A 57,718-nucleotide genomic window follows, 5' to 3' on the forward strand; every position below is an offset into this window, starting at 1 on the left:
AGCTGGTGATTTTGTGTTGGCAAGTAGAATCAGTGAGAAAATTCCCATCAAGATGTTCCTTCACTGTTCTCCAAGTTCCACCCTCCAATCGATCAGCATACATTCTTTGTGTGAATTCGAAATGAAAACCTAAACACAAACACTTATTTGGTTGCAGAGGAGAGGAGATTGGAGGTGCAGGAACCCAAATTGTAAAAACAGTTGCAGAGAATCAAAACCCTGACTCAGTTCGATCGAATTGAGTATCAAGTTTGATGGGAAGAGAATCAGTGGATGCGGTTTCTGGGAGATCGTAAATACCACCCCAAAAAGAAAACAAATAAATGGAGAGAAATAGAGAGAAGAAATTTGGCATCGGGAATTGGGAAGTGTGAAAATATATCAGGTCTCCATGCTGCCACAGTCAGAAGAAAAGAGAGTGAGTGGTGTTGTTCGTCACAGGAACCAATCAGGTCGTGTTTGATTTGGATGCGTTTATACCGAATGTTGAATTTAGGTGATGTTGGGGAATAAACAATTATTCATTCTCAATTAACTTATTTTTCTGAAGATGAAATTATTAAGAATAGAATTTTTTTAAGAAATTATAAAGACTTGAATCCACTTTTGGTCCCCGTAGTTTAGCGATCATGCAATTTTGGTCTCCCAAAATTTTGCATTGCACATTTGGTTCCCATGTCTTTTAAATTAGGAATTTGGTCTACCATTAAATCTACCATCCAATTTTTAACAAAAATGGCTAACGTGACTCTGACATGGTGATGCGGAAGACAACGTAGCAGATGACACATGTGCCGGCGGTGTGTGGCACTAACTCTCCAATATTGCACAACGGTGATGCTTTGGAGTTTAGACAATGGTGATTCTTTAGGTTTTTTTGGGACCAAAATTACACAAATGTAGTACTTTAAAGCTAAAATGGCACATTTAACTTAGCCTAAATTTTTTATTTTTGCTTATTTTGATTTTATTTTCTTTATCTTATTAAATTTTTTAAATTGTCAAATTTAAACGGATCCCCCCAAAACTATCCTAGGAAGATCAACAGACCACTAGCATAAAAGGCTAAATGCTAGCCCACACCACACCATCTGAAAATCAAGAATGTGACTAAACACAACACCAAATCCACCAATATTAAGCACACCCACAACAAAAAATTCATAATTTTTTTTCACAGTGAAAACAATTGACATGCAATAATAATAACACTAACAACGATAATAATACAAGAACCTCTTTCCGGTGATTCTGTGTTGGCGAGTAGAACCAGTGCTAAAATTCCCATCAAGGCGTTCCTTCACTGATCTCCGAGTTCCACCATCCACCCGATCAGCATACATCCTTTGCGTTAGTCCCAAATGAAACCAAAACCCAAATCAAAACCTAAACACGAACACTTATTCGATTGCAGAGGAGAGAGGATTGAAGGTGCGGGAACCTAAATTGTGCGAAAGGTTGAAGAGAATCAAAACCCTAACTCCGTTTGATCGAATTGAGTATCGAATCTGATGGGAAGAGAATCAGTAGGTAGGGTTTCTGGAAGATTGCAAATTCTACCCGAAAAGGAAAACGAAAAGAAATGAAGAGAAATAGAGAGAGGAAATTTAGCGTTGTGAGAGAGTTGGGAAATGTGAGAGTTTATCAGGTCTGCATGTGGTCGCAGTTATAAGAAAAGAGTGAGTGGCGGTGTTGTCACAGGAACCAACTAGGTCGCGTTAGGAAATGCTGCGGAATAAACGATTATTCATCCTCAATTAACTTAATTTTCTGAAAATGAAATTATTAAGAATAGAATTTTTAAAAAAAAAACCTTCAAAGTCATTAAGGTCCCTTTGATACAATAAGCATGCTGTAATCTATTATTTAGTTCATAGTTTCACAATTATATATTTTTGTTTGTGTCGTCACCATCATTGTAAATCTACTTTTAGTTCATAGTTTCACAATTATATATTTTTTGGTTTTTTTTTAAAATAAAATATTGTATATTTAATTCTTATGTTTTTTAAATTGAGCACTTTTTTTCATCAATACTAAATTAAGCAATATGATCTATGTTAAGTTATTGGACAAATTGCCCTAAAAGGGTTACTTTTTTAAACTTATTCCTAAAATGAGACTATTTTTAAACATATTCCAGCATGGGTCTGTTTTCTACGTAAAATGCATGCAGGGAAGAAGGAAACCGCCAGCCCCATTGGCGAGTTTGGGCTGGCATCGACACGTGGCACGGAGTGCAGTGGTCTCGCCACTCGTATTGGCGATTTGACCATGCAGGGGAGTAGCTAGTTTGATTGGCAATTTCCACAGCTAGGACATCGACTTTTTTAGCTTTTGGTAGCGCTTTTTTAGGGTTCAGAGGCAGCTTTTTCAGCCCGGGTTTAGAGACAACTTTTTCAAACGGGATATAGCCAGTGTGACTAGCGAGATGACAAAGATATAGCCAGTGCTACTGGCGAGATCACTGATATAGCTAGTGGTGCTGGCGAGATCAATATGCTTTAAAATTACTTCAGTTTTTAAAATTGTTTGCTCTCCGTTTTTGAAAATTGCTCAACCTTTCCTTCTTCAAATTTAAAGTTTCTCAGCCTTAAAGGTTTGAAGTTTGCAATCAAATGTGTGTGGATGAAATTTACTTTTTGAAGTAATTTTTTTAGGCTGGAATAAAGTTTGAATGTGAAGTTTTTATTATAATTTGTTTTAATTAAATTAGTTTTGTATTTGATGTTTTTTTAGTGTTAAAAATTTGTGAGGGTTGAAGTAAAAGTCTCTTAAAGAAAAAAAAATTGTGTCATCATATTTTTTTGAAGAAAATATTTAGAGTCGGGAAATTATTTTGAATATGAAGTTTTCTAGTAATTTTTTAATTACATTAGGTTGGTGTTGATGTTCTGATAGTGTGTTAAAAATTGACGAGCGTTGTACTTTCAAGTGTGTTTAAAATCAAAAAATTTTGTGGCATCATATTTATTTGAAGTAAGTATTTTGAGTGTTGAAATTTTTTTTAATATGAAGCCGTAGTATTTTTTTAATTAGATTAGGTTGGTGTTCATGGTTTGTTCGTGTGTGTTAAAAATTTATGAGCCTTCAACTTCAACCGTGTTTAAAATCAAAATTTTATTTGGCATCATATTTATTTGAAGTAAGTATTTTGAGTGCGGAAAAAAATTTTAATATGAAGTGTGTAGTATTTTTTTAATTAGATTAGCTTGATGTTGATACTTTGTTCGTGTGCCTTTATAATAATAACTTGGTTGATGTTTTGTAATGTAATTAAAATGTCTACTTTGAAAGCGTTCCTTTATTCTGTCTTTTTAAATTTTTACTTTTTACTTTTAAGTTTCTGGCATCATATTTAATTAATGACCTTTATTTATTTTTAAATTATTATTGTTAAGATTAATTACTACCTTTTGCTTCATTCATGGTTTATTTTGCCTTTAAAATTACTACCTTGAAATCATTCAACTTTTTTAAGTCTCTGTCATTATATTTAGTTGAAGTTAATACTTTTTTTTTTTAGAATAAAGTTTTAATGTGAAGTTCCAGTAAAAAGGCTTTTTGTGATTATATTTTTTTTATTTTGAATTTATTATTATTATGATTAATTATTTTGAAATATTGTTTTTGTAGGTACATCATGAATTCGATTATAATAGTGTTGTATTTCAATGGAAGGATATATGAAGAGAATGATGGTGTAATATTTGAAGGTAGTAAAAAAACGATTCAGATTAAACATGGAATTAGTTTCAATGCTTTGAAAAAAAATTAGAGATAAAGTAAAGTTAGGAAATAATAAAATTATTTCTGCTATCACTTGTAGATTTTTAGTGTCTGGAAAATATGTTGTCTTGCAAATTTGTGATAACAAAGATGTTGAAACCATGCTCGAAAGTTTTCAACAACAAGATCAAATGTCAGTTCTGGAATTGTACATAAAAAAGGATGTGGCTGGTGGTTCTATGTTTCATTCTGCAAATTCTCTTACATCATGTGGAAATAATTTATCTAATAATAAGGCGCAACCGCCAAGAAATGTGAGCAATTTACATGGTGATGAAGATGATGATGATGATTATTATTATTATCTTGTGTCTAACTCATACGTTGAAGAGTCTTTAGACGAAGATGATAGTGTTGATAGTATATCTGATATAGACGATGAAGTCACCGACATGATTCAACTAGTAAGAATTGTTCACCCAGCAGAAGGTATAATTTATTAAATAAAAAAATAGGTGAATACATTTATCATTTGATGACAATTGTATTTAATGCTAAATAAGTATGATTTGAAATTTTTTTGAACTATTAGGTGTAGAAGGAATTCAAAATCCATTTTGGAATGATGTTTTGCATTATAATAATATCAACTGGAGTCATCCTGATGAGGAGGACATTTGCAGTTTGGAGATGCCATCTAGTTTTAATGTTGGACAAGAATTATATGTTGGCATGGATTTTGACAGTAAAGATGTGGTCAAAAATACACTCAAACAATATGTTATGAAGGTGCATCAAAGTTTCAAAGTTGTTGAAAGCCAATCGAACAAGTATGTCGGTTGTTGCTTGAATAAAAGTGCAGAGTGTTCTTGCCCTTTCTATATGAGGGTAATTTTATCTAAAAAAACTGATTCAGGGAAAGTCACACAATGGGGTGGACCACACACATGTCTCAATATGACCATGACACAAGATCACGAGAAGCTTGATTCAGATTTAATTGCTACTTGTGTAGTAGGTACGTATTTTATGTTCATATTATGCTACTTTTGCGGTAATTGTCATTTAAATTTTTTATTTTATTGACAGGCATGATCAGAGAAGATCCATCAATAAAAGTTTCTTTGATTCAAGAGAGGATTAATAGTGAATTTGCCTACAAGGTGTCGTACAAAAAAGCTTGGTTGGCGAAACAAAACGTCATTGCAATTGAATATGACGATTAGGAAGAGTCATATGCGAAACTTTCATCGTGGCTAACACACATGCAAAATCATTCTCCTGGATCATATTTTCAAATACTACATGACGATTTTATTATTGGGAATACGGTTAGTCGCGAACACTGTCAGTTTCATAAAGTGTTTTGGACTTTTGGTTAATGTAAAGAGGCTTTCAAGTATTGTAAGCCAATCATACAAGTTGACGATACACATTTGTACGGAAAATACTGTGGGACCCTCTTAATGGCCACATCACAAGATAGAAATGGTGGTGTCCTTCCTCTAGCATTCGTCGTGGTCGAAGGTGAGACGTTAACAACGTGGTCATAGTTTTTGGCACACTTGCGTGAACACGTCACAGATAAAAATGGTGTTTGTCTCATATCTGATCGTCACACGAGTATAAAGTCTGTTGTGGCTAACGAAGCACTTGGTTGACAACCTCCCTACGGTTATCATGTTTACTATGTCCGACACATAACAAGCAATTTCAATCGCAAATTCAATAATGCCAAACTAAAAGAAATGTTGAAGAAATTGGGTAAGATTTCATTTATCATGGTCACGTTAATTTAAGTTTCATATATACTTAAAATTGTTGTTGCTAACTAATTTCATGTAGGCTACACTCCTTGCTGTTGGACCTTGTGGCCTCAATAATCTTAAGAGGGATAGGCTTAGAATATAGAAGAAGCAACAACAATCAATTTAACAATGTTTTTTAAACATGCAAGACACAATTGATTGCAACAAAATAAATAAGATAAGGGAAGAGAGAATGCAAACAAAGTTTTATACTGGTTCGGCCACAACCCGTGCCTACGTCCAGTACTCAAGCAACCCACTTGAGATTTCCACTATCTTTGTAAAATCCTTTACAAAGTCTGAACCACACAGGGACAACCCATCCCTTGTGTTCAGATGCTTTACAACAAGAGACTCACAGTCTCTTAACCAATCTCATTGAATAAGAAGAATAGAAGAAGAATTCTCTCTTCAAGAGAAGAATATTACAATGAAGATCATGTAAGAATCCTTATAGATTTTGCAAGTGTTTGGTCAAGGATTTCTTTTGAGAGAGCATTTGACAATGAAGTTCTTTTGGAATCTCTCTCATTGTCTTTTGAGAGGATAAGACATTTTGGACCAAAAATACTCTCTCTCTAAAATTCGTGCCCAAGTCACCTATTTATAGGCCTTTGATGACCATTCACAAATCTAATGAAAAGATGTGACTGTTGGCAGATTTTCTGAAAACTTTCCACTGGTAATCGATTACAATGTTTGTGTAATCGATTACACAGTTATAATTTGAAGGGTTATGACTTTTGAATTTGAATTTCCAAAGTTTCGTTGCTGGTAATCGATTACAGACATATGGTAATCGATTACATGTTGAAAATTCAAATTCAAAACCTTTTTCAACAGCTATTTCTCAACCCTGTCTTCTGGTAATCGATTACACTTCCTGGTAATCGATTACCAGAGCCTTGCATGTCTTGAAAGCACATTGTTTTAAGGCAAGGCTTGTTCTTTAGTGTATCTTGAAACAAAGCTTTGTTTGTTGAAGCAATCTTGAATTATTCTTGAAGCAAATGCTTATCATTTGAAGCAGCCTTGTTAGATTCTTCTTTGACATCATCAAAATCATGTATACATACATTCACACTTGCAAGCATATTTTTTTTAATCAAAATTTAGAAAAACTCCGTCAACTTAGTCTAGCCATAGCAACATGGATTGATCGCATTTCAAAGGAAAAATTGACCATAGCTTATGATAGAGAAGGACGTCGATATGGCCACATGACAACCAACCTCTCAAAATGTATAAATAAGGTTTTGAAGGATTGTCGCAACATACCGATAACAGCGTTGGTCAAATCAACATATAGTAGGTGTCGAAAGTACTTTGTTGATCGTGGCTACCAAGCCCAAAGACAGTTAAATGAAGGACAAGTATATTGTTCTAAGCTTGTTAAAGAACTTAGAAAAAATCAAGAACAAGCTTGTTCGCACATTATTCGCGTGTATGATATCCACTCGACAAGGTTTGAAGTAGAGGAGACCTTCAATCCTATAACGCAATGTGGCGGACAAAAGTGAGCAGTTAACTTGAATGACCATTATTGTCAATGCAGAAAATATTTTGCGCTTCACTATCCATGTTCACACATTATTGCAATTTATGGTTACGTGAGCATGAACTACTACCAATATATAGATGTTGTTTACACAAATGAGCACATCTTAAAAGCTTACTCCGCACAATGGTGACCTCTTAGGAATGAAGCGACAATTCCTCCTTCTGATGACGCATGGGCACTTATCCCTGATCCAACTACAATTCGTGCGAAAAGTCGGCCAAAATCAACAAGGATAAGGAATGACATGGATTGGCTCGAACCATCTGAGCACCGACAAAAATGTAGTAGATGTGGAGTAAAAGGGCACAATAGGCATCGATGTCCAATGCAATCTGACCGTGGGAGTTGTTCATTTAATTGATTTATGTATGTTAGACGAGTGACTTGTATTGGTTTAAGTTCTCTTGAATGTATTTAGTTTATGGTCTTCAATGAAATTGTTAGTTAGTAACATTACTTATTTTGGTTTGTGTAGTTTAGTTTTTTTTTAACATTAGTTATTTTGGAATGTAGCAGTCTCTTAATGGCTTGTGACATATTGGCTTGTTTGATTTTTTACGTCTGCATAAGATGGACCTTAAAACTGGTTTGCAACAACCTATAGCTTTGATTGATGAGGCAGGGTGTTGTTTTTCCCTTGAAATCTATGCTGCTTCTGATGAAGAACCTTATAATTTGAGCAAACAGGTAGGTGGAAAAAGTTCAGACTGATGCATTTAATGAAATAAAATCACATTTAGAAGTTGAAATAAATGGAGTAGATCAATCCAGGTTGAGTGAGTGGGGAGTCCAATGGACTATCTGGATCAAAGTGCACATATGACATTGGTGTTCATCGTTAGTTAGTAACATTAGTTATTTTCGTTTGTCTACTTTAGTTTTCTTTTTAACTTTATTTATTATTATAGTTTGATGCGCGACATAAACTGTATTCATTAGTAAGCCTTAATAAACTGCATACGATATATTAAGTGTCAAATTCAAATGAGAAACATACAACAACAAATTTAAACAGAGACATGAAAATCATTCATTATGATGTCCGTGATGACGTGAGGATGTGCCACATGGTCGATCCCATCTTCGCCCTTGACGATCAAGATTTCTTCTGCCTCGATGTCTCTCCACTTCTACTTGGTCAACCTCAGCAGAAACTTGGTGACGCAAATCAACACCTAATAAGTCACCCATATCAGGTATTGCTCTGGGTACATTCCATTGCGTGCCTAATAGGGCGTTAGGTGTTGCAATTGGGGCATCGTGTTGCTGTGAAGGGGTCATAGTCGACCATGAAAAATGAGGATGTGTTTCCAAAAACCACCAAACGAATGTTCGCTTGCAGAAGTATCAGTGTGATGACCTTTGAAAGGATACTGATACATCTGTGAATGATACTGAGAAAATGTTGGTGGTGTGTAATACATTCTACGGTCATGCTCCACCATTTGTTGGGAATATTCTTCCGCTTCAACAGCCTCCCTTCGTCTGCCTATGCCCTGAGTTTCAACACTTGACTGAAGAATGTGAAACTCTTGTGCTGTAAATTGACGCTCTGATGCTGGACCATGTGACACAGGCTCAGTGATTCTCTCTTGCTCTTCGGATAAAATCGTTATCTTCTCCACATAAGGCATGAGATCATCAACTGTCCATGTGTTCCTCCCTTGTGGTGACACCATATACTGTAATGTCTCCGCAACTTCAACCTACAATTATTAGGGTGAGGAAATTAATGCCGATGCTTTAAAAAATAATTTGGACTTAAATATTCAAAAACAAATAAATACCAATGTAGTTGTGTTTGCATTGTTCGGGTCAACAAACATCTTCATTTTTCGCCTATACCAGACCATGTAGTCGGAGTTAAAACTCAATAGGCCCTTTTGTCGAGGATAAACGTCGACCCTAAACTCAACTCGATTGTTCCATTGACTGATCATTGGGGCGAACAATTGTCCCCAATTTTCATCTTGTTTGCCTTTCAGCGTTATGTCATGGATATTCAGGGGTTGCGAAGGACACCCGGGAATAGGTTGTTGCATTCCAAATTGTCGCAAAACTCTATCGGGTTGGTGCCACTCAACAACATGGAAACAAATGAGTGGCTCCACCGCGTACCACGCAACACTTCCAACCAAACAAATTGGAGGCAACGTTGACATAATAGTTGTTGTGTAAGGCTCCCACAGAAACTGCATACAACAACACAGTTGTTAATTTTCACTGAAACATGACATATTATTTATTATTTAACCAATACATTACGATCTTCTTACCTCATGTCGTTTCATGATATCCAATTTGCGACGAAAAACTATCAGATCATCATTGTCAATATGTTGATTTCCACGCCCGAGCCACCTACAAAAAAATATGAAATCATCATTGCCGACACGTTACATTATTAATTATTTTCAAATGAAATTTAATTTTTTTAAACGACTAACCTGTGTCCGAGTGATTTATTTTCTATTACGGGAGGAGTCCTCTTTGGAGCCAAAGTCGTGCATCGTTTCCATGTCCACATTTGTATTAAGATGCACATACCTTCGATTGATTTAGTTTTGTAATCGGTGGCGCTGCACATATCTCTATATAAATAAGCAAGCATGACAGGTCCCCATGCATACGTGCTACACTGTCCCAAGTCACGTAAAAATTGCAGGTACCTTAGGAAAACTTTGTTACTGCCTTTACCAATAAATAGGACACCTCCTATGAATCTAAGGATCCATGCACGGGTAAACCTTTCTAGTTGTTGTACGTTACCGTCATGGTTATTTAATTGTGGAAAATGATGAGCCAACCAACTTAATTTAACCACACTGCCTTGAAATTCACCTTCCTGTGGTCTGACTCCTAACAATTTTTCACATAAATCAACCCACAAGATTTGTTGGACCAATTAATGGTGCCCATCAACACGGAGACCTAATAAAACAGAGACATCTTGAAGAGTAGTCGTACACTCTCCGCATCTCATGTGAAACGTATGTGTTTTGGGCCTCCATCTTTCAATCAAGGCAGTAATTAACGCCGCATTTATTTTTAGGTATCCCATCTTCATTATCTAGTAAAAAACCAGATTGTCGAAGTAGAGGAATAATTTCCTCTGGTATTTCTTCTTAACCTTAATACGTGGGGACAACTCGTCTGATGTGTAACTTTTTGTCTTTTTCCCCATTCCAAACATGTTCTAAAACATGCTTAACTTGCATCCATAAAACATCACCATCAATTGGACCAGACTTAATTTGTATATTTGATGAACATGACGAGGAAGATGTCATTGATACTGCAAAATAAAATATAATACAATAAATTGACAATTAAATTTATACATTAAAAAAATTAAATACACTTACAAAAAATTAATTAAATATACATACCAAATGATTAAAATTTGAATAAATAACAGAATACATATATTTGAATAACAAAATATATGATACAAATAATAAAATTTAAATATACTCTCCAAATAAATTAAAATACATGCAAAACTTAAAATACTCTACAAATAACAAAATTTAAATTTAAAATACATAGATAAATTTAAATAAATGACCAAATTTTTTTTCAATTAAGAAAATTTAAATTAAATAACACATATTATACAAATAAATTAAAATAAATCGAAATATTACTATGGAAACAAAAATTTAAACAATATATATATATATATATATATATATATATATATATATATATATATATATATATAATTAATAGCGTATCATATATTTTCAATAAAAAATGAAAATAAGTAAACTAAATAATATTAACATTCTAACTAAACCTAACATACCATATATATAACACAAATAATACTATACAAACTTAACCTAAAAAATCTAAACCAAATAATAATAACATACCAACTAAAATTAACGTAACATATATATAACACAAATAATAACATACAAATTTAAAAAATCTCAACAAAATCATATTAACAAATCAACTAAAACTAATGTACCATATAACACAAATAATAAAATACCAACTAAAATTATAATATATACATATAACACAAATAATATTAATATTTGAAGGTACTACTTAAAATTTAAAAATACCACCTAAGCTAAACAAACGTAGCATATACATATAAAACAAATAATGCCATACTAATTTACAAAATCTAAACAAAATAATATTATCACATCAACTAAAAACTAACCTAGCATATGTATATAACACAACTAATAACATACAACTTAAAAAACCTAATCTAAATAATATTAATATATCAACTAAAATTAACTTAACACATATATATATATATATATATATATATATATATATATATATATATATATATATATATATATATATATATAACACAAAAAATATTTAAAGTTATCAGTTAAGAAACACATACCAAGAAGAGAAAGCATGTAGTACAAAGAGGAAGGAAACAACGTACTGCAACTTGAGGGTAAAAAACCTAACCTAAATAATATTAATATATCAAATAAAATTAACTTAACATATATATATATATAACACAAAAAATATTTAAAGTTACCAGTTAAGAAACACTTACCAAGAAGAGAAAGCACGTAGTAGGAAGAGGAAGGAAACAATGTACTGCAACTTAAGGGTAGAAAACCTAACCTAAATAATATTAATATATCAACTAAAATTAACTTAACATATATATATAACACAAAAAATATTTAAAGTTACCAATTAAGAAACACTTACCAAGAAGAGAAAGCACGTAGTAGGAAGAGTAGGAAGCAATGTACTACAAAGAGGGACCAACAACAAGGGAGGGAGGAACGAAGAGGGAGCAGCTGGAGTGATGCAGCTTTTATAATGGAACAATTTTTTTTAAAAGCAACTCGCCAGTTGGAATGGCGAGTCTTCTCTGCAACGCACCAGTCGCAATGGCGACTTCCTGCACCTGCAGCTCTGCAACCCTGCAAACCTCCCCCCTAGCCTGTGCTTGGAACTTGCCAGTCAAACTGACTACTCCCCCTTGCATGGCCAAATCGCCAATGGGGCTAGTGACACCAGTGGAACTCACCAGTGGCACTGGCGTATTCGCCACGTGTCACAACCATAGCAAACTCGTCAATGGGGCTGACAGTTTGCATGTGTTTACATGCATTTTATGTAGGAAAACAGACCCATCATGGAATTAGTTTCAAAACAGTCCTATTTGGGAAATAACTTTGTAAAAGTGTCCCCTTTAGGGTAATTTGCCTAAGTTATTACACAATTTTTAACAAAAATGATTAACATGACACTCACATGGTAATGCGGTGGATGACGTGAGTCACGTGACAAATAACGCATGCACTGGTATGTGACAGTGTCATATCAAAATCATACCCTTATATACTATAGAAATAGAAATTAAAATCAAACAATTATATAAGGAGTAAAATTACATACTTAATTTTATCTTAGTTTTTATATTTGTTTATTTTTTATTTTATTCATGTTTTTAAATTTTTAAATTAAAATTTAAAATAATTTTCATAAATAAATAATGAAAAATATAAACACAAAGAAGAAAAACAAAACAAAAACAAATGAAAAATATTAAAAAATTATTCAAAAATATATAAAAAAACATAAATAGATTATCCATGAACCACTAAATAAAAAAATCCTCATACATGTATTGTATTTGTGCCTTTGTATTTTTTATATTTTCTTCTTTTAGCTTTTTTTTAATATTTTTTCTTTTTTCTTTTTGTTTGCTCCCTTTTTCTGCATTTTTCGTTATTTATATTTTAAAACTATTTTAAAATTTGAAGTTTTTAATTTTATAATTATAAAAATGAATAAAAAATTAATAAAATAAAACAAAATAGAAAAACCAAGACAAAGGGAAGTGTGCAATTTTAATCATAAAATATCACGATTATGCAATTCTGATCCTAAAACATCATGATTGTGCATTTTTTTATCCCCTATGTCTCATAAGCACATGTGTCATTTGTCATGTCATCTAATCAATGTTACCTCTTTATTAACATGTCATTTCAACATTTTTTTTATTAAAAAATACCTTATTTTAATAATAAAATAACATTTCTCAATTTAAAAACCATTGAAATCAAATATGCAATAAAAATTTTGAAAGACTAAAATAACATAATCACAAAACTATAGAAACTAAAAATAAAATTTAAGCCAAATATAAAATGTATTCAATTACTATAATTATTTATTTATAGTTTTTCACCATTTAAGGTTTGTTTTTTTATAAAAATAAAAAAAATATTTTATTTATTGATAAATTAATATTTTCTTAAATTTTTTATCATTGAAATCTTTATTCTCTTCTATCAAATATAAATAATATATACTTTTTCATATATCACTTTTTTCCACTTTCTCCATTCTTTTTGGTAGAGAGAGGAAAATAAAAACCAAAAGGACTAGCCAAGACTAGCTAGATCACGTAGGAAAGTATCTAAAACAAAAGAGGGGGAATAGCATATTGATTCCTTGGTTTGCATGCAAGCTCCCAAATTCACAAACCTAACTGCCACTAAATTAGAGTTGTCATGAATAAGAGAAAGGGTCACCTCTCAAGGACATTGAATAATAAGCCCCTTGATTTCATAAACAATAATACCCCCGGTGTAAGTGCATGGTAACTTTCCAATTCATAGTGTTATTGACCATATCAAACACTTCCTTCAAATCTTCCTAACAAATGATGTACTTATAGCCCAACGACCAAGCATGAAGAAATGCCATCTTTCAATTCCAAAAATTTTGCAAGCAGAAGATTTCCATAGCCATAAAAATTAGAAAATCCAAAGAGCCACGTATAACACCTCCCCAACTCATAGCATTATGAGATAACTAAGATCCATCCATATTCACCCATAGTTTTAAAACTGGTACCAACTTGGCCTGTCTGACCAATTCAATTGTAACATGGTGTTTTATTAATTGATTGTTCTAGCAATTTAATTAAATTTAAGTTAAGTGGTTGAATTAATTAATTAATTGATGAGTTAGTAATGTTGAGTATGTGTTTTATGTGTATTAGTGAGTTTTTAGAGTGTTTGGGCCTAGAACGATTAGCTTTTGAATTATGATAGAGGGGTAAGTGTGCTTAGTAGAAGCTAAGGTGTACATAGAGAGAAATAGAAGAGTAAAAAATCTCTCAAAACCTTCATTTTTTAGAAACTTTTCTCAAAAGAAACCTTTCATTCCATTCACTTCTTCTTCTCCAAGAACCCACTATTGGAGAAACCTTTAGCTTTGTTGCTATGCAAAAAAGGAGCTTTTTTCTCCTCTCTTTAGTGTTTGTTGGTTGTCCCTAGGTGAGTTAATCTCCCCCTCTTTCTCTCTTTAAGTTCATTTTTATTTTTTTCCGTGGACACTCTTCAAAACTTCATAAAAGTGTTTATTTTCAAGGTTTTAATGTGTTTTTTGTTGGTTTTAGGGTTTGAGGAGGTGTGGATGATGTAGAACTATTGTAGGAGTGAGAGAAAGGTTTCATCTTGGACCCAAAGTCTCCTTTATTCCTTTTATTCATCTCAAGGCTAACTCATTGAGTTTGATAGGTAATGGAAGCTTAAACCATCTTTAATCCTATGTTTTATGCGTGTTGAATTGTTGTTTTTGGTTCCTTAAATGTGTTTTAATTCAATGTTCATGTTTGGAAATGAAAATAGGAATCAAGAAATTTTCAATAACTCATGCACTCCTATAATCAACTAATTGAGTTACACTTTTCTGATTACGTTTGCGTGTAAGTTTAATGTCTTTTGTAATTTTATTTATAGAAAATGTTACAAGCTATTATTGACAGATTAGATTAGACCAAATATATTTAACTCTTTAAGAAAAGAGAGTATTTTTAGTGTAATCTGAACACGTGTTAAATTAGAATAAAGAAGAAATAGAAGCCAATGTGATATATGTAAGCAAACTTAACTTCATTCTATAAAATAGAACCAAACTTATTTTAAAATAGAAGCAAACAAGTAAATAAATAAAATAGACTTACCTTCATTCTCTTCACAGTGTCCTGTGCTGGCTCAGCCAAGTGGCAATCATCACTATGAAGCGCCAAAGCATGACCAATGAAGTCTATAGTGTTATCATCAAGACTGTATTTTCTGTCACAGATCAAAAAAAAAAGAATGACAATCACACTATGCATTAAAGTGTGAGTAGCATTTAATTTTACAAAGTAAGAAGCAAGACTCCATTCAAAACTTGTATCTATTTGATTTGTTTGATAAAACCTTTCATTTATCTTTGATGGCAATATGAGAGTTTTTTTAATTTTGGTTTGGTCTTGTTCTCTTGGTCTCTGTCAGTATGTGATGGTTTAGAGTCTTGATGGGCTAGAGCCTAGGGTATGACACTACAAGTCACAGCTATAGACATTGTTGGCAAGAACAAGTATGGAATGTTGTTCAAGAGATCAAAATAAATATCATGTTGTGCTTGGAATAGTAAAATTTGAAAAGAACGAAAAAAATTACCATAAAAGAAAGCAAATTTCCAATTTCTTCCATTTCATTTGAAAAATAGAAAATAAAGAATATATTAAGGGACATAAACGTCTTTAGAAAATATTAACTTCTTTACTTTTTTTTTTATAAAATTAAATAACTTAAAGAAAAAAATATTTTGACTCGTCAAAGCGCTCTCTTACTTTCTTAAATCAGCCAAAGTGTGAAAAAATTGAACATGCAAGAAGTACTAGCACCATTATTAATTAGTACATTTACACATACCATATCCATCCCCCGCCAGACTGAAGAAACCGTGAATCAATTTTAATACTAAGCATTAAATTAAGTGAGCTTTCAAATGCTTGCAACCCTCTTTTCAGCATTACCGTCAGTGTCCCTATTTATTTCTTTTTGTATTTTACTCATTTACTCTTACTTATCATTTTCTTATTTTCAAAGTTCAAATTAATTCATCTACTAAAAAAACACGTAGAGAGAAAAAATAAATAAACCTTGATTAAAATCTAATTTTTCAATGCTCAAGAACCATAATTATCAATCAATTTCTAATCCAAGATAAAAGAGAAAGCTAATTTATAGATATATCAATCTAAGAAGCTAATTAAAAAGGAATAGTATTATGATGAATCTAAGAAATAGAGATTGAGCAGACATTGAGGTCTCTCTTTCATTCCAAGAAGCTAATTAAAAAGGAATAGTATTATGATCACAATTCAGAATGGACTATTCCATTTGCCAACAAAACATGAACAAAATAAGATTACTCCACAACAACTTAAATAGCTAAAATTTTAAAAATGTATTAAAGAGATTAGGACCACAATCTGCATGTGGGATGTGTTCCCCACAAACAACTCCTACTCTATCCCCAACTACTCTCAAGTCTCTAAAAAATAATTCAAACTATTTGCAAAGTTGCAATTATTACCATGAATGTGTACAAAATACCACCACTCGTATTCTTAGACTATGGATGCAGGAGTTACCACAGCCCAATTATTCCATCAACTTGAAAGTAAAAAATAAAGAAAAATATTGATAAAGTAACTGAACTTTTTCCACATACCGGCCAGATTTAACTCGATCCCTATCCTGCAGCTCTGCTTCAAGAAAGCGATAACCACGCATGAACTTTTCACTCTGATAAGAATCCCACATTCCTAAAAGAGGCAACAACAAAATTACTTATACACTGTTACTCTCATATTATGTACTATTAGCACTGAAGTGAAATATGGATAAATACCGGTGCGGAAAAGAAATGGTGACAATCCCATCTTTTTCATATGTATCATCATCACGGAAATGAAGGCCAACTAAAAGACTGTAATCCATAATTCCCTCAGCCTCCAAGAACTCACAATCCCACTCAATTTGTCTGCACATAATAACAAGAGAAGATTAAAATAAACAAATATGCTTGCATTTCATTGCTAAGTAGCAGCCATGAAAGTGTTAAAAGTTAAATAAGACACACTAAACAACATACTTGATGAAATCCTGGAACCAATTATTTTGTAAACGAAACACAAAGTTGAGATCCAGGTCCTTGAGGGTGGTAGTTTCATCAATCTCCTTGGTCTTATATGTTGTCTGGCCATGTGAAGATCCCTTCAAGTCAAATCGTCTACGGATTTGATATTCAGAGCAGAAAAGATTGCCCATCACAATAAAGTGCGTCTGGATTTCAATAACAACAAATTATCAGGTACTGAGGAACATAGGACAATTGCTTAAAACAGCAGATAACATATGTTTGAAGATATACCTTTTGGCCTCCAATTGGATTGACACAGTGTACTCCATAAAATTTTGTCACAACAGAATTCTCATATTTCGAAACATGTTGGTAATAGCTTCTGTTGTTTTTTGTTAATAACAGCAGGCAGAAATAGCATAAAAATCTTATCTACTATAGTTTATTAGACAGTTTCAACAGTCACATCTTAACACTCCTCCTTGACTTTGAAACTGCAAACTCCAAGCTTTTGTCTCAAGTATTCAAATTTGGCTTTTGGAAGTGCCTTGGTCAGAATGTCAGCACCTTGATTCTCTGTACAGTAACTTCACTTCTCCTTCCCTTTGAACTTCTCTTAGAAGAAAAAGCTTTATCTTGAAATGCTTAGTTTTGCCATGAAACACCGGATCATTAGCAATTGAGATTGCAACCTGGTTGTCCACAAAAATCTGTGTGCTTTCTTCTTGTTTCATATGCAAATTTGTCATAATTTTCCTGATCCAAAGAGCTTGATTCACTGCAGCAACAACAGCTACATACTCTGTTTTTGCAGTTGATTGAGCTACAACTTCTTGCTTTTTAGAACACCAAGAAAAGACTCCAAAACCAAAGGAAAAACAGTAACCAAAGGTGCTTCTCATGTCATCAATACAACCTGCCTAGTCACTATCAGAATACCCATGGAGCTTAAAATTATGAGAATGAGAGTACATTATACCATAGTCTAAAGTGCCTTTAACATATCTAATAACTCGTTTGGCAGCTTGAAGATGAACTTCACTAGCACAATGCATGAACCTTGAAAGTATATTTACTGCAAACAAAATGTCAGGTCTGGTTGCAGTAAGATATATTAAGCAACCAATCAAGCTTCTGTAATGCATTTCGTCAACTTTATCAGCTCCATCATCCTTGCTAAATTTCTCCTTTTGGTTCATTGGAGATGTAGTGCTTTTGCAGTCCTCCATATGAAACTTCTTGAGTATTTCCCTTGTGTACTTCTTTTGGTGTATGAGGATTCCATCATGATCTTGTTTCACCTCCATTCCCAAAAAGAAACTCATCAAGCCAAGATCTGTCATTTCAAATGCTTTAAGCATTTCAGCTTTAAACTCCTTTATGAGTTTCTCATCACTTCCTGTCACAAGTAAATCATCAACATAGACAGCAATAATGATTAAATTTGCATCTACCAATTTCTCATATAATGCAGCCTCACTCGGACTTTTGACAAATCCAAGATCTTGAAGATGATCATCTATCCTGTTGTACCAGGTCCTAGGAGCCTGTTTAAGACCATATAATGCCTTTTTCAACTTGTAAACTTTCTGCTCCTCTCCTTTGATTTGAAACCCCTCAGGTTGTTCTACATAAATCTCCTCCTGCAAGTAACCATTTAGAAAGGCAGATTTTACATCTAAATGATAAACTTTCCACCTTTTATGTGCAATTAAGGCAAGTAGCATTCTAATTGTATCAAGGCGTGCAACTGGAGCAAAGGTTTCTAAAAAATCCACTCCAAACATTTGAGCATAGCCTTTCACCACCAACCTGGCCTTGTATTTATTTATAGAACCATCTGGATTAAGTTTGGTTCTATAAACCCATTTTACCCTTATAGGTTGTTTGTGTTGAGGTCTGTCCACTAGCTCTCACGTGTCATTTTTTTCGATCATTTTCAACTCTTCCTTCATAGCATTTATCCACTTGTCATCCTTTTTAGCTTCTTCAAATTCTGCAGGTTCTAGGACAACTACATTACTCTTTTGATGAATCTCAGATAAAGATCTTGTACCTCTGACAGGAATGTCATCTACATCATCATCAAGGAACTGTGGGATTTCAGGCAGCTGCTTCCTTATTGGTTCATCCCAACTCCATTGTTGATCTTCCATAAATTTGACATCTCTACTCACCAGAATTTTCCCATTTTGAGGTTGGAAAATTCTGTAAGCTTTGGAGGTGTTGTTGTATCCAATGAAAACTCCGGGTTCTACCTTCTTATCAAGTTTGTCCCTTTTAACCTGTGGAACATAAGAGAAACAAACACAACCAAAGATTTTTAGATTTTGTAAATCTGGTTTGTAACCAAACCAGCCTTCAAATGGAGTTTTTTTGTGCAAAACTCTTATAGGTAGTCTATTCAGCAAAAATACTGCAATGTTTACAACCTCCGCCCATAGCTCCTTTGGCAACTCCTTTTCATGCAGCATACACCTTGTCATCTCCATGATACTTCTATTTTTTCTCTCACTCACACCATTTTGTTGTGGGGTGTAAGGTACGGTGAGTTGGTGCTCAATGCCAGCTTCTTCACAAAATTTATCAAAAACATCATTTTTGTATTCCTTCCCGTTGTCAGACCTTATTGTTTGTAACCTGCAATCACTTTGTTTCTCCACCAATGCTTTAAATTTCCAGAAAATATTAGCAACCTCAGTCTTGGATTTAAAGAAATAAATCCAACAAAATCTAGTATAATCATTCATAAATGTAATATAGTATTTATTACCATTTAAAGATGATAATCTCTGAGGTCTCCCAACATTTGTGTGAACTAATTCTAGCTTTTGAGTTGCTCTCCAAGTTGATTGAGGAAATGATTTTTTGACTAGCTTATCATATTGGCAAGTCATGCAATCGGCTAACTTGTCTTCAAGCATTGACACACCTTTCACCAAGGCATGTTTTTGCATGTATAAAAGTCCAGCAAGATGGAAGTGTCCGAGCCTTTTGTGCCATAGTTCAACATTGGTGGTCATGCTTGAAAAAGCTATTTTCTTCTCCTCCATTAGATTTAGAGCATAGCTTTTAGCCCTCATTTTCACCCTGAATACGTCTTTTCCTTTTGCATCTTTGATCAAGCACCAATTTTCTTCAAATATAACTTTGAAGCCTTTCTCTACAAGCTGAGCAACACTAAGTAGATTTTGATCAATGTTAGGCACATATAAGACATCAGAGATATATTTCAAACCTGTCAAGCTTTCAATAGCAACAGTCCCTTTTCCCTTGACTGAGATGAAATCACCATTTCCAATTTTTACTTTGGAAACAATGGTTTTGTCAAGTTCTTTAAAGAGGTTCAGGTCATTGGTCATATGGTTTGTGCAGCCGCTGTCTATTAACCATGAATCACTGGAACTATTGCTTGTGGCAAAGCATGTTGCGACAAAGAGTTGCTCATCTTCTCGTTCCTCTGCAACCACCTTTGCTTCCTCTGATTTGGACTTACATATTTGCTCTACATGTCCCATATTGTCATAATTTTTGCACTTGACATTTGGCCTCCACCAACATTTTCTTTCAGGATGATTTGTCTTTTTGCAATACGGACAAGGAGGAAAGGTCTCACCTTGCTGCTTGTTGGAGCCTTCTGGTTTTTTGTTCCTCCATTTGTTGTTCTTCTTGTCTTTGCCACCTCTTGAATTTTGTGCTTTCGTATGAAACGCACCTTGTACCACCTCCTCTTGTTTCATCATTCTTCTCTACTCCTCGGCTTGTAGAGCATTTATGAGTTCTCCCAAGGTGATGGTTGATAGGTCTTTAGACTCCTCCAATGCTTATATCTTTGATTCATACTTCTTGGGTATAGTGACCAGGATTTTTTGCACTATTCTTTCATCAGGAAAGTCCTTCCCAAGAAGCCTCACTCTATTTGCTATGCCTAACAGTTGGTCAGCGTAGCCTTTAATTGTTTCAGTCACTTTCATGCTCTGCATCTCGAATTCTCTGCCCAAGTTGAGTACTTGCAAGCCTTTAGTTCTTTCACAACCTTGATATTCTGATCTGAGATAATCCCAAATCTGTTTGGCAGACTTGAAGTTCATAATTCTTGTAAAAATAATTTTTGACACAGCAGAGAAAAGGCAATTTTTAGCCTTAGCCTTTTTGGTCTTCCTTTCTCTATGATTCTTCATCTGAGCCACCGTTGGATTTAAAGGTAGTTCAGGAACATCATAGTTTTCTTCTACTGCCTCCCAAAGATCCAAAGCTTCAAGATGAGTGATCATCCTTGTAGTCCATAATTCGTACTCCTCACCATCAAAAATTGGTGGTAAACTTGTTGTGTATGATGTTTCTCCCTCCATTACGATTTCTCTCAACTCACAGATCCCTTAAAGATAAGAGCTCTAGATACCAATTTGTTGTTTTTTGTTAATAACAACAGGCAGGAATATTAAAGAATGAAAGGGAGCATAAAGAAAGAAATTGAGACTGCAAAGGCTTGTTTTATTCTAATATGAAGCAACATATTTAAAAATATGGAAAAGAAAGTAACTACTAACAGAAAGATAACACCACTAACAGATCATGCCTAGAGAATAGGATCAAAACTGCTTTATCTATCGGTCAACATGACTTTTATTTTTCCTAAAAAATAGCATAAAAATCTTATCTACTATATTTTGTTAGACAGTTCTAACAACCACATCTTAACAGCTTCGAAGCATCCGAAGAAACACTTGAAAGTCAATTGCCAAAGTTATGCATCAATAAGGATGTCCGCCACCAAGCCAAACTATTTGAACAAACTTGATAGAAGGCAAAAAAGAAAAGAAAAAAATTGATCAGCATAAATTTCTACGGTAAAAAAGTGGACCTATCTCCACACAAAAAAATCGCCATCTATGTGTGTGATATAAGGAATTTAACTACCTACTGCATTGGAGCAGAAACTAGGGCTCACTAAAATAAAAACACATCCATTCATTGTACATGGAAAGAAATTTTCAAATTTAACGAGGATCTATAACAGTAACACATGTATGAATTGAAGGCAAAGGCTACGGTGGATCACTTGAAAGGAGATCTATTATGGAAAATAATTTCCAGCCGTTAGATTAAATGATTATTATAGATCAACACACACGGGATCCCGTAATCTCTCTTAGTAATTTCTTCAGTAGCTTACCATTCTCTGCCTTTTCCCCCTCCTCCCTCCGACGGCAACGTTCAATTAACTCAATCCCTTTGACCACGGTCCACTGCAATGTTCCTTATCATGAAACGCCTTTGTACCTTGCTGTCCGACCTCAGTGACGTCTTCGCTGCTAGCGTCCTTAAACAGTCGTCACCAACGCAGACCAACATCATCCCCCTCCGCACCTCCATCTCTGACCACCCTTCCCTCCACCGTCCCCCGCAATGGCAGCTGGGAATGGACCTCCCGGACTAGTTGGACCTCTTCTTTGGGTTCCAAACCACAACGTCTACAACCAGCGCGAGCACCTTGCCAACACCCAGATGTGCCTCTCGGATCCAATGAACGTTCCGAAGCCATCCATTCGACCCGATTTGAATTCGCACTCGTAGGTCACTCCAGAAGGCCACCAGAATTTTCCTCGTAGCCTCATCGATTATTGGATGCAGGACACCCTCAAGGAAATTGAGGAGGCCAAGCTCGCCGGAGACACGCCGCTGCCGTTAGTGAGGTGGTAAGGTCGTGGAGTGAGACTTGTGGTCCCTAATAGAGAAACGGTGCTGGTCTTTGAATTTAGGGTTTTAATTTGCAAAACAAATCAATAGAATTTTAAAATAAGGGTACCCTAGACTGAGAGAGGCAGTTCACATTCCCTCTCGCATTCTACATCGGTTCTACAAGAACCGATGTCGTAATGCATTTTCAAAGACGGGTTTATCAAAACCGTCTTAAAAGTTTTCCAATTATTTACAAAAATACCACCGCTTTACTTACGACATCGGTTTTTATACAACCGATGTAAAACCTACATCGTAAAATATCATTTTTGTGATAGTGAATTCATATGTAATCAGATGTCTATTCTATGTTAGCATTCATTGTAATTGTAACTACTCAACATTTTTCTGTTTCTTTGAAGTTTATGAACATTATTAGCGTTTTTTAGTATAAATATAATGACTCTTAAACACTGGGTCGCAACCTACCGTACGACGGGCGTACGGGCAAAAAGCAAAAAGGTATGTCTTCTAAAAAGAAAACTCGTGGGAGTCGCCACCAATATTTATTTAAGGAAAATGTTACAAAAACCAAAAAGAGGTCTGTATTTTGAAAATAAGGATTCGGAAGTTGTTTACACATAGGGAAGTTATTAGCACCCCAAGCGCCCATCATAAGGGATGACAACCTTTAATCGAGTGTGCACAACGTGACTTCAAAATTATTTACTTTTCCCTTTTTATATTTTTTTATTTTTTTGGGGTCGATAAGGGGTTGCCCTTGCTCCTACATATCCTTAGGTGCGATGAGGAATTCAGACCTACGTAGTTCTTTAAAGTGAGAAAATTTGTGTGTTGAGTTGGTTTTATGCTTTTGAAAGATTCATTTTTTATTACAAACAAGAATGTCGTTAAGGTGTTGGACCTTGAAATGATCTCAAGTGATTTTTTTGATGGAGAGAAGTTTAGTTATGAGTTGGTTTTATTTTGGTTTTGTTTATCAACTTTTAATTTCTTTAAAGACAATTTTACGACACTAGTGATCGGTTAGGATTAAACTTTACAAAAAAATGAGTTTACTGATGATAAATGGAGAAGATGAATACACATAATAACAGAGGGAACCCCTAAGGATACATAGATTATATTCAACTCTTTATAACAAAACTAACCGATTATTGTACGAGGAACACAGAACAAGAAAACGATGTAGGGAATGATCACGGTCGCGATTCGGTAGCGCCTCGGCTTCACTTTTCTTCCTTCTTCCTCTTTTTTCTCTCTTTCTCTTTCTTTTTCTCTCAACTCCTGAACCTTGGTACCCCTTAACCCCCCCCCCCCCTTCATCATGGCTATTTATAGGGAAAAAGCCATTTTGGGGCAGTTGAAGCTCGCCCAGACGAATTGATGCTTAGCTCTAAAGGAATGAGCTCGCCCAGGTGAGCTAGGCTCTAGAAAAATAAAAATAAAAAACCCTTTTGCCCTCTTCCTTGGTATCCTTTTGTTTTCTTGATCAAAACACTGAGTGATTCCTTGCTTCGTGTTGTAACAGGTGTCAAACACCATAATTCGACTAGCAAAAATTAAAATATCAGCGAACTATAATCCCCAGACGAAATTAAGATCTGACAACTGACAATTGAAAAAAAAGCATCCTCTACCAAGACATCTTGATTACCTTGATGATATTGACAAGAAAATAGATTAATCATATTTTAGGAGCAAAAATAAGGCAGTAAATCTTCATTGAAGTTAGTAACAAGCTTTTGAAATCATCATAAAGTCTATGAAAAGTGTACCAGCTGAAGAATCAAATATTCCAATAGATGCACATTACTTTGAGCAAATTTAGAAACTAAAGATGAGGACAAAAAACCATTTTTATATCAATTCATCAAGCAAAGTGATTATATACCACCAACTGAATTATATTGATCCAACAAAAATGTAAACCATTGTTTCCTGGCCGAAATCTGAAATTAAATACACTATTTTACCTAAAATGAATTGAAACATGCACTAAAGCCAATAGTTTAGCACCCTATCAGCTAATAGCATAAGATGGACATTATAAATAGTAGGGTCTAACATAGTCTAATAAACAACATTGAAGAAGCATTTAGTCCAACAAATCACTTATTTTCCATTCTCATCCATGATTATCAATCCTTGGCAATGATTGTACCTGCATGGAACAAAAGTTTGACAATATTTCAGTAAACAATAGCAAGTTGAAACAGCCAGATGAAAAAACTTAATTAATTGACATGCATACCAATCTAGAAAGTGATCCAAGCGTTGTAGAACATGAAAGAAGATTAAAGCATATATGCTTCCATGACAAAACATCCAGCTCCCTACACAATTTCCCACAAAAATAATTCCAGAGTGATTTAATGCACCATTCCTTTCCAATTTTAAAAATTATACATGTTATTGTTGGGTTAGTAATTCGATCCCGACAATTTCAATTAGATCTAATTATTACAGTAGCAAAAACCTTTTCACTTAAAAAATTAGACTTATTTTGAAAATAAATATTATACATTATCCAAATAACAAAAAATGGGCAAGAAATATTCCTTCTACCTCATCAACGAGAATCTTAACAAAGTTGAATTATTTCATCTGAAACATTGTCCATTGTCAGATACTTTGACTTCAGCATTTCCTCATTTTTAACTAAATATAAGTAAAAAAAATAAAAAAAATAAGAAGCGAGGTTGAAAAGCTACATCTATCATTTAAGCATTAACCAGTATATGATAAAATCTCTAATAATGATCGTGAAACCACTACTAAAAAAAAGACTTTTTACGATGGTTAATAAGTACATTTAACGACGGTTATCAACCGTCATTGTTTAAAACAGCGTTAAAACGAAATCAGTTTTTACGACGGTTATTATAATAACCGTCTTTGAATGTAAGAACCTTTCAAAGACGGTTATTATCTAATAACCGTCTTTGTATGCTATGTTAAAGTTTACATTCAAAGATGGTTATTTGCTAATAACCGTCTTTGAACTGTGTGTCAGAATAGGCATTCAAAGACGATTATTAGCTAATAACTGTCTTTGAATGTTGTATCAAAGTTTACATTCAAAGATGGTTATTTGCTAATAATCGTCTTTGAATTGTGTGTCAGAATAAGTATTCAAAGACAGTCATTAGCTAATAACCATCTTTGAAAGGTATGTCAGACTTTACAATCAAAGACGGTTATTAACAAATTACCGTCTTTGAAAGCTGTGTCAAAATAGGCATTTAAAGACGGTTATTTGCTAATAACCGTCTTTAAATGCTGTGTCTTTCAAAGACGATTAATTGTTATTAACCGTCTTTGAATGTTGTACCAAATTTTAGATAGAGCAGTACAATAAACAGGTTTACCACAAATAACCATATATGCTGAATCATTGTCAACCAGTTTCAACTATTAGTTTGTGTTTAATAATCATAATTATCTTAAAAATTCATATGAACTGAATCAAGGGACTGAACATGGAAAGCAGTGGACTCCGATAATAGCTCAGTTTTAACCATAACATCCAAAAAGGGTTCAGTCTCAGAAATCTAATCATAGCAACCTACAAAAAGCTAAAAATACAGCTACAGATGCTAATTACATTGAAATGTTGTGTATATTTATATTTATATGTTTAATTAGCATAAAATATTTGATGTTGCTTATTACAGTGGTGTGCAGATTCCTAACAGAGAAAATGAAAGTTGTTATTTAGATATGAATGCATCACAAAAAAAATCTTGAAAGTACAAAAAATTATTATCTGAAAATGAACTAATTAAAGACGTTTATTAGGTATCTACTTATGTCAAAAAAACGTAAAAAAAAAGGTGTTCCACTCTTTGAAAAGAAAGAAAATAAAACGAAATCTTTAGTCAATTGTTTGTCATCCTAAGCTACTTACTTTCACTAGCATGCACACATATTCGATGGGCACAAATTCTAAGCATGTCTCTGATCCTTATACTATGTACTTTTTCTCTCACCCTTGCAAATAATCTCAATTCTTATACACGTAGTATTTTTTTTTCTCACAATTTTTTTTAATGACAATTATGTTCAAGTTACAATTAAGCACTAAATTAAATATGAATTTTTTTAAAAAAATAATTTAAATCTTAATTGATCATATTATAAAAGACTTTTGTCTCCTACTTTGCACATAATCTCTATTATTCCTATATACCTTTTCTCAACTCCGACCTAGTTGATCATGTTATTTATTTTAGATATAATTTTGTGCGAAATACTATTTAACACTAAATATAAACATCTTTTTTAAAAAAACTTAAGCCTTAATTTGCCACCTTATAAAAAGATTAAATTAATTCTGAATCCCTATACACTACTAGTATAGTATAGTCTCACACACGCAAGTCGGAATAATTGACAAAATTATCTCCTAAAGTTATGAAAAAAAGTGTTTAAAATTATTAAAATATTATCTTAATTAGTTCTTAATTAAAATCAACAAAGAATAGTCATTTCAGTCCAAAAATATTTATCATATTATTCTTTAAAGTTACATATATAAAATAATAAATTTCAACATATTAAGTTGCAAAGAATCATTTTTTGGTTCCCTTGATCATCTTAGACCATCAAAATGAGATGCAAAGAAACACGTGAAATACACTAATATACAAAACATGAAGAGAGACATAGAGAGTAGTGAGGCAGAAACATAACACACAAGACTGCAATGGCAGCCAAAGGCACTATTGATTCTAACATTTGTTGGTGCCAACACTCTACACGATAAAAGCTTCCAATCTCTTACCATTTTTAATCCTTGTTTTTCTCTTTCCCTTCTTAATCCTTTACCAATTTCTACATATTGCACCAAATTGCTATATATGCACCAAATTGCTATCCGCATTTGAGACTGGAAAAGTCAAGCTTTTTTGTAAAACAAAACTTCAAGCGGAAATTTAAGATGGTACAAGTATATATAGAAGTGGATGGATTATGAAGGGAGCTGAATCAAATGCTTTAGCTCTATCAATTTTTTTAAAGGAAAGTGAGCATTGGCTAGAAGGGAAAGACTAGAGAGCAAAGAAGGATCAGGAAGGCTCCTTATAGGGATAGCTTCATTTTATTTTAATGGTTATCAGATCCAGAGTTGTAGTTGCACTATCTATATGCTATGGGAACTAAAATCAATATATAAGAAACCATATAGAGCACTAAGTCACAGCTAGATTCCATCTATGTTGTCCAAATATCTATCAATTTTCTAAATGTTCCCATGTTCAATAGAAAAAAATTGGAATGTTGTACCTCTGAGAAAAAATAATCCAAACTCAGCTTATAAGAAAAAAAATAATGTTGTATCTATCAATTTTCTATCAATTGGAATGTTGCTTCCCTCTGGCTTTCAGAGCAGTAGGAATTGTTAAATGAAACATCATAATACATTAATTGAAATATACCTTTCTTGGAATATATCTCATAGAATATTATTGCCAGAAACAAAAATGGGCATATTATAATTATAATAGCAAAACAAATTCAGGGTGGGGAGGGAAGGGGCATTGCAGTTTATCAGGGTCCATAACTGAGAATATACCTAAGTAATCCAATAACCGGTTGTAAAGCTCCAACGAGAAGAACTTCTTTCTTTATATTAAGTTCATTCACCAACCACAAACTTATTGTATTTTTTCAAAAAAAAAATATTGAACCAGAAAAGCTTAAAATACAATTAGCAAAGCAATGAGCCAATGATGACGTACCTCAAGATCACAATAACTCGGCTAACGTCACAGCTGCGTCAATGCATACATATATTAATCAATTGTCATTTATAAATGCACATGATCCAAATAATACCATCAAGACATATGAATTGACAGCTACTATATAATTTAGTAGTAGTATTTTTTAAATCGGAATATCATCACACTTGCAAGTAAGATCAAAGACAATTGGAAAAGTTATTTATAGTCAATTGCTATATTCTCTTATTTTTTTTTTAAAAAAAATACAATAAACTCTAGTTTAGTCAATGTATATATTGACAATTGACTATCAAAAGGACCTAGCTTGCTCTAGATATATATATTGACAATTTGGCTTATATAGCCCAATTAATATCATTTATATTACTATAAATTTTTATATATTATTTTGGATAGCAGATGCTTATGATTAGAAATATGCATGCATATACTTTATGCTTAATACTGGATGAGTAATTTATTTGACATGTGGATATTTTAATTGGAATCACGAATCGGCAATATAGTAGCGTTATTATCATATTTTATTTTGTTGCTAATGCATAAGAATATAAAGAAGAATCACAATTATTTTACTGATTTATACCTAAGTAAATTATTTTACTGATTCAAATCTCTTGACTAAACAGAGGGATTATATCAAATTCAACAAGTATAATTCAAAACCAAATATGTAGGCAAAAAAATAAAATTTATAAGGCCTTCTTTTGTTTTGCTAGAAAACTCAGCTTAAGAACATAGCAATAGTATTCCCCTCTGTAGCTTGTTATGTTATATTCTGTGAGAGTTGAAGAGGTTCAGCATAGCAGTGCATAATATGAATTCACTCAAGCAGTCCAATTTGTACAAATGATTTATTCAAGTAGTTGTTGGTGCAATAAAGTTTCATTCAGTCATTTTATCAACCAATTTGCAAACAGTAACCCTGTCTGTGATACCAAAAAATAGCTCTAACAGCTTTGAAACCAAGTTAGTTCAAACATAAAAGCAACAAAAAATAATTATAATATGAAATGAAGCATACAATACAACAACAACATCAAAGTAGCAAAGACGCAAAACCAACAATATAGTTAAGCCCAAGTGATTCATACCCACAAAAAGAGACGTGTTGATGTTTGTGGAGCTTTCCTTGCACACAACATGCCACGATAATTGACCATGTTCAGTCTTGCTAAATAATGAGTAGCAGAAAAAGGAGAAACACAGTCATTAATAATTCATTTCTTCAACATTATAGAGTACAATATACGCATTTTCAATTTTTTACTCATCATTCCAAATCTTGTACACGACTACCCGAGTACAAAATTATCAATCTAGAAATGAGGAAAAAGGCTTGGTGTTGCCCTGCATTGCTGAAAATATAAATATACATATAAACGAGAATGTTAAACATCTTTCTAAAGTAGAAAAAAAATAGTGAATGTAAGATGGTATACCAAGAAGGCGCGGAGCTTGGACTCATCCAGATCGCACTGATTGGAACCTTTGACACTGCTGGTGACGTCGAGGAGGCGGTAGCCGCCCTCGGGGATGAAGGCATTGGCGTAGAGGGAGAGCCCGCAGAGGCAGAAGGCGGCGGAGAGCGTGACGTCGACAGGGAACAACCGGGGGAGCGTCGCGAGAAGGAGGCAGAGGAGGGTGGAGAGTTGGGAGAGCGAGGCGGAGACGGAGAGGCATTTGGCCTTTGGAGTGAGGAGCGAGACGCGGGCGAAGCCTCTAGAGGGATTGGGGGTTAGGGTTCCTGGCTGCGCTGCGCATGGACCACTCTCACATATATATCTAAGGCTTTTGTTTTAATTGAGATAACGACGGTCTTTTATTAAGACTCGTTGTTATTGTTATCAGTAACACACATTCTAAGGCGGTTTTTTTAATAACCGTCTTAGAATGTGTCCTTTTTGTAAAATAATTACAAAAATGCCACCGATTAATTTTTTAAGGCGGTTCCAAAATAACCGTCATAGATCCGTTGTCGTAAAATCCCACATTTTTAGTAGTGAACAGTACATGAGAATATCTACGTAAACTTTTTCACATTATAGGAAAAAAAACTTTTCACATAACCTTGATGAAAGTAGAAAAGGAATAAAAAACCACTAACAATGCATTAAAAAACTTAGAATTAATTTGATAGGGGTCGCGCGAACGCAAGCCCCCACTACCACAAATTATGATATAGGGTCTCCTACTTGAGGATACCTTAGATAGACACCCCTCCAAAGTGCAATGGAGGTCATCAATCTAGGCCTTGAATGTTCCTGATCATCCATTGACCCTAACCAGGTAAGTTTAAATGTCATAATCAAGATTAATTTATAAGCTTTCCTCTAATGACATCCTTCATTTAAACAAGATGCGAGACTCAACCACAGTACAAAGTTAGCACCTTATGATGGTTTGAGCTATTCATCTTATTATTACTTCTCTTTTATTTGTACCACATCACATTTGTTGATGATTTGGTTATTATTCACAACCTGATGCATTGCAACTATGCATCAGATTAAAAATGTATTAATAGTTTTTCTTTTAAAAATAAGTTGCTTCTACTAATTAAAAATAAATAAAAAACAATATTTACAATGTGCCTCTTATTCAGGAATAGAGATAGGAATGTTGTTTTCACTCATACGGTCATACCCTCAGGGAAAGAAACAACTGTGTTGATTGGTTAGCCGAAATCGGTTTTGATTTGGATACTATTTTTGGTCCAATTGCACGGCTACAACTTCTTTTAGTTGCGGATGTTATAAGCATATTTTTTGTTAGTGGTTCTTGGTTTTCCTGCTTTTGGATTTCTCTTGTATTCCCGCCGATAATAAAAAGATGAAGCATATCTACTAATTCAAATTGTGTAAACTTCACTGCTGGATTTGGATTAGTTTAATTTTTCACAAAAATAACTTTGACGCATTAATCTTGCTCCATATATTTTAACTATAAGTTTTTCTAAATAAAATATGTGATCTAATTTCTTAAATGTGAATCTGATGAATAAATAAGTTATATAGACAAAAATATATAACAGTCTAAATTGACATATTGTTGTACTAACTGCTCTCATAAATTCTAACAACTATTTAGCTAACAAATGGATTTTATGGATTTGTCATCGGACAGGCAATAGGTGTAGGTATTAGAGCCAACAACATTACTCCTTAATAAAGTTGTGATTCAATAAACCCTTTTCTAATTCTTGAGAAGTACTTGTCCCACTAATAATCCTTCAAGGCTTAAAATAAAACATATTCATCCAAACAATAAATAAAGGGGTAAAGCGAAAAACTAGATGGGGAAATTGTAAAGCAATGATCTAATAACAAAATTGTAAACAAACTGAAATAGAACAGCAAAAATTATAAACTTGACCAAAGAGAAATTTTGGAAAATCTTGAATCTTCAAAAAGGAACAGAAAGTGTGACACCCTCTACCTTGATATACATATAAATAAGAAAAACATATAAAAATACGGAATTTAATTAAACCAACTTTATCAGATCGTGCACACAAACTCATGTGATAAAGGGTCACATTCGCTTCACTATTACTAAATAAGCTTTATTAAAAACATATTCGGCTCAGAACAAGGCCGTCAAAGTTTACAAAAGAAATCTTGTTAAACAATGAAAAAATAAAGTAATATAACATCATGCAATTGAAATAAAAAGGCATGCCCCAATGTCACATCCTATCCGAGCATTGTATCTCAGTGTCCTCTAGCACAAGGTTATTTAAAGTCATCTACTCCCACAAACACAAGGTTCGAGATCATCACAGGGTCCAAACACAAATAACACGCAGGGAGTGAGTTATCACATTTCTAAATAAAATACAGATAAACAAATACATAATCAATATAAATTATAGAAGTATTTATAACATAGCTCAACTTAATACAATCTACATTACTTCACCACTTTATCATTTAAAATTCATTTTTAATCACCAATCACGTTACACATGAATCACACACTCGAGTTAAGACGTAACAACACTCATCAATTTCATGATAAATAATTCACAGGCGTTATGCAACATTTATACTAAGACTTAAACTTATATGCAATGTGATACCATGTCAGAAAAAAACCACACTGGGACGCTTAGGAATACATAACAAGACACACCACACAATGGGTATGTCAGGTCATTCTCACTAAGTAAACTCATAAGGTAACTAGTCAGGATCAGTCTGTTTTGCGAGAATGCTCCAACCATATGGGATCAACATAAGTTTAAAGGAGCACTTAAACCAAGTGTCTTTACCCTCAAGACCTAGATTCTGAAGAATCCGTTAGGACCTTATCTTCCTGATTCAGGTCCAACCCCTAAAACAATTTTTGCACGCAGACACTGCTCATGAATTATACAATTCCCATGACCCCACACTCGTGTTTCAAACATGTTTAACACATTGTGCTACAATTTAACACTTTAGGTTCCTAACTAGGAATCCTACACTTTCCCTTTAACACGACACCTAAACACTTTTCTCATAGTAAACACCAGTCGGGTTATTGTATAATTCACAGCTCACAACACAAGTATTGTCACATCAAGTTTTAACCACACACTTATTCACAACCAAGTTTCATGTCCACAATTTTAACATCTCACAATCCACCATCACATGTTTACGTGTATCGCACAAATCAACGCATGTTCAAATTTTCACTTACTCAATCCCAATAACAATGTTGTGATCTCAAAGCAACATGTTATCTCAATATTCATCACATATTCAATTTATCACTTACACATATTTTTAATCACAATTTCATGATCTCAATATTATAATCATACATGAAGAATTACAATATAATAAACATCCCAAAATAAACCTTAATTTGATCCCCTAAGGATCCCTACACATGTTTATTTTAACCCCAATTGCAATAAATTCATCTCTTACCTCTAAGCGGGCTCACGTGTGTAGTCCGTTAGTGATAGTAGCATCTCTAGCGGTTCCCCAAGTTTGCTCTTTTTTTTTGTTTGTTTGTTCTGTTAGAATTTTCAAGCGTTAGAGAGAAAGAGAAGGGATTGAAACCTCCAATTCACTGTCTGCATGTGATGAGACATTTTCCCTCCACAGACATTACTTTTTAAATCCCAACAGTGAATATGTATGGATTTTCATTTCAAACATGGTGTCCAACTTTGACAATGATCCAATAGTTAACGCGTCCAAAATTGTAGTTTTATTGGGATAGTTTTGGTTGTATGCGGGAAAAACAAAGAGTTATGTACAAGGGACATTCCCCTCATCATAGATATTTTTTCGAAAATCCCAAGGGCTATATGAAAAAATAAGTTATGAACATGGTGTTGAAATTTCATGATAATCCAATGATTAACAAGTCCAGGATCGACATTTTACTCAAACAGGTTTAGGTGTATACGGGGAATAAGAGTTATAACTACGGAACTCAGGGCCTATTATTTACTCTACTTTTCTTTATTTTATCATTTTATAAAAAGAAACTTTCTTTTAATCCTTATCAAATGAATAAATAAAACATTTTTTAAGGATATATATTTATTTTATTTACCTTAAAACTATTATTTTATTTAATAAAATTATTTCTCCTTATATATTTAATTATAAAAACTTTATTTTTTTTCTAAAACTCTATTTATTTTTAAATAAAATCTTTTTAAATTTATTTTACGAAAAATTGAATGTTACAGAAACTAACCTTTTCCCAAAATTAAGATGATTTTGCAACAAAACTAGGAAGGGTCCTTGATGAGATCTCACCCCGAAACTTTGTCTATCAACACATATCACTCTTTCATCAACTCTTATCCTAATGTTTGAGCATGAAGGTTTTGTTTGTCTTTTGTAATAGATCTACAAGTTGCTTTTGGAGGTAAGCAACATTTATTTATGCATTCTCCACTCTCTTATCCTTCTCTTCAGATTCTAATTTTGGCTTTTCCAAAGTTTCTGACAAAATTAAGTCTTCCCTTTTAGTTGTTTTATCTCCATCCAAGCTTTCTCATCTTTTTTCTTTAAAGTTGGACACTTCCTCTTTTGAAACTTCCCCATTACACCTTAAATTAATAACTTTATGAAGCTGGTTACTCAAATCATGGAGAATGTAATTGATGTTAGCAAGAATTTATACGTTCATAAGCTTTCTTTTTGGGTGGAAAAAAAAATCAGCAGACCTTAGAATTTTATAAGCCTTTTTCCACTTAGTTACCAAGACATTAATATTTTGATAGTATCAATAAGTTGTTGTCCCCCTTGACCCTCCATGAGCAAAAAATTTAAAAGGGAGGTCATCAAAGTTTCGATCCTATTACAAGAACTAAAATCTTTTCTGTTATATAAAGCTTTTCCAACAACATATGACCAAAACAGACTGAAAAGCTCCTTAAGAAAATTGTGTTGTTCAACAGTCACTTCCATTAGATAATCAAAACAAACTTTAAACAATATTTAACTAAATTAAAGGGGGTTGCGCGAACACAAGCCCACACTGCCATACATTATGATGTAGGCTTTCCTACTTGAGGAGACCTTAGATTGACACCCCTCCAAAGTGCAATGGAGGTCATTAGTCTAGGCCATGGACCTTCATGGTCATCCATTGACCCCATCCAGGTAAGTATGATTTAATGTAGCTAGTCAAGTTTAATTTATAAACTCTCATCTATCAACGACCTTCATTTACATAAGATGTGGGACTGAACCAACCACACTAAAATTTGCTATATCTTAATCTTGCTACTATAAAATTTGAACTTAGTTTACTACTTTTTTCTTATTTTCTCTACATTGCACTACATATCAAGACATTTTACTTTTTTCATCATGTGGGAATTAGTTAATTCCCCTTTATCTACTTTTATCTATGCGGGTGGAAAAAACGTTTAATCATTTTTTTATATAGAAGAAGTGTGTTTTTTTGGAATTGTCATATGATTAGTATAGTTTTAAGCAAATTTGGATTTCTATATACCCACTTGTGTGATATGTGACACCCTCTACCCCATACATATATGTACTAATAAAAGGAAAAGAAAATCATAATTAATCAAAAAAATTAAAACATATTTAAAAAAATCCTTTCAATAGGGTAAAAGGATCACATTCCCTTTCTTTTACATCATATTCAAACTTGTCCAAATAAATAATAAAGTCATCTTGACTCAAACAAGATCGTCTAAGACTTCATACAATTAATATAGAAACCTATACCCCAATATCACATCCTATCAGAACATTGTGTCATGACATCCTTCAACACAAGGTTCCTTAAAGTAATTCACCTAGTCATCTGCTCCCCCAAACACAAAGTTCAAGATCATCACAGGATCCAAACACAAACAACACACAGGGAGTAAGTTATCACATTCCTAACTAATGGAGAGAAACAAGATAACATGTAGGTATAAATATCATATAAACAAAATAAAACTTACTTAAATATAGCTCACGTCATTTCATCATTTTGTCACCCAACATCACATCACAACACAACATATCTCATTCATTTTCACAACATTCACGTACTCAAGGGTCAAAACACAATATCACCAAGTCAATCAACATCGATCAATGCAAAAACGTTATGTAACATCTACACTAAGACTCAATCCTATATGCAATGTGGTACCATGTCAGTGAAAATCCTCATCGGGCGCCTAGGAGTACATGACAAGACAAACCACACACTAGCAAGTTAAGTCACTCTCACTGGGTAAAATCATAGGGAAACCAGTTAGGGTCACGTTGTTTTGCAAGAATGCTCCAACCATATGGGATCAACATAGGCTTAAAGGAGCACTCAAACCGGGTGTATTTACCCTCAAGGCCTACACTCCGAAGAGTCCATCAGGGCCTCTCCCTCCTAATTTAGGTCCAACACAGAAAACATTTTTGCACACAGACTCTATCTATGAACTGTACAAAACACACGACTCCTCAATTGTTCTCAAAATAGTTTTAACTTGTTGCCCTTTTTTATCAACCAATTTGCATCAAAACATCAATATTGTATTTATAAACATAAAGGAAAAAATTATAATTCAATAAAGATCCCAAAATAAATCCCAATTTAATCTTCTAAGGATCCCTACACATGTTCATTCTAATCCCAATTGCGATAAACGCATCTCTTACTTCTAAACGGGCTCACGTGTGCATTGTGACAACAATAGCGAAATCTTTAACGGTTTCCTGAGATTCCTCAAGTTTTTCCTCTGATTGCTCTGATAGGGTTCCTAAATGTCAGAGAGAAGAAGGGTGATGCAATCCTACCCCCCAAGGGCATTGGATAGAAGAATCCAAAAAGATTGGGCCAAAGATGCAAGAGAAGGCCCTAGGATTCTCATGAGCCTTAGGGTAAATTTCGGGCCCATGGGCTAAGTATGAACCTACTTATCTTTGTACATATTAGATGAATGTTTCATTAATTTTGGGTCTTGTATTTAGGGCTCGATAATGTAGGTAGGATACCCTAGAAATATAGGATTTTTCAGCCCTTGTATTTTAGGGCACCTAGACTAGTTTTTGTATTAGGGGTAGTTTTGTAATTTTACATGCACTAAGTGAATATTTGATGTGTGTGGTTGGAAATAAATTTAATTGAATTGGTAGAAGCCCAATCCAATTAAATTTTAGAGGGGGAGGTGAGCATTTGCTTACTACACCCCATTGCCACATCATATAGTCACACTTTGTGCATGTCCTTCATGCTTTACATTCCTCATGACACCTAAGCACACTTAGTGGAGAATCTTGGAATTGATCTTGGATTAGTGGTTTGAACCATAACTAAAATTCACTAGTCATAATTAGTGAAATTTTGGCTCCAAAGTTTGGCTCCACAAATTCAATTTCAAATTCAAGTAAAATTTGAATTGAAATTCAAATTTCCCTCCAATTTTGTGTGACACTTAGGCTATAAATAGAGGTCATGTGTGTGCATTTTTTTAACTTTGATCATTTGAAAATTAAACTTCAGATTTCAGAGCTCTATTAGAGCACAAAATTTCATGCTCTTCTCTCCCTCTCCCTTCATTCATCTTCTTCTTCCTCCAAGCTCTTATCCATGACCTCCTATGGTGGTGAGCTTCTTCTAGACTCATCTTTTCCTTGAAGTGGCGTCTCCTCTCTCTCTTCCTTCTCCATTCCGCTGCCATTCATCTTCCAAGAAGCAAAGGAATCCATTGATGAAGAAGATCCTAGGAAAACAAGCTCCAATGGAGCTTACATCAAAGGGATTGAGGCCTCCATTTTGTATTGCTTCATGAGATTCATTTTTCTCTCTCCATGAACATTATTTCGCAAATCCCAATGGTCAAGGTGTGTGTAATTGAATTGCGAACCACATATCAAAATTTCACGACAATCCAACGATCAACGAGTTTGGGATCGTAGTTTTACTAAGACAGTTTTTTGTCTCTGCGGGAAGAGAAAAAGTTGCGATAAAAAGGGTTTTTCTCTTAGTGAGAATGCTCGGAATTGAGTTGCGAACTTGGTGCTCAAATTTCACGATGATCCAATGGTGAATGAGTCTGAGATCGGCGTTTTTCTGAAACAGGTTTGGTGGTATGCGGGAAAATGAGAGTGTTTTGAGAGGAGGAGAAGGGAAAACGAAAGTAAGAGAAAGAGGAGGCATAAAGAGTATCGTTAGTCTCAAAACTGACCTAAGATGTCCCTATTTATAACTAGGGTACTCATAGTCTATTATTTAGTTTTTTTATTATATTATAAAAAGGATCTCTATTTTATTTTCTATCAAATGAATAAATCAAATATTTTTTTTCTTCAAACCATTATTTTAATATAGTTATTTCTCTTTATTTATTTAATTATAAAAACCTCATCATTTTCTAAAACTTTATTTATTTATTTACTTTTACTAAAAATCCTTTTTAATTTATTTACAAAAAATGTATATATATATATATATATATATATATATATATATATATCCATAAAGTCATATGCTTTGTAAGAAACTTGTCTAGTTTGGGAAGAGTTTTTGATTGATAAAAAAGAAGAATCAAGTACATATTAATCAATATTAGATTGATTGGTCTAAAGTTATTGACCAAAAAGAGTTGCTTTTATTTACAAGTAGGCACAATGATGCATGTAATCATACAAATACAAACATTAGCAATGATTAAAAAAATAGTTTTGTTTGCTCACAATGGAAAGCTCTTTCAATGATGTAGAAATGGGTATGCTTATGAAGTTTACATTCTATAATGGGTGAGTTTGGTTAAACTCTTTTTTAGATAAAAAGCACTTATTTTATATAAAAAAGTGTTTATTATAAAATTTTAGATGTTTGTATAAACTTATTTAAAAAAGTAGAAGCTAAAAATAAGCTTGTGTGAAAGCAGGAATTGGAAAAACACGAAGGTGGGTTAATGAAAATTTGGATGGGACTACCCCTGAACAAAATGCAATTTGACTGTGACCTACCTCTTCTCCTTCATCACCGCGTGACCTTCATTTTCACCTAGAGCCAGAAACACCTTTCTTTGCGAAGGTGGGTTAATGAAAATTTGGATGGGACTACCCCTGAACAAAATGCAATTTGACTGTGACCTACCTCTTCTCCTTCATCACCGCGTGACCTTCATTTTCACCTAGAGCCAGAAACACCTTTCTTTGCGATGCAAATGCAAGAAGCAAAGCTTTGAGTTCAGTGAGTAAGAAAATAAGTAAGCAACACTGATTTGATTTTCGTTGTTTTGCTTGCAGTACTTCAATCGCTTCTTCTACGAATGTTAATGAACTTACTTTCCGTGTTTTCATAGTTGCAAAAATATGGATATATTTAATTGTTTGTTAATATGATGATTTTGGGTTATTCCTTATTTTCACTTGCTCTCTATTTATTTTCTAACTGCCCACGACTAGGAACATACTTGTGTTTGAAGATCTGACTTTTATTTATGTATTTTTCCTAGTATGATACTTTGTTTGCCCATTCCATTATGCTTCAAATTTTGTTGCATTTTGTTTTTGCGATGTATTTGATTTTGTACACATGTTAGCACTTTTGGGTCATACATATATATCACATAAATTGAATGAGTTAGGACCATTATATAATTAGCCAAAATATTAAAGTGGTCTAATCAATATAAAAGTATGACTAAGGGCATATATGCCATGAAAGACTGATTGTGTAGATACCATCAGTGATATTATAATTTGATGAGAGGCCAAATTATAATTATCAAATTTGGGGTAACTGATGTCAGTTACCAATATAAGAGGTTATGGTTCCCATGTGTAGAGAGCAATGCGTACAATTTCGCTTTTCTCTTTATCCCGTCAAAAGAAAAAAATTCAGAGAAGAAAAAATGGCTCTCTACATTTGGAAGATCACACAACCAGTCTTCTCATCAACCTTCATCATCATTCCATTATGGCTAATCTAAGTACGCTTCCGCATTTAGTTTTTTATCATGATTTTGAGTATGGGAACACAAATGGGTTCTATTCATCTTTGTATAGTAATTTCTCTCTATATGAATAGAAAACATGTGATTAGGATTGATAATTTTCTGTTAGAATCAAATTAGGCTAATTGATTGATTTCCAACAACACAAACTGTTTGATGTGTGTTCTGAAACACATGGAAAGGGAACGACAAACAAATTGTGATTTATGGGGTCCAATATTCAATTTTATTAATGGAAATGTTCGCAACAAATTCTTTTGTTATACCCCTTTCTTTCATTCTCACTTGTTTATCAAGCCACATATGATATGAGTATGACACAATATATCTTTGATATGCATTGTGACCATACTCACAGAGCAAGGAATCTGAAAAACATGCTAGCTATAGCTACATATTCAAGCTCTGAGTTAACGATTTCTTGTAGAATGATCATAGCATCTTTCTAAGTATTTTCCACTATTCAGTTGTTAATGGGATGACATCAAATTTGAATTATCTATGCTAGCCTTCTAGCAATTAAATAACTTTTTTCACAACTCAATTTCTGAAAGGTATTGTTGCTCACAATTGTTAGTGTCTCAAAGTAAAAATTCCTACCATAACATGAATTATAGTAAAAGATACATTTCCACATTAGTAGAAACATAGAAATAACAATAAAAAAATATATATTTTCCATGGAAGCAACCTCCTCTGAAGTTCAAACAATAAAAAATAACATTTTGCACTAGACCAATAACATTTTGTTTTTGTTGCTTTTGGGTTTGTAGATAATTGCTTCATATGACACTGGAAAGACACTTGTTTTTTATGCACATTTTTCATGCTCTATTCCTATGGTTGATGATAGTGTGCCCTGTAGGTGGGCCATGTCCCTTGCACTAAATTGAGATGCTTAGATTTTTTTTTCAATAACTTAGTATATTAATTGTCCCTTATTTTTTAAAATGATTCCAGATCAATGATGGATTGTTATTATTTTATAATATGATTATGTTTTTATCATATAAACATGTGTCGATCCCACATGGTTGAAGCATTCTCGCAAAACAGCGTGACCCTGACTGGTCTCCCTATGATTTTACCTAGTGAGAGTGACTTGACTTACTAGTGTATGGTTTGTCTTGTCATGTACTCCTAGGTGCACGATGAGGTTTTTCACTGACATGGTACCACATTGCATATAGGATTGAGTCTTAGTGTATATGTTGCATAACGCTTGTGTATTGATCAATATTGATTGATTTAGTGATATTGTGTTTTGATTCTTGAGTGTGTGAATGATGTGAAAATGAATGAGACATGTTGTGTTATGTTGTGATGTGATGTTACATGACAAAGTGGTGGAATGACGTGAGCTATGTTTAAGTTGTATTTCGTTTATATTATTTGTATATCTACATGTTGTCTTGTTTCTGTCTATTAGTTAGGAATGTGATAACTCACTCCCCGTGTGTGTTTGTGTTTGGATCTTGTGATGATCTCAAACTTTGTGTTCGTGACAGCAGATGACTGGGTGAATTACTTTAAGGAACCTTGTGCTGAAAGACGTTGGGGCACAATGCTCTTATAGGATGTGACATTGGGGCATGAGTTTTGTTTAATTACATGATGTTTTGAGCCAAAAATGTTTCTGACAAGTTTTATTTGATAATAATGAAGTGAATGTAAGCCTTTTACCCTTTTGAAATGCTTTTATTTAAATGTGTTTTAAAAACTTTTAATTAATTATGATTTTTTATTCTTTTTATTATTAGTACATATATGTGTGGAGTAGAGGGTGTCACATCTACCGATATGTGAAACACCTAATGTTGATGATGAGGATAATGCAATGCATGGAGAAACTCAATTTCATGAAGGTGGTGTTGGTAATATTACATCATCTTTGATGTAATTAACTATGCATGTTGATGCTTCTGATTACATCAAAGATGATGATCGTTATTGGCCTTCCTTTAAAGATTGCATAGGGGCCATAGATGGAACTCATATTGCTTTACATCTTCCTACATATAAGCAATTGCCATTTTTTAATACAAAAGGATATACAAGCACAAATGTCATAACTGTATGTGATTTTAAAATGTGTTTTACATTTGCATCGTATGGTTGGGAAGGATCTGTTCATAATATTTTCACGGATACTCTTCGAAAGCAAGATCTAAGATTTTGTTATCCTCCTGAAGGTAATTTTATACAACTTTAATTATTTTATTTTAATTGATGGTTATTTTTTTACAATATCCCTAAGACATATTTATGTATTTATAGGTAAATATTACCTTGTTGACCCGAGATATCCATCATTCAAAGGTTTCTTAGGATCTTATAGAAATACAAGGAATCATCTTCAACGTTTTAGATTGGCTCCAAATTTCAGATCTAAGATGAAATATTTAATTTTCATCATTCTAGTTTGAGAAGTTTTATTGAAAGAACTTTTGGTGTTTGTAAAGCAAGATGGAGAATATTGCAACACATGATCAGTTTTAAACTTGAAACTCAAATCTCTATCATATGAGCATGTTTTGCACTCCATAATTATGTTAGAAGGATAGATTCAATAGATTTAGATATTCTTGAAAACTTAGAGAATGTTGAAGCATTACAAGCTACAAAGCAAAATTTTAACGATGAAGATCATAATGACATTCGTCATGAAGAATGGCAATAACCATCTCAAGCAGATGTAAGATACATGGAAGAAATAAGAAATGTTATTAGAGATCAATTGTCAAGATGACTATGACATTAGTTTCTTTTAGGTTTTTGCTTTTTGAAATAAGTTTGACATTGTAATTTTGTTTGGTTGCTTCTACTAGTAATTGGAGTACTTATTTAGCATATTAATGGACATGTAAGTTTTAGTTAATATGAGCATTTATGTTTTCTAATCTTATTTATTCATTTATTTTGCTGAATTGTTTTCTTTATTTTTTATGAGGTAATTTATAAAGTACTTGTAGAAAACATATAATAAATATTTTTAATACATTATTGATTTTTCTATGAGGTTTTTAAAATAAAAATATAACAACAATATTATTAATAAACTCTAGTGTAAGTTCATGTGTAGAATCAATAAAAAGCACGAAAATTTGGAAACATTTCATTAATAAAATATTGTAATAACATAGTTGTTACGCTAAAAAAATAATGTTTGGAGTTTTCATTTATCTATTATTCATATTTGAATGTCTTTTTTAATTAAAAAAATGGACATATAACGCATGTATAAAAAAAATGATTTTTGCTAAACAAATTATTTCGTAAGTGCTTATAAGGTCTTTTATGTAATTTTGGAATAAGAAACACTTCTCCACTTGTCATATCCAAACAAGTTAATAATCACTTTTAATTAAAAAAAGTGATTTTTTTTTTTATAATTGTAACCAAACATAAATACACATTATGCTTTTGTAAAATCACGTATACATAAATCACTTGTTTTAAAAGAACTTATTTTAAGCTTAAACAAACTCCCTCAATATTCGGATTAAATGAAAATTTCCATGGTTTGCACGTATTTGCTTTTTTTCTTCTTCATTGAATGGAACTAACATGGCAATATGGCATGGAGACTGATGTGTTCATTGAGATTCCATGAAATTAGTAGCTTCTAAAACTAAGCAGTTTATAGCATATTGTGTATACCAACACTGCTATGTACCCCTTTGGCGTTCTCACTCTTAGAAGCTCATGAAAGTTGAAGTACCTTGTGTCACACAAACCCTCTTCCTTGCAAAACACAACATTTTGCTCACTAGAACTACACTGGAATACAGAAGATTTAAAAACTCTTCGATTTGAACACTGAATGACGATTGAAAACCAATATGTATCTCTAGAAAGTATTCTCTGCAGACTCTCTTCCCTCATCTGGTTCATGTGTTAAAAATAATTTTCTTGCTCGTCCTCCTGCTCTTGTTCACGTAATATGATATATTCTGTCTGGGTTGTGTTAGATTCCTACATTTGCTCTAAAATTCGTCTGTAATTATATTCTTGTTCCGTATTAGCGTTCATTGTAATTGTAACCTCTGGACATTTTTCTATTTCTTTAAAGTTTATGCACATTATTAGCATATTTTTTTATACAAATATCATGACTCTAACACCAGCAACTTTCCTTCATTTGATTGATTTAATGGAAGAATCCGTAATTAATAAGAATTCCAAATTGAAAATAATAATAGTTATTGAACTCTACGAATTACTTCGAGATTTCTTTTTAGGTCTTTAATTGTGTTCATACAATTTTGTAACCCCGTGTTCATAAGAAAATTTAACACTTTAAGTTAGAGTGTGTAACTAATTTTTGGCATGTCAAAATTGAAACATCCAATCGATTTCCATCGTTGTAGGAATTAAGAAAAAATAAACAAATAGAGAAAACATAGCCAATTAGTTGGCATTCTCTCCACATTTATCAGTCTTCTAGTGATTTATCAATGGCATCAGTTCAGAGCAACGTTGTATTCTCAGATATATGCAGTTCCTAAAAAAATGCAATAGATAAGATTTCCTCATATTTCTCCATATTTTCTGCTCCCCCAAGGATCTACTGGTTCAGTGAGGAGAGGTGAGAAAAATAAGAATTACAATGGATGTAAATATCAAATATTACATTAAGAAATCACATACAATGATAAACACAATTCAACAAAATCTAGTCAATGGCGTTGCTTTCATTCACAATATCATTTCAGTGCACAGTAGCATGAAGATACTCGATTGATACATTTCACAGATTAGTAATGAGATTTTTCAACAACTCGGGTATGAAATTTTAGTAAAGTGCATCTTTTACCCTCAATCTACTCATAACTACGGTACAGTCAAAAGCCGCCATGCCAACATTGCCGTGCTCCAATTATATCACATGCCCCGTAAGGATCGTGTCAACATTGTCATTTTCATCACAATTCACAATGCGGCAGGTCTTGAGAAGAGAGAGGAAGAAGGCTTTACTACTTAGTTTGAAGTGCTTCACCAAACGCTAGGCCCCAACCACCAGCAAAGTTGCTTCATCTTGTCATCACTGCTCAACAGGATTATGAAACTTTTACTTTGGCCTTCGATGCTAAGTACTTCCTATTTTCTTGCTTGTACCTTTTCCATTCTCGTAAAGCAGCAAGGAGGACATGCATAGTAACTGGCAGAAAAAATGGCTGCAGGGATAGAAGGAAAAAAGAATCATGACAATCAATTGCAGCTTAAAATTGTGTCTCAACTTAAGTTCCATGAACTGTTCATTGACCTCATTTTAACAGCAAGAGACAGTAACAACAAAAATTATGATGTTGGTGAAGAAACAGAAAGAATTTAGATTTACATAAAGAACAAAGTAAAGCAACTTTCAAATAAAGGCTAAAGAGAACATTCAATTCAAGCTTCTGTAAACGACATCTTTTTATTGATACCATGGTTCTTCCAATATCTTAATATTTAGATTTACATAAAGAACAAAGTAAAGCAACTTTCAAATAAAGGCTAAAGAGAACATTCAATTCAAGCTTCCATAAATGAAATCTTTTCATGGATACCATGGTTCTTCCAATCTCTTAATATTTACTTCTTACATGTATGATAAAAATCTTGTCAAATTAAACAAGAATCATGTCAGATGCATAATCCGCATTCCTAATAAAGCATGCCAAAATGTAAAGATGACCATGAATATGGAGTAATCATCTATAGGTCAAGTGTATCAATCCAAAGAAGCCGTCCTATATAACCTATAAGGTATAGAGAAGAGTTCAAGGACAAACCGAATAGATGGCAAAGCAGTGCTCAAATGAATAATAGCTTATGGACATAATTGAAGGATGAAAAAAGGCATCCTCTGCCAGAGATCTTGATTGTCTTGATGATACTGACAAGAGATTAATCATATTTTAGCAGTAGAAATCAGGCAGTAATCATCACCAAAGTTGGTAACAAGCTTTTGAAATTAACGCAAAGTCTATGAAAAGTGTACCAGCTGAAGCATTATATATTCCAATAGATGCATTACTTTGAGCAAATTTTGCAGCCTCAAGAGAAAACTTAACCTGCTCGAAGACCATCAGAAAATATTGAGAAGAAAAGGTATTCCACAACATCATTTAGAAACTAAAGATTAGACAAAACATTTTTGTATCAATTCATCAGGAAAAGTGATTATATACAACCGACTGAATTATATTAATACAGCTGAAATTCAGAGTACCATGTTTTTTTACCAAAATCTGAAATTATATATCATAGACTTAAAGATTTTTGCAACTAAAGGCAAAGGAAAAAAACACTATTTTACCTAAAATGAATACTAACACATACACTAAATCCATAAGTTCAACACCCTATCACCTAATAGCATATGATGGACATCATAAATAGTATCATCCAACATAAGTCTAAGAATCAAGAAGTGTTGAGTCTAACAAATCACCTGTTTTCCAATCTCATCCATGATAATCATCCTTGGCAATGATTGTACCTGCATGGAATGAAAGTTTGACAATATTTGAATAAACAGTAGCCAGCTAAAGTTTGACAATATTTGAATAAACAGTAGCCAGCTGAAACAGACTGATGGAGAAACTTAATTGGCAAACATACCAATCTAGAAAGTGATCCAAGCGTAGTAGCACATGAATGAAGATTAAAGCATATATGCTTCCGTGACAAAACATCCAACTCCCTACACACAAGTCCCCACAAGAATCACCACAGAGTGATTTAATACTTACACGAAAAGAAAAGAAAATAATCATATACACATGCACACAACAGAAATGTAAGGAATTGTTGAACAAATGGTCTCAATAACTTAAGATGGAGGTGAATTAAGTTTTAAAATTTTTCCACTAATAAACTTTAACCTCATTTTTAAATGATAGACTTCGAATGCAGAAGAAGAAGAAGAAGAAGAAGAAGAAGAAGAAGAAGAAGAAGAAGAAGAAGAAGAAGAAGAAGAAGAAGAAGAAAAAGCAATCAATTTAACAATGTTCTTTTAAACATGCAAGACAAAACTAATTGCAATAACATAAATGAGATAAAGGAAAAGAGAAATGCAAACTCAATTTATACTGGTTCGACCACTTCCCGTGCCTACGTCCAGTCTCAAGCAACCCACTTGAGATTTTCACTAATTTTGTAAAACTCCTTTTTACAACTTCTGAACACCCAAGGAATCCATTTCCCTTGTGTTCAGGAAACTAACAATTCAAGAGACAACCATTCTTTTGATTACAACTAACTTTCTGAGATAAACAGAAAGATTTCTCTCTTTTAGATTGAATGATACAAATTGAAGTTCTTGAATAAACTCTCAATAGATTTGCAAGTGTTTGCTCAAGAGTTGTTGAGAGAGCATTTGGCAATGAAGTTCTCTTAGAATATCTCTTGCTTTTTGAAGTCAGACACACACATATCTATAAGCCCTTTGTGCCTTTTCAAAAATGATTTGAAGAGATGTGTCTTTTCAAAAAGTTTTTTCTAAAATTCTTCACTGGTAATCGATTACAGGTTTCTAGTAATCAATTACACAGTTATATTTTGAAGGGTCATGACTTTTCAATTTGAATTTCAAGAGTTTCATTGCTGGTAATCGATTACACATCAATGATAATCGATTAAACATTCAAAATTCAAATTACAAACCCTTTTAAAAAACTGATTTGCAAACTTGTCTTCTGGTAATCAATTACACTGCTTGGTAATCGATTACCAGAGCCTTGGATGTCTTGGAAACACTTTGTTTTGAGGCAAGACTTGATCTTGAGTTAATCTTGAAGCAAGGCTTTGTTTGTTGAAGCAACCTTGCATTAATCTTGAAGCAATGTTTATCCTTTGAAGTAACCTTGTTTGATTATTCTTTGACATCATCAAAATCATGTATTCATACATTCACAGGAATTTCCAATTATGCCACCATTCCAAGCTAAATGTGTAGCTTTAATGGCATCAAACAATACCATGTGGTCTAGCGTCAATCTATTAATTGACAACTACAAGGCTATCAAGTCACGATTCATAACGTAAATCATCAAGATAACTTTTTAATCATGATACATATAATGAGTCTTAAGATTCAGAGACACGTAAAAAAGAAAGCATAAAACATATATAAATGATGTATAGTGCTCAATGGGGTGATTTTAAACTAGAATTCTGACAAACAGAGAAATATCTCACCATATGTCCATATGCCATGTCATAAGTTAGAAGGAGAACAAAGCATTTATATAGCCAAATAAAGTGCGCATAAAGCGAACAAGTGACCAAGTTAAGCCCTCATTTTAGAAGAATGAAAATAGAGCAACACAACCAACCTAAAGGATACAGAGAATGAGTGAGTGACTATGTAAAGTCCCTATTGTATAAGAAAGAAAGAAAAATAGCAATAGAATAATCAAAGAGGGGTGCATGTTGGACTCAATAAATACACTGAATTCCTAATAAATTATAGAAATAATCTGGTGTTTTAAGCCAGATATGAGTACAAACTTCAACAAATACAAGGTTTCCCCCCAACAAGAAGTTTCCTCCCTCAAAACACTAGAAATAACAATGTGACACCTTGTCTTATTATAGTATGTGACACCACCTATATATCATTATAACTGTCAAACTAGCATAGAACTGACTAATAAAAAATTAGTACAAAAATAACTGCTTAATTCAGGGCTTCCTATCAATGCCTCCCAAGTACAGAAGCAGCTGAAATAAGGAAACTGTACCTTTCATATCAACATTTGAATTTGGTTCCATCAATTTAACCCTTTCAAATTCTCCTTCTCCCCCTTCATTTCCCCCCAAAATAAACACTCTTAACTTCCTTTCAGGACACCTATGGAGTGGCCCAAATTGTTGGCTACATGGAAAACAGCAATCTTCGTCTCTTCTTCTGACACAATCTTGATATGGCAAATATATATCAATTTCTTACAGCTAATAGTAGTATCCAACTAATGCTTTATGTACCACAATTCTTCTGAGTCAGACTTAATCATACTTTTTTTTATTTACAATCCATTCAATTTGGAACTTAAGGGAGTACATAATCAATTACAAAAGTATTCAGTTCAATAAGATTTTCCCCTTCAGGACATATGCTCACCACAGGAACTTGTGAAAATAAATAAAGTTGAAATATAACACTCATCCAGCACTTCCATTATTGAGTTAAACACAAGTAGCCAGTATCAAGCTTTCAATATATCTTAGTAGAACAAAACAAAGAAAAAGGACTATTATTCTTACCAGTACTTCATAAAATATGTAGTTAATAATTTCTGTAAAGGGTAGAAAAAGGACTATTATTCTTACCATTCTGTGAAACCTCTTTCACTGCCTAGGAGAATAGATGTGCCTGACTCACCAACATAAAGGTTATCTGACTTCAGACCAAGGAGTTGCCGCAACTGCCCCATGAGAACCTCAAAAAGCTTCAGGAGATCCTGTTTTAGAATAGGTATGCTTCAATGTTTGGCAAGAGAATTTATGATAATCTACATGACTGTGACTATATGTGCATGCCTAGATTAGCTTAATATGGAGAAATAATGCCATTTTTTTCCCAGCTTTCTGAGAAGCAATTATCGTCAAACATAGAGTGCCAACTAATGAGTCAAAGGCAAACCTGGGGAGAAATCGTATGCCTAACTGGATCCATACTTTCAAAATCTTTTATACAGCTTTGGGGATTCCAGACAACAACACCTCCCCACATCTGCAACATTCCAGAATAGGTGCTCCATAATGTTAACAGACTTGGTAATTATAAGATTATAATACAAAAAAGTGCATAAGGAAATTTTGGAGGTAAGATGAATAACTGGAGATATAAAGCCGTTAGTTTTAGAGATCTCCCCATTTGGAAGCTCCAGTTGAAGTGGACACTCCTTTGCAGATGGTATATACCTGACATAAAGAGGAAGCTTAAAATGTAAGCCTGTCTTACAGCATAACATAATAAACAAGCTGGAATCAGACACTTGAGAATATGTGTATCAGTAAGAGAATGAGTCAGAAGTAATTTCATTTTCCCCCCATTTAACACAAAGACTATATACAGTATAATGAATAAAACAAATTCTATGTTCAGGTTTGTGGCAAACAAAAAGTAAATAAATGTAGGATCAAGTTAAAGTAATATACACCACGAGTTGCAATACTTTTGACCTTCCTCCTGCTGCAACAGAAGTATCCAAGTGCCACTCATTTGAATTCACCTGTTTCAGATACAAACATTCATGTCATAAATATACTATTATAATATCTCACCAGATAGGAGAAACATTGAAAAAATAGGACAAGGAAAATAAATAAAAAAATAAAAAAAAGACAGCAGAGCAGGTTTCCCATAATAAAGTATATAACTTGAACCAAATCTAAAATTAAAAAGAACTCAGACATAACTTAAAAGATAAAGAAAGCCCTGGATGATCAATATACCACCATTTTATAAGCTAGACATCATGCTAATATGTCATGTGCTTGTGCGGAAACTTACACCATTTATCCAATTGATAAGTTTGCAAAGTTACAATTTAGACGTAAATACATGATAGTTGTATCCAAATAAACTGAATATTATAAATGATAATTCAAAGCCTTAGATAGAACATACGAAGAAAGGAAGATCCTCGGTTCTAAACATGTGGCTTCCATGCTTATCATCCCAGTAAGAAAATGAAGACTTTGGTGTATGGTACAAAACCTGCCAAATAGGAAGAACAATAAAGCATTCAATCTATGGTATCCAATGACTCTTGTAACTGTTCATTTACGAGATTTCACCTGGCTTTCAACAGTGATGTTTGCTATAGGTTGTAAAGCCTCAATCACTGGTCGTAACAAAGTCTCATCAATTTCACGAAAATTCCTACAAGATGATCGTCACAAAAACTTCAAATTGATACTATTCAAAAGATACATAAGAAAATATTCCTGACCTGACAAGCAAAGATGGACCTACATTATATAACAGGTTGATTGAATATTTAACATCAGCATGATTAATCTTTGCCTTTAACCCACCATAAAATCACCAACATCAGCATGATTGAATATTCAAGAGTCATTGGTATATTTAACATTTACATTCTCTATCTGCCCCAATTTTCAGAAGTACATATTTTACAATTACACTACAGTTGCTTTATTGGTTCATGAAAATGCACATCTATGTACCTAATCTTCAGAAGTGTCAACATGCTAACAAGTTTTCCTACTAAGTCATCAACTTTGCAAATATTTCGTCCCTCCAATAACTAATTTGCATAAATGAAAACTTGTTTCAAGCACCAGTGGAACACAAGCAGCACCTTTTACAAATCAAATCATATACCAACTCTTTATATAACACAAACAAAACCTCAATCATTCCATTTCACAATTCATACCAATCATATATCCAATCTCGAGGGTCTGCATTGAGTAAACTGAAAGAGAGAACAATCCTCCCATCAGCACCAACAGGCATAAACTCGCTGCGAACTGAACCCTCCACGTCCCCGCCATTAACAAAAACCTTAACAAAAACCTCAGCCACATGCAACACTGCCTCCTCCTCCTCAACCCGCCCCACGATCCACGCATGCCTATACTTCCCCACCACACTCCTCACCTCCCCCTCTTCATTCACCACCACAACGCTATACGCATTCCCTCCTCCATACTCACTCACCACACTCTTCACCAATTCATCAGCATCCTCGTCACTACCTCTCAGCTTCTCGCCAAAATCAAACGCATTAATGTCTCCCCTGTCCACCGCCACGGCAACAGAGTAATTACCACCACATCCGCCGCAACCGCCGCCGTGACTTAGGTCCGACATTTTCCTCGCGATCGCGGCTCCTACATCGTCGTGCGAAACCTTGAAATCGAAATCGAAACCGATGAAAATGGCTTGAAAGTGGCATGGGAAGGACAAGGGTTTCGATTCGATTTGGGAGGAGAAGGCGTCGATTCGATCGAACGGGAGCGGCGCGCGGTAGATTTCGATGGATTTCCACAGAAGAGGAAAACCTGCAAACACCAAAAATAAATAAATAAACAAATAAATAAGCAAAATAGTTGAAGATGAGAAAAGAGTGTGTGAGAGAAGAAGGAACCTAGGATGAAAGAGAAGAGCACAGTGACGCTGATGATGAGGCGTTTGACGCCGGGTTTTGTGTTTCGCGTGGTTTTCAGGTCAGATTCTGGCGTTTGAGTTTGGGTGTTTTCTTCGGCGGATTTTGAAGTTGATGGCGAATCGGAGATTTCCGCCATTGTTGATCCCAGGTTTTGCTAATTCGAATTCGTAGGAGCTTCAAGAGCACATGTCGAGTGGTGGAGGTCACTCTATATTAGAATACAAAACTTATATAAACTAAAGGTTGTGATTTATTAATGCACTAGCCGTCTTAGCTCAGCTGGTAGAGCGCGTGGCTTTTAACCACGTGGTCGTGGGTTCGATTCCCACAGACGGCGATAGATTATATTTTTTTTCTGGAAGTCATTGTAAATTAATAAACATGAATTATTTTAATTTATTTATATTTATTTTGTAATCAAATTGTATGAATTCTCTTCAAAATCATTATATAATTTAGAAGTGATTAATTTTCGTTAAGAAAATGTATAAGTGGTTAATGAAACTAAGTTTTTAAAATTAAAAACATGCAACTGAATTTATATGAACTTGTATAATTTAGTGCACTTTTCTTTTTACTCTCCATGTTATTTGATATTAAAATTTGAATTTAAAATTAAAATTATTTTTAATTAGTATATTAATATGAAGGAAACATTATTTGAAATATATATATATAACATAGTTTGTAATCACGAATTTTGTAATTAGCTTAATTAGTTAGCTAATTAGTTTTATCTTTTACAAATAAATACAGCTTATAAATGCAATTGTGGTATCTTTTCTTCTGATCTCTATATCTTGTTGAATCTTAAAGTTTTATGAACAAATTTAAATTTAGTCATTGTGAGGAAATAAATTTAATTTTGTATCAATTGTAAAAACTTCTTACAATGGGTTACCCCATAATAATCGAGACCACCCATTTAAATAACTATGTATCCAACAATTAGGGTGAGTTTTTCACCACGAGAGACTTAGTTAGGTCTCCCACACTAGCAAGAGTCCATGAATATTATGATAAAGTGTATAATTTATCTTCGCTTTTGGTACTTTCTTTGATAGCAAGTAGAAGTTTCCGACTTAGTGCTTTAGGTACGTTGACTTTATCTGCAACATTGTCTTGTCTACTTTATTTTTGTACCAATATGGTCTTTTAACATATGAGAATTTGTAAACATTTTTTTTTTGTCTTTCCTTACTTAGACAAAGACTCGAGTTTGTAGTATATGCCATTTTGTCTTTAAATCTTTGAAATGCTTCTAGTTCTTGTTGATTTTCTTATTAGATGTAAATTTCAGACGAAGCTTGAGAATGTGTTGACAAAAGAAACGGGTTTCAGAAATACCAAGTTACTTAATGAAATGTTAGGACCATATGTAGTTTGGACAAATCATTAAACTTTATCATATACTAATTAGTCTTTTGCCTTATTTGTTATCATTATAACTAAGGGTTAGATTGTCTTAGACTAGTAGACTAATTTTTAGTCCTTATAAATAGTCTTCTTTTATTCTGTAGAACAAGACTAAATTCTGAATTATTACTAACATTTATCCCCAATCATGTAGAGCAAATTAAAAATGTCTAATTTCATTACGAATACTTTGCGAGTTCTTTTTTTTTCTAAACATTGTCTCCATTTATTGTAATTGTGCTTATATAAACAATAATCCATTTTTACTCTTCCTTTCAAGCACTTGTGTTAAAGTGTTGAGTTTGAAGAAATTTGTTTAAAGAATTTTTTGGTTAAAGTGTCTAGAAAAGTAAAGTTAAACAAGAATTGCGCATTGACCGACATGATTCATTATAATTGTGTTGCTTGTCAATAAAAGTCTTGGTTGAACGCTAAGGAATGAACATAGTATCTTGATGAGACCAATAAGTATAAATATTTATTGTATTCCTTTTTCTTTCTCTTACTCTTTTATATACCCTGTTAGATTTTGATTGGTGACGGGTTAAAAATTTAAGATTTTAGATAAAACCATTTATATGTGCTATAGTTTATATATAATTGTTATTTTAATATATTGATAAATGCATATCAAAGTATACAAGAAAATTAAATTTTGTTCTTGTAGAAGAAAATAATAAAAATTTATTCAAGTGAGACGATAATAAATAAAATATGAATATTTTTTACTTAAAAGACAACTTTAGACACTAATTTTGCGTGAAAAAATAATAGTGATCATGTTGATTTTTATTTATTTAGTCATTGTGTTGATATTTGATATTTTATGTAATTAAATATATATATATATATATATATATATATATATATATTAATTATGTAAAATAAATATTAAATTGGACAAAAAAATTATTCTTATAAATTCAATTTAATTTTTTATTTTTTTATAAACAAATGTTCTCCTTGTATGTTATATTTTATATAGTTTATATGGTAAGTTAAGTTTAAAATAATCTTTATATTTTTCATGTAAAATATTCATCCTCATTTGTTATTTATTTTTATACTTTCTATGATCATAAAATAAAAAATTCAAAAAATTATTTAAATTAGGAAAGAGACAACTATAAAAAATTACATTCAAATTTTATTTATTATAATGAAAAATATAAATTAACCACAATAATTTGAATATTAATGTAACTTTAGGTAAATTGTTCATCCCGTGAATTAAATATAACATTTTTACTTGCTATTATAAAAAATAAAATAAAAAAATAAAAACTTGCTAAGTTTGGTCTGTCCAATGGAGAGGAGTGCAAAAAAATTTATTTTGTTCCAGATTTTATTTCTCTTAAAGTTATTGCTGATGTAGCGTCGATTTCGTTCTCTCGTGATAATAATATCTCTTTGTTGGAGATTTAGGCCCTCCTCTTCACAAAAAAAAAAAAAAAAAAAATCATCTTTTACTTTATGTAAAAAATTTATTTTAATATATTGACATATGCATATTATAAAATAAAATTAAAAATTGTCCAGTTAGAAGAAAATTATGAATAATTTATATAAGTTAAAATTAATAAATAAATAATAAATAATTATTTGTTTAAAAATTAGTTTTAGACACTAATTTTGTGTGAAAAAAAATAAAAGTGATTATATTGATATTTGATTTTTGTTATTCAATTAAATAAATATTAATTGTTTAAAATAAATTTTAACTTTGATTGGACAAAAATATTTAGTAAAAAACTTTATCAATATGAAATTAGACTAAATTTTCAACTTTTTTTATAAAAATATTTATACCCGTATGTTATATTTTATATGGTAATTTAAGTCTAAATTTTTATTTACAATTTTAATTAAAATAATCATCCATATTTTTTATACTTTCCATGTTTGTAAAATAAAATATTCAATAAAATATTTAAATCAAGAAAGAGATAGCCATAAAAAAAATATATTGAAATTAAAATTATAATAAAAAAATATAGTTTTACCATAATAGTTTAGATATTAATGTAACTTTAAATAAATTATTCATCCTCGTGAATTAACTAAAAAATTTTACTTGTATATTTTTAACTATCGTACTAAGACAATAAAAATTAATGATAAATAAAAAGATAATAAAAATTTGAAAAATGATATTCTTCTACAATATTTTTAAAGGAGTGAATACGCATTTTGATCTTACATTTATTTTAGTAGTTTCTATCTTTTTTAAAATGTAAAAAAATAATTTATCTTTATATTTGTCTGTTGTTCCAATAAATCTTTAATGTTAAAATTCAATTTTTACCGTGGCACGTTAAATTAAATGTGAATAAATTAATCTAAATACGCATCAAATCAAATGCATAATTGCATTCCTTAGGATTGAAAAAAGAAAAGTGAGGAATATAATAATAATTTATATAAACAGCACGCAAGGTTGATTAAGGAGACGAAAGGAAGTGAAGTGCAGTGATCATTTTGTTGTTGGGTGCTCATCAATGCCAGCGTTCACCAATTAGTCCCTTCGGCGAGACCCCCCAGTCCCCCACGCGCCTCCGTCCCCATCTCCGTCTTCGTCTCCGCTGCCCCTTCCCCCTTCATCTCTTCCAACCTCCCTCCGCCCCCTCCCCTCCCCAAATCCTCCATCTCCGCCTCGCCCCGGCATCGCCACCTCCGGGTTTGGTCCCGCCCCCAACACGCTCACCGAGCCCGTCTGGGACTGCTATTCTGCTTGGGACCCTTCTCAGTTTTGGGCAGCCAAATGCCTATTCACTCTGTGACAATATCATTCTTTTTCGGGGTGTGGGAGGCTTTAACTCTCGACCTCAGGATAACTCAGAAGCTATGAGACCTATGCGATAGCCAACTGCACCACCACTACACTTTTGATAAGTTAGTTTTCGTAACTTATATAATATTAAATCAAAGCACAAAGGTACACTTTTTAACCTTCGAACAAGAGAATGACGAGCCATGTCAGCTTACTTTCCCAGCACAAGTTAACATGAACAGATATATTTTTAATCCATTTAAACGCGGTTAAATTTAGTTTTTTTTTAATTTTTAGTTTTAATTTATAGATTTTTTAAAAAGTTTCTTTCTGCATTTAATAATGATGACAGACAAAATCACCAAATTGGATCCCTTTTACAAATTAATTATCAAAATGGGTCTGTTTTATTTTTATTTATCAAGGGGGTCTGTTATTTTACTACAAAGCGCCTACCTGAGGAGCGCGTTCCACCAGAACGCGACACGTGACTTGTCTGGACAGGACGATGTGACAGGGGTGGTCGTGCCTGATGTGACAGGGGTGGTCGTGCCTGCCTGCCAGGCGCTACCAGTCGTGCCTACCTGCCAGGCGCGACCACTAGTGGTAGCCTGGCAGGCACTTCCACTAGTGGTGGGGCCCCTGGCACGTCCCTGTTCCCTATAAAACCATCTGCCCTCCGTTTCATTTTCACACAAAAATCAAGCTCATTTGGAAACCTTGAAGCTGAGTTGAAACGTACCGGTTAGAAATTTTGTTCAAAACTAGTAAATATTTTTTATCTTCAATACATTATAGCATTAATTAATATTTATTTTGGTGATGATAATAATGATTATATTTTGTAGGTGCATAAACAAATTGACATGAATTATAAAATGAAATAGTAATTTTGTTTATATTTTTTGTGTGATAATTAGTAATTTTTGGTAACTTAATAATTTATTTTTTGGTTATAATTATGATATATTTGTTTGTTGATGACAATAATTATTTATTGTAGTAGTTTTTATGTCTAGCACATTATTATTATTATTAGTTAAGCTCATAATTATTGATGTTGTTGGTATATTTTTTTAATAGCCAAAATTTATACATAGACATTAAAAATAAATGCCGATTGTTTTGCGTCATTCGTGTGCGAAGTAGGAAATTGTTGTGACAGTAATTTCATTTATTTAGAGTAATTTGTTGTTGTTAATTTATTTTAGGTTAATAATTTATGTTATGTTAATATATTTTTTATATTATTGTTTGTTGACGACATTAATTATTTATTGTAGGTATATTTTTGAAAAATGAATTCAATTATTACACTCGTCTATTTAAATGGTAAGATGTATGAAACTGATGATGGTATCACATTTGAAGGCCCTAAAAAAGCTATTCAAATAAAGCGTGGTATTAGTTTTGAGAGTTTAAAAAAAAGGATACACGACAAGGTAAAATTACAAAAACA

General features: G+C 33.0%; 4 protein-coding genes and 3 non-coding genes across 7 annotated transcripts in view; 1 reads left to right on the top strand and 6 right to left on the bottom strand.

Annotated features, from left to right (window-relative positions):
* The window catches only part of LOC100527300 (uncharacterized), a gene marked incomplete in the record, with an annotated part of 4,624 nt that extends 3,265 nt beyond the window's left edge, over window positions 1-1,359 (bottom strand). The window contains 1 exon segment of the mRNA NM_001250869.1: window positions 1,236-1,359. Coding sequence (NP_001237798.1) covers window positions 1,236-1,343 — 108 coding nt within the window.
* A 6,786-nt stretch (window positions 1,360-8,145) lies between these two features.
* Window positions 8,146-10,382, bottom strand: LOC121173997 (serine/threonine-protein phosphatase 7 long form homolog). Its single transcript, XM_041011902.1, has 4 exons — window positions 9,546-10,382; window positions 9,375-9,459; window positions 8,886-9,290; window positions 8,146-8,804 (listed from the first exon to the last, which is right to left on the bottom strand). Exons 1-4 carry the CDS (start codon window positions 9,707-9,709, stop codon window positions 8,376-8,378), a joined length of 1,083 nt encoding a protein of 360 aa, XP_040867836.1. The 5' UTR covers window positions 9,710-10,382; the 3' UTR covers window positions 8,146-8,375.
* A 10,485-nt stretch (window positions 10,383-20,867) lies between these two features.
* LOC102662994 (uncharacterized) lies at window positions 20,868-21,395 on the bottom strand. The gene has a single exon (XM_006603392.1). It carries the CDS (start codon window positions 21,393-21,395, stop codon window positions 20,868-20,870), a length of 528 nt encoding a protein of 175 aa, XP_006603455.1.
* Window positions 21,396-30,629: 9,234 nt separating this feature from the next.
* Window positions 30,630-30,790, bottom strand: LOC113000335 (U1 spliceosomal RNA). Its single transcript, XR_003265625.1, has one exon. It is a non-coding gene; the product is annotated as a U1 spliceosomal RNA (small nuclear RNA).
* Window positions 30,791-34,957: 4,167 nt separating this feature from the next.
* On the bottom strand, window positions 34,958-35,118 carry LOC113000324 (U1 spliceosomal RNA). Its single transcript, XR_003265614.1, has one exon. It is a non-coding gene; the product is annotated as a U1 spliceosomal RNA (small nuclear RNA).
* Window positions 35,119-44,549: 9,431 nt separating this feature from the next.
* LOC100806440 (GPI transamidase component PIG-S) lies at window positions 44,550-52,255 on the bottom strand. The gene is made up of 13 exons (XM_003551348.5): window positions 52,053-52,255; window positions 51,339-51,966; window positions 50,734-50,818; window positions 50,564-50,653; window positions 50,092-50,165; window positions 49,770-49,854; window positions 49,574-49,663; window positions 49,261-49,391; window positions 46,549-46,630; window positions 46,379-46,426; window positions 45,926-45,998; window positions 45,717-45,820; window positions 44,550-45,116 (listed from the first exon to the last, which is right to left on the bottom strand). Exons 1-13 carry the CDS (start codon window positions 52,207-52,209, stop codon window positions 45,000-45,002), a joined length of 1,764 nt encoding a protein of 587 aa, XP_003551396.1. The 5' UTR covers window positions 52,210-52,255; the 3' UTR covers window positions 44,550-44,999.
* Window positions 52,256-52,337: 82 nt separating this feature from the next.
* Window positions 52,338-52,410, top strand: TRNAK-UUU (transfer RNA lysine (anticodon UUU)). Its single transcript has one exon. It is a non-coding gene; the product is annotated as a tRNA-Lys (tRNA).
* The last annotated feature ends 5,308 nt before the right edge of the window (window positions 52,411-57,718 follow it).

This window comes from Glycine max, chromosome 18 (assembly GCF_000004515.6).
Source record: "Glycine max cultivar Williams 82 chromosome 18, Glycine_max_v4.0, whole genome shotgun sequence".
Taxonomy (NCBI): Eukaryota; Viridiplantae; Streptophyta; class Magnoliopsida; order Fabales; family Fabaceae; genus Glycine; species Glycine max.

Excerpts from the sequence above, each read along its gene's own strand:
- LOC121173997 (XM_041011902.1), bottom strand. The coding sequence starts at position 9,709 with ATGCTTGCTTATTTATATAGAGATATGTGCAGCGCCACCGATTACAAA. Across the intron at positions 9,460-9,545 it reads AATAAATCACTCGGACACAG|GTGGCTCGGGCGTGGAAATC; the intron begins GTTAGTCGTTTA and ends ATTTTTTTGTAG. Across the intron at positions 8,805-8,885 it reads ATGCAAACACAACTACATTG|GTTGAAGTTGCGGAGACATT; the intron begins GTATTTATTTGT and ends TAATAATTGTAG.
- LOC102662994 (XM_006603392.1), bottom strand. The coding sequence starts at position 21,395 with ATGGAGGGAGAAACATCATACACAACAAGTTTACCACCAATTTTTGAT.
- LOC100806440 (XM_003551348.5), bottom strand. The coding sequence starts at position 52,209 with ATGGCGGAAATCTCCGATTCGCCATCAACTTCAAAATCCGCCGAAGAA. Across the intron at positions 49,855-50,091 it reads AAAGTATTGCAACTCGTGGT|GTATATACCATCTGCAAAGG; the intron begins GTATATTACTTT and ends TCTTTATGTCAG. Across the intron at positions 46,631-49,260 it reads GAAAGAGGTTTCACAGAATG|GGAGTTGGATGTTTTGTCAC; the intron begins GTAAGAATAATA and ends ACTTGTGTGTAG.